Source organism: Ambystoma mexicanum, chromosome 13 (genome assembly GCF_040938575.1).
Source record: "Ambystoma mexicanum isolate Mex_15411 chromosome 13, UKY_AmexF1_1, whole genome shotgun sequence".
In the NCBI taxonomy this organism is placed as follows: Eukaryota; Metazoa; Chordata; class Amphibia; order Caudata; family Ambystomatidae; genus Ambystoma; species Ambystoma mexicanum.
The window spans coordinates 241,829,836-241,901,924 of NC_090938.1; the positions used below are offsets into that span (position 1 = coordinate 241,829,836).

A 72,089-nucleotide genomic window follows, 5' to 3' on the forward strand; every position below is an offset into this window, starting at 1 on the left:
GGTGAGCATAATTCCCTTGTTTTATTTGTGGCCCCAATGTCCAGAATCCCTTATCTTTGCTTAGATTTTTCGTGTGATCACTAGAGAGACCTCAGACCTACATTTTAGGAATACCACATTTTCAGTGATAGTGTTGGTGTGCCACCATGGGCGAACTCACTGACTTATTTACGACAGAGAGCTATATTTGGTAGTCTTGTGGTAATTTCCACTACCTTATATACGGTAGGGAGCTATGTTCAGAGAGTCTCTCTTCCCGTTGGCTCATGTACCTCCAACAAGCTATGCTACAGTCACTCACAATTATTCATACTGATTCTGACATGCACACATCTGTCTTAAAATGACCATTGCACTGTTTAAAAATCTCCCCACATCATCGGCATTGTAATGGTAAATAGTCAATACACCACCCGTCTGTTTTCAAATATTTTTCTGTATTATAAAAGTTGCATTTAAACACGATCTCATTCTTTACAGAAATAAATAAAATGGTACAGTAAAAGCATTGTCTATGACACACTGCAAAGAGAGTGGCGGAGAACAGAACTCAAATTGCAACATTAGCATTTGATTAAGGCATGCACAGGAATCCTACACTGACTGCATATTACCGTACACACTCAGCTCCCACACTTCTCATTACCTTATCTTTTTAGTTGTTCTCTTTGGCTGTTCTCTTTGTGAATGTGGCTCCCTTGGATTAACTCCAGCAAAAAGGAACGCTTGCCTTCTCAAACCGGGGTCATTGCCTGGAATTCTCAGCTTTTGCAGATAGGAACGCCTCAGCCAGTGGAAAGGTCCTTCTTTCAGCTCTCCCCAATCTCGACTGCCAAATCTTGACTGTAGCAGGACGCAGGGATCTGCATTCAGTCAGGAGTCCCACAGCCAAGTCTTCTCCCCAGTAGTGTAGAAAAATGTCTCCCTGTCTTTTTCCCCGATACTGCCCACTAAAACTTTCATCTCAGCCCTCTGTATGACGTGTCCCAATGAAATCCATCATCTCTCATCCTCCAACTCTCAACAATAGCTTCGCTTATACATTTGCAATTGTTGCAAATCTGACTTCCTTCTTCCTGCAGTTACTGTGCACAAAAACACGGAGAATCAGGCAGAGAAGAGAAGAAAAAAAAATCTGCACACACATTTAAATGGCTTTCAGAGTATGCCTAATTCTGCAGTGGAGAACACATTTTATTAGTGGGTTATGTTAAATAAGGTTTTATTAGTCAGGTTAATGGTTAATAGGTTAGCTGTTAATTTTCAAATGTGTCTCTCGCACCATAGGCATTTCAGGTGAAAAATAGTGTGCATTTTTAAATGAGCACGTGTGCTTTTAACTGTAAAAATAGATTTGCATCTTATATGTTAAAATCGTTTTTGACTGAATAGCCTGTCTTTCCTTGTTAATCTGGTAACCCATATAGCAATGCACCGCACCCTCGTAGTGGTGCTGCGAAAAAAAATTGCTACCTGTGCAGTAGTGCTGTACTCTGTGCTGTTTGCTACCTGTGTAGTAGTGCTGTACTCTGTGCTGTTTGCTACCTGTGCAGTAGTGCTGTACTCTGTACTGTAACACGCCAAATATCCTTACATATACCCTCCTTTTGTTTTTAGAACTTGGCTATAATCCAAGCCAATTCCTAAAAACAACTTGTTCTTTTTTTTTTTTACAATATAGCAATCCAACAAAATGAATATTCATGTGCATCAATGAAAATTTGCAATCAACATTTCATCTGAGTCCATCAGTTCATAAAATGTTCCACATTTGCCTTCTCAGTTGAAGTGGCATTACTTTAAGTTTAAATTTTCCAAGTCAATTAAAAACAACGAAATAAAACAACTAACTAAAACAAATAATTAATATAACAAATTAAAATAAATAATTAAAATAATAAATACGTGGAACTTCATATGCCGGAACTTTTGTTTTGTCTCTTTTGGTATGTCCCGACCAGCGATGTTATTCGGTTCATTCGAGTACTCTTTCATCTTGGCAATCTTGAATCCACATTAGTCATCTCTTTTGGCATTCCGGTTATTTTGTCTTCACCTCCACCTGGAGGCAGGCATCTTTTGGTCTTCATCCAGGGGACTCCAGGACTCCATCGTCTCCCGTGGCCTCTGATCCCGGAACCTCCGACCAAATAATGTTAATTGTCTAAATCAAAATAGAAAATAAACAGATTAAGTACATAGCACAATACTAACTTCACCCTTTTGCCAAAAATAAAACATGCTTGGTAAAAATATTTCATTTTTTTTTTCTGAAATTAAACACAAGTTAAAAGAAAACAAGCAGATATTCAATATTTAACACACTTTCTCTCTGCACACCAACCATGAGCTTCCATTATATGTGCATTTATTTATTTATTTATTTATATTTATTTTATATTATATTTTACATATACTACAGTGTTTATGTGCCATCATAACAATCAACTTTTTAACTTCTTTGTCACTGCCTCCTGATTGTACCCATTTATTTTCTCTTTTTGTGTTCAAGGGATTTTATCTGTTTCTACATGCTCAAGCCGCCTGATCTCATGTCTGGGATGGCATGGTTTGATTTGATTTACATGGACAAACTGCTCTATTGCTGTTTCACCTTCATGTTTCAAAATTTTATACACTACAGGAGAGACCTTATCTATAATCCGAAATGGCCCCTGCCGGGCTGCTAGAAATTTAGAATTTTTCTGTTTACTTTTTCCAAAATGAAACTTGTACACCTGATCCCCTACACTGTATTCCTTTGCTGATGTATTTTTATCATAATATGACTTTGCACTGTCAGCAGCTCTTTCCAGATTTCTCTGCACAAAAGCAAATGCATGTTGCAAATGCCTCCTCAGTTCATCAATATATTCATGAACTGTGGATGCACTCACTAGAGTTTGCTCATGTGTTCTGTATAGTAGGTGTTGTGGTAACACCATTTTCCTACCTGTCAAGACCTCATGAGGGCTAACACCTGTTGCTTTGGCAGGAGTCGATCTGATTGCCATCAAAACCAATGGTAAACGTAAATCCCAGCTGGAACCTGCTTCTGCCACAAATTTCTTTAAAATATCCACAACAGACCTATTGCTTCTTTCAACTGTACCTGAAGACGCCGCCCGATATGCGATATGTAGTTTCCTTTTCACACCTAGTATTTGCCATACTTTACTCATTAGAGTACTTGTGAAATGACTTCCTCTGTCTGACTCAATTCTTTGTGGCAACCCAAACCTTGAGAACACATGGTTCACCAGCAATGTGGCTGCTGTTTGCGCACTACAATCTGGTGCAGGAATGCATTCAATCCACTTTGACATCAAACATACCACACTCAAAATATAACGGTGTCCCCTGCTCGACCTTTTTAAAGGACCTACATAGTCTATTTGCAAATCTGACCATGGGAGAGTTAGGCCTCTTTTCATCAATGGTGCTCTATGCATTGGTGAAGCAGGTTTAAATTGGGCGCATACTAGACATCCTCTAGTATATAATTCCACATCTTGGGACATATGTGGCCAGTAAGCATAATCATTTAGTATTTCTAATGTTTTTTGTGAACCTCTATGGCCTGCAGTTATGGCATCATGTGCATGGTGTAGCATTAGTCCTCTGAATGAAAGGGGTACTACCCACTGTATTTGTCCTGTTATGGACTCTCTAATCATGAGTCCATCCTGTAATCTGATTCGTGTTTTGTTCTTTAATAACACCCTCAACTCTTCTTTTCCCATACAATCATTTTCTGTTAAAGGATTTTGTTCAGGATCTATCAAATGATTATAATAGATTCCCAAAATTTGATCATTCTTTTGTGCCTCAATCAAATCTTGGTCTGGCGTGTCATGACTCCACTGCACCACCGGTTGATCTACCTCCTTTGGTGCTTTAGAACGTGTCACTGCATCAATTTGTATTTCACCCATTAAATAATCAATATGTAGCAATTCTCCCATCACAGCCCCAATCTTAGCCAGATGGTCTGCCTTATCATTTCCCTCCTTATCCTCTCCTGGTGTTTTTAAATGCCCACGAATTTTTCTCCAGTATATTGTTAAATTATTTTCTGACACCAATTTGTCTATGGCTTGTATCATTTTTCCATGTTTAAGTGGCTTTTTGTTGTATGTAACCATGCCTCTTGCTTTCCAACCAGGCAAATACTCCACAAAGCTATTCCGTGCATAGTCAGAATCAGTCACCAGGACAATTTCACTGAACTTTTTATCAACTGCAGTAGCAATTGCTTTATAAATGGCTGCCAATTCCGCCACCTGACTGCTCCTATCCCCAATCCTCATCCCTATACTGGGGACGCCTTCACATTTCAACCAGACATTTCCTATTCCTGCCACTAACTGTTTATTACTGTCATTTTCAATGTGAAAAGCACAACCATCCACATATACAGTTGGCAAATCCTTGCATGTTTTTTCATCAAAAGCTTTGTGTGATGATTGTTCAAATTCCTGCAAACTAGTTTCCACTTCCATTTCATTTGGTATTTGTTCAGCTGCACAATCATGTAAGTCAGCTAACCCTTGAGCAATTGGGCTCTTTTTATTTTGTCCATATCTCACTTCTACGGGAAAACCTTGTAATGCCAGCGTCCATGAAGTGATTCTGGATTGCGCTAGATTGCCTGATCTAATTCTTTTACTCTCTAAAAATTGCAAAGGTTGATGATTTGTTTCAATAATCACCTTTTCTCCCTGAACAATGGGGCGGAAATGTTGTAGCGCCCACACAGTGGTTAATAGGGCCTTTTCACATTCATTAAATTTCATTTCAACTTGGGAAAATGCCTTACTTGCATATGCAATGGTTTTGTGATTCAAATCGTGTTTTTGTGATAACACTGCTGACATACAATGTTCAGAAAAACCTATTTCTATAAAGAAATCCCTGTCCTTTATGGGGTATGCTAAACATGGTGCCTTTACAAGACATTCCTTCAATCTAGCCACTGCATCAGACTGCTCTCTTTCCCATCTCCAGGGAGTATTTAGTTTAAGCAGTTTAGTCAATGGTTGAGTGATTTCTGCATAATTCTCAATGAACTTTCTGTTATAGCCTGTCATCCCTAATAAACTTTTTACTCCTTTCACATCTTTAGGATCTTTTAATCTTTGTATGGCCTCTATTTTCTTCCTTTGTGGATTTAGCCCATGTTCAGTCACTTCATGCCCTAGAAAGTTCACTTTTTTCTTGCACCATTGTGCTTTTTGCAAAGATACTTTGGCGCCTGCTTTCTGCAATTGGCCAAGTACATGTCTTATTTCATCAAAATGGCTTTTCAGGCTTTCATTTTTTATCAGGACATCATCCACATAAACTATTGTTCCTCTTTCCGCTGCATCCGGCATGGCCTTTCTCAAAAATATGCCAAATTCACTCCCACTATTGATGTACCCGAATGGAGCTCTAAGCCAGGCATATTGAGTCCTGTCAAATGTAAAGGAAAATAAGTGTTGTATCTCCTCTGCCAATGGCACACACCAATATCCAGATGTGAGATCTAATGTGGTAAATACATTTGAACCATGTATCTGAGCTAGGCCCTGATCAATGAATGGTAGTGGCCATCTAGATACTGGTACTCTTTTATTTAACTCTCTTAAGTCTGCACACAGCCGCCATTGACCATTTGGCTTTAACACACCTAAAATAGGCGTATTGGATGTGCTATGAATGGGCCTGATTATTCCCCGTGATTCCACATTTTTAATAATCTCTGCCAATGATTCTAAACATGCCAGCGGTAGTCTATACTGGCGTACAAACACTGGATTTCTGCTACAACCTTCTGGTAGTGTGGCCGCATGTAAATCAGTTAAACCACAATCATAAGCATCTTTTGCAAATACATCCTTAAACTCCATAAATATTTCCCTCAGGTCGTCTCTATCCTTATCGCTGTCACATGCATCCGCTAAGGAGATCTGCTCTTCTACCATTCTGGAAAATTCTGGAAACTCTTCTGGTAAAGGAATCTCAGCGCTTTCCTCTAACTGTGTGGCTGTGTCTTTTTGTAGAGCTGCCACTTTTAAATATTTTGGCATATCAGCTTCCACTTCAATGGGCTGATTTCCTGTTTCATTTTCATTTAAATTAAATATTATGCAATCCTCTTGATGGCAGCACACTGTCTCATTTGAATCATAAGGATACACAGAATGAATTTTAAATATTCCTTTGGGCTGAGAGTCCAGGTGTTCTGGAAACTCGCCCTTGGCATCTACATATTTTTCAGGAATATTCCCAATCACCATGTTATTTAAATCTGCCGTATAATGTGACTTTTGTATGGCCATTCCTAATGGGGAGTTTTCCTCTAAATGAATATCCTGATAACCTTTATTATTTACCATGATTTTTACAGATCCCTCACCAATGTCTACCAATGGAATGTATTCATAATCCAGGCCTTGCTGTTTTATGGATTCATTCAGGCATACAAATGCATCAGAGCCTTTCATCTGCTGCCCATTTTTGCATTTCAGTGTTATTGAAAACTGTTTTGTAAATGCAGGAATAATAGTATCTTTCCTTATTTGTAATTCGACTGCATAAGGAACCAGTTGTGCACAATGATAAGCCCTTCTTTTGTCTTCAAATTCAGGTGCCGGACCACCTAGGCGTGACCATATTTTTTGATTAAGGAAATCTAACACCATACACATTCTGTGCATGATGTCATTGCCCATGTAAAATTCATTTTGTGCTCCACTCACTATCCATACATTATGGTAAATTGTTTTCTGCCCAATGCTAATTTTAAGCATGCATCTGCCTGCAATTCGGTTTTCAAAGTCTGGACTGTCCAACCCAGAAACATATTGGTTTTTAATCCTAAATTTCGGGATTTCTTCCCTCTCCATAATTTTTTGCAACAATTTCTCATTAATGAAACTCCTTTCATGTTCAAGTGCTAAAGTGGCTTTTATTGTTTTAAGATAATCATTTATACCAACATGAACCCATGGTTGCTCATCTTCCATGTGTATTTCTGCCAGAGTGGTAATGTGTTTTTCTGAATCTGTTTTAGGAGCAATATTCTGTTTGCATGTTTTCTCTTTTAAATAGAAACGTAATGTGTGCTCATCTATGGCAGTCTGCCAATCTTTCCTTGGGTCCAAGTTTATTTGTACAGGTAGTTTTTCATTGTCGCTTTGCATTTTGTCTTGACACATTAATATAACAGTGACACTAGGTATGCAGCTATTCTGGAGATATACCTCCACAGCATCATTTGTTTTGGCAACGGTGTGACATTCATTTATATTGCTGTTTTGTGATTTTAGTTTCTTAGGCCTCAATGGTTTTTTGGTTAAGGACCACAGCACTCCATTCACCCCATCTATGAGAGGAGACAATCTTTTCAGGCAATCTGTCCCCATCAGAAATGGAATTTCACAAATAGATGTGATCAATACCTCTTGTTTCATTCTGTGCTTTCCTATTTTTATGTCAACCTCAGTTACACCTATGATGGGCACCTCCTCCCCATTAAAGTTATGCACTGGGCCTTGATTTGCCTTCACTGTGATCTGACTCTGTGGAGGCCTCCCTTCATTGATACTCTTTACCAGCTCCTTTGACATAATTGTGGCCTGTGCGCCAGTGTCAATCATAGCGAAGGTGTGGCATTTTTCTTCTACAGTGATGGGTGCATAATATCGTCCTCAACTTCCTCTAATACACATAAGAAATGTGAATTCTTACTGATTTCAGGGCTCACCTTTCTCAGGTCTTTTTCACTTTTGGCTAAGCACATTGGTAAATGAAAAGACATTTTTCCCTCCTTTTTACCCATTTCTGTGTGAGATATTTTATTCATTTCTCCATGTTCAGAGGTTTTTTGGAGTGTGGCCACTGTTCGCCCATCCATCTGGGTAACATCAGAGACCACATTACAACCTTCCAACTGAACATGTGTAACAACATCATTCAGCAATTTGTCATTTTTTAATTCTGTGCATTTGTGATCATTTAGTGTAATACCAGCCCTTTCAGCCTCTTCAAAAATATGTGGCTCAAAGAATTCTTCAGGTGATTGACTTGTACCCTCCTTGTGAGTATTTCCCTTTTCCTGTCTGTGTTTGGTCATTGTTTTGCTTGCCCAGGGAAGGAGCTATGGCATCCCCACTTACTCCCTGTTCACTGGTATTCCCCATGCATGAGTCATTTTTCTTAAATCTGTTCCTTTGTTCTTTTGGAATTCCTAATGTTTCTTTTTCATTTGTGCAAATCTTTACTGTTTTATTTAGCTCTAAGTTAAACTGTGCCACATGCCATGACCATCTTAGCAACCTTCTCATGGCGGTACAGGAGTGCCCCGCCAGACCTGCTGAGGCAGCGGAAACGACCCTTCAGTAGGCCGAATGCCTGTTCTATGACTACACGGGTACGTGAGTGGGCATGGTTGTAGTCCTCCTCATGCTGGTCCTGTGGGTTCGGGAGTGGTGTAAGGAGCCATCTCTTCAGTGGATACCCGGCATCACCTGTATGTGGACAATAAAGGATGTTTGAGGAATGACATTGCTACGTAAGCACCCCCCCACCCCCCCCCCTTCCTGGCAGGTCATTGCCGCATCACATACCCCACATTATCATGCATGAAATGAGACTCACCGAGTAGCCAGGATCTGTTCCCTGCATGTCGCTCCATGTAGCGTGGTATTGTAGAGTTCCGTAAGACCATGGAATCATGGGTTGATCCAGGAAATCGGGCACAACAATGTGTAATGATCCTGTTTGAGTCACACACCATTTGTACATTAAGAGAATGATATTGTTTTCGGTTGCGGTACTGGGCCTCCATGGCATGTGGGACAACCAATTCCACATGGGTCCAGTCGATGGCACCAATGCAACCCGGTATGCCGGCAAGTGCATGGAATCCCACTTTAGTGTTCGTAATTTCCTGCTCCGAGCGTGGTAGAGAGATGTAGTCGTCTGCGTGCTTCAGGAGGGCATCGAGCACTTGCAATAGTGTCCGTGACAACAGTGGCTGTGAAATGCCATGCAACTGTCCGACTGTGTGCTGGTAGGTGCCTGTGGCCAGGAAGTGGAGTACAGACACCACCTTCAGTAGGGGTGGAATGGCGGTTGGGCTATCTATCATGCTGACAAGGTCAGCGTGTGTCATGTCCACAATGGCGGTTATGGTGTCCCGGTCCAAACGGTAGAGGGTGTGGATCTGCTCATCAGTGAGGTTGAACGGATGTGCTCGGAGGCGTGGGATTGCGGGCTGCCTGCGTGGTGGTAGTGGCTGTGCTGGTGGGCCTTGCTGGCCCTGCCTTGCCCTCCTCCTCCTCCTGCGTCTCCTCTGTGCGGCCGGTTGTTGTAGTAGTTTGTGTTCGTCTTCTTCTTGAAGTTGGAGTACTTGCAGTGCTATCAGGTCCCCCAGGGCCAACATCGCAAGTCCTGCCGGTAGCATTTTGGAGTGGGTGTGGTTGTGGGAGGGGCTTGGGTGTGCAATTTATGTGTTTCCAAGCTGTATAGCCTCCACCTGTGGTGATTCATTCCACCTGTGCAAGCTGCAATCCCCTTTGGGCGAGCACGTCCCGCACACAACGCTGCAAATCGACGCATGGCATCTTGCTATTACAATCATGTATTTCATCCCGATGGCAGTGAGATATTGCTTCCTATGTTAATTCTGCTATGCTCCCATTGTTTCACATACTATCTTTGCAGTCGGGAACAAACTTGTGAAGGGTCCGTGGAATGTAGTACTCGATTAACGGTGGACCCTCATGCAGCGCTGTACCGCGGTTCACCGACGGGCGGGGCGTCCCCTTTGTGAGTGTAGCCAGTTGCCATTTTCACACACTGCCGCACTAAATGGATGGATTTGTGATTTCAAGCGGTCACAGATGCCTTTTCGACGTGATGTTGCAAATGAGGAATTCGAAGGACAGCGCTTTCGGTTTCCAGCTAGCGGCGAGGAGACGCCCACAGGTCTGACTGCAGATAGAAAGTTCTATTGTTTAATGTCCTTGGGACAGGGGCCATGCCGAGAATGCAATGATTGATATGAATAGTATGGGATGCGCAATAGCGTAGTGGAGGATAAGGCAGGACGTTCCCAAATACATGTTACTTGACAACACTAGAATTCCGGCCTGCAGCACAGTGGATTTTGCAGACTGCATTAAGCACAGATTCAATGGAAATTTCTAATGTTATGTGAGTAAATAATCAGGCGTTTTTATACCGGGATGAGGGAATGATGTATGGATGCATGGACAGATGATTTAATAGAGAGTCTGCCATGTACATGGCTTTTTGGATTCTATCCACTTCCTCTGCGCTATGTGATGCAGGGCTGCCATAGTGGGACCATCGTCTATCTGCCCTTGTTGAACCCTCCCTGTCTCGACGCGCCTTCAAACACTTGTGTCTATGCACGTTACTAATCCCATCTAATGGATTCTGTTTTAACAGACGCATGCACACAAACACTCGTTTGTAATAGTGTTTTCACCTCGATTTATATAGTTATGATTCGCAAGTGATTATTGGGTGCGAATAATCCTTTTGAGTGGGCTAGCATGCATATGGCTGTGGATTTAGTGTGATCTTTGAAGTGAGTAATTCAAATGGAGTTCAGATGCCCATACTATTCTTTTTCGTTTCATTTGGGTGACAGGTATCTCCTCCCCTTTTGCCGCTGCCATCTGTATGCCACTCCTGCAGATGGCTTTTACTCCCGACACCTGCTGCTTCGTGTTAATCAGTGGAGCACCATTACGATCTTATGGGACGATCGCCAATGGCCCACATGCCCTTACGCAGTACTAGTGGCTAGGAGCAACATTTCGAGCTTTCAGCTGGACTAGTGCCTACCTAATGGGACAGCCCTGCGGTTCTAGGCGCTTCCATGTTGCCTTTTTGAACGTGGATGTAGCCCCTGTGTACCATGGAGGAACAGGGCGTCACACAAGAAGAAGCTGGTCATTTATTGCGGATGCAGCCCACAATTATGAGATATGATTTGGAGTTCATGACCTAATAGCTGTATGGCCCGGGTGATTTTGTTGTGCATTAAATTTTGATTATGATATTGACCTTGTAGCGTTATTCTTTGCAAGTAATGTAGCATATTCCTATTTGTGGAGCGATGTATTGTGAGGAGATCTGCTTTGGGTTCGGCCTTCTGAGCATAGTCGCGTGGTACTGTACTGGGCGCGTTTGCCTACGAAGGCCAGTAAGGTCAGGGATAGGGGCTGCCATTATGACTGTTTTAATGATGTCATGCTCATGGGAGGGGGATTGGCTTTTGTGTAACAGATGCCAGTCAGCCAGGTGGATTGGTGGAATGATGTGATTTTCAGAATATGGCTGGTCACAGGTGCCTGTGTTTGCATGCGTTTCTTGGAGGGAGACTGAGGTCATGTCCATTGGAATGGCTTCTGTATTCGTGCCATCTGTGCCCTGCTGCTCCCATTGGCCCCTCTTGAGATGTGCCTGGCTGCTCAGTCACTCTGCCAACTTGTGTGGTACATGCTTATGCTGCTGGTTGGTTTGTTTACTGGCAGGAGTACAGGGCTGGTGCAGTCTCACTCAGGATACTGCTTTGTATGTTGCCTTGCACTGGTGTCAAGCGATGGGGGGCCTGTTTTTGTTTGTCTCAGTTTTCAGTTCATGTTGCTGTACTTGGAGCTTCACATGCCTGTGCTGCATCAGTACGGCAATGGTGCCATGGCTAATATGGATGGCCACTCACAAGGCACTTGGAGCCCCTACATTCATTTGTTCATTGGCATGCATGGGTGACTTGTACATTTCACTGGTTGCATTGTTTGACTTCATTGCACCTACGAGGAGTTGTGCAATGTGGCCAGGGAGTGGTGTACAGGCACTCAGTAAGGCCTTTTACGGTTGGTTTGCGATGCCGTACTTATCACCATGGCGGAATGGTACTTTCCGCCATGCTTGATGGCGTTAGGTACATGTCCGCTAGGGTCAGAATTCCCGTACCGTTGCGCCATGGTGGTAATTACGGTTTCGCAGTGCGCGCGTGCGCGTACTTGGTGCAGTTAGTGTTGGCGTTCACTACGGTGTCGCTAATGGCATCGTACTTTACGGTGACGGGTCATAATCGCAACGGGCGGTATTCGATGGCGGTATTGCATTTCCGCCATCGTTTTTCGATTTCCGCCAGGGTCGTAATGAGGGCCAATATCGCTAGACCAGAAGTGGGAGCTTTGCTTCTAGCCTCTGCTCAGGAGGAGGGAGAGAGTGAACCTCTACCTGACCTCCTCAGGGGACAACCTTTAGATGGTAAAATAGAAGGAGTTAATCTCTCTTCTAATTTGACACTGGAACAACAGGAGAAGTGCAAATTTCTGTTAAATCAGTTTGCCCCTCTGTTTTCACTATCACCAGGCTTGACCCCTTGGTGCCAGCATGATATTCTCACTGGTGACTGTTTACCTGTTAAAAGCAGAGGTTACAGGATGTCAGACCATTAAGGACCCACATAAAGGAAGGGGTCAACGAGATGCTTGATCTCGGGGTAACAGAGCCATCTACAATTCCATGGTCTAGTCCAGTTGTACTAGTGCCAAAGGCAGGATCCAAGGAGTTGAGATTATGTGTAGACTACAGAGCTCTTAATGCAGTCACAAAGACTGATGCCCATCCTTTACCTAGGACAGATGAAATGGTGGACAAACTTGGTTCAGCCAAGTACCTCAGTACATCTGACCTAACATCAGGCTATTGGCAAATAGCTCTGACAGACCATGCCAAGGAGAAAACTGAATTTTCGACGCCAGTAGGCCTCTACCAGTTTAAGGTAATGCCTTTTGGATTAAAGAATGCACCTGCTACATTACAAGGGATGGTGAATCAGGTTCTAAATGGGATGGATGACTTTTGCATGGCATATTTGGATGACATTGCAGTGTTCAGCCCTACTTGGAAAGAACATGTTGACCACCTAGGATATGTATTGCAGGCTCTTGAGCAGGCCCATCCGACCATAAAGGCAAGTAAATGTCAAATTGATCAGAGCAAAGTGGTCTACCTTGGGCATGAGGTAGGAGGAGGTGAAATAAGGCCATTGCCTAGCAATGTACAAGCTGTACAGGAATGGGCCCCCCTTACTACTCAAACCCAAGTGAGAGCCTTTTTAGGTGTCACTGGTTATTATAGGAACTTCATAGAGAACTATGGATCCATAGCTTCTCCCTTGAATGTGGACTCTTCACCCAAATTCCCCAAGAATGTCAGGTGGAATGAGGAGTGTACTAAGGACTTAAGAAAGCCCTTTGTCAAGCTCCAGTTATAAGAGCTCCTGACTACATCCAAGCCTTCATTGTGCAAATAGATGCTTCTAATACAGGTATCGGTGCAGTTCTGAGTCAGCTGGATGAGAAAGGTAGGGAACACCCCATCTGCTTCATCAGCAGGAAGCTGAAGCAACCTGAGACAAGGTGGGCAACCATAGAACGTGAGTGTTTTGCCATTGTGTGGTCTCTGAAGAAGTTTAGACCATACTTGTATGGATCTACTTTTGTGATTCAGACAGACCACCAACCCTTGAGATGGTTAATGCAGATGAAGGGTGAACATCCTAAATTGTTAAGATGGTCAATCAGCCGCCTACAGGGGTTTGATTTTATCATTGAACACAGATCAGGGTGTAATCACCAAAATGCTGATGGTCTCTCCTGAATGTATGACCGACTGGAGTAAGGAGATTCATCCAGGGGTGGATTAAATCCTCCTGTCCTTTAGCCTGGGAGGGACGAGTGTTAGGGAGAATTCTCAAAAATGTGCTAATTTCCTTCACCTTAGAGACCCCCAGCAACTTTGCTAGATTTTGAGGACTTGACTTTTTACCTGGAGAGAGTGTGACCCTTTTCCCACTCTCTGATGTGTTTTGAAATGTGTTTTACTCTTGCGTTTTCTTTGGTTATGGAGTTTTAGACAACTCCATAGGCATCATCTTTTCATGTGTGTCACACAGCACCCTCAGTGCAGTGGCACGGGGAAACCTTTTCAGTTAAATACCTTCTCTGGGAGAAACTACTGTTTCCCAGAGTAAGTAAAGTGAAATTGACTTTACCAGTCTTTTCAAATTCCTAGACACAGCACACCCTATCTTACAATAGAGTGCTGGAGGGGTTACTTAGTATGCCCTGTGTCTAGATACTCATGTAGCAGTCAAATGATAACCTTTCCTCTCAGAATGTCTGGTGGCAGTTGTTTTACAACAAACTACCATGATTTTTCCCGACCATGAACACCGTTAGCCAGGGCTGGACTGGGAACTAAAAGAGGCCCTGGAAATAATTACTGGGGACCGAAAGAGGCCCTGGAAATAAAGTTAAAAGTGGCCCTATATGACACATTTTCAGCAAGCCCAATGCTTTTCCTATGAGAAAATTTGGAAATACCACAGAAAAGAGGCCCAGGGTGCAGAGGCCCACCGGGAAATCTCCAGAGTTCCCTAAAGGCCAGTCCGCCCCTGCCGTTAGCATTAAATCGCAGGGAACATGTTTTTCAAGATGGCGTCTGAGCCCCTTCTGTAAAAACGGGTCCCAGTCATTGTTTTTCGCCATTTCTTTGTGGAAAGGTCCTTCTAGAGTTTTGGTCTGCGCGCCAAACCTAGTTTGGTTCCTTTGTTCATTGGCCTTTGGCAGGCTTCAGGACGAGAGACCACCTCTTGCGCCCGAGCGTCTCGGGTGGGCAGGAAGTGAGGTAGGTGCCCGAAACTCCCTGTGCTTAGTCTCCTAGGAGACCCAAATGCACTCTGTGGTGAATGGCTGGCTGACTGTCCGGCAAGGACAGCCACCCTGCTGGGTGAGTGACAGCTAGGCTGGAATGAATGGGAGAGAACTGTATAAAAGGCGAGTCTCTTGGCTTGAAAGGCAGAGTCGGCCACTAGAATGAAAGAACCATATGCAAGCTTGAAGAGCAACTCCTGGACCATTGGTTTGCCCAGTGAAGCCCTGCTGCAGGTCCAAATTGCTAAATTCTTCTCGACAGATAAGCCCTGCAAGGACGTCTTCTCCCTTTGAGTTGGTGGGACCAATCAACTCGACACTAAGCCGCCTGGATACCATTTTTGGAGCTTGTTGTATTTTCCTCAGAGTGCTGCAGGAAACTGAATAACCAGGGAGCGGGACACAAGCTTGTGTGCTTGACTACAGCTACCGGAATTGTATATTTGCCAGTTGCCAGCTTTGTGACCAGTCCCAGTGCAGTGCAGGAGTCCCCCGACGTCGACCCTCTTGTCCCCACGACTGAGGCCCATGTACAGCGAGATCTGCAGGAACTGCCAGGAACAGAGGTTACCAGCTACATCTTTTTCTTCTATTTTAAAGGTTGTAAAACCAGACAGAGTACTTACCTCTCGCGGTGAAAGTGCTTGAAACTTTCCCAACTCACAGGCCTAATCAGCTTGTGCCCAACATATGATTCTTCTTTTTACAAACTATTCCTGAGAACTTTGGCAGAGACTTTTCCGTTTATCTACCAGAACTGCTTTATCCTATCCAAGACTTTAGCCCATTGACTTGGGCTACCCTATTGAATTGAATTAACTCTTGTGATGAACTCAAAATATCTGCACTGCCTAAAAATAACTGTATTCTTTCTATGTTCGGATAACCTATGCCTTTTTGCTCCTCCTTCAAAGTATTCTGAATGCCTCAGAAACTTTAGAGTGTACAGTACTGAAGTATATTTGTGTGTGATTATATTGCCTCCTTCTTATGAATGTTTTATAACTGACAGTTAAATACATTAATAAGTATTTAACAGAGAAACCTTGAGTGTAAGAGTTTATTGAACACCTGTGATTGTAGACCTCTGTGTAACATCATTACAGCTCAAATTCCCTCTTGTGATAAGCCTGGCTGCTCAGCCCCACTACCAAAAACTGTGTAGTACAGACTATACCAAAGGTTGGTTTTGCTTACACCTGCAGTCATAGTTGTGTGTAGTGGTCCCAAAGGATGCTGCACACAGACTTTGCAAAACACAAACAAACATTCTTGTTCTCTTATTTCATGAGGACAGTGGACTGGCAGGGTGCACTCCTCACCACAGTACACCGATTGGGTGGTGTTCTCTCCTGTGCTCAGTACACCTGTGAGGTGCTTGTTCCTACCTATGTGCGCAGTGTAGCTCCACAGGGTAGTATTCATTTTTTAACACAATTCACCTACTGTGTGTTGGTCTCTCCATTATACCGAAGACCTGTAATGTGGAATTTCCTATGCCCTGCACAATGTTCACTTGAAAGGTAATGCTCTCTTGTGCAACGTGCACACCTGTGTGGTGTTCTCGCTTGTATACAGTAAAACTGTGAGGTGGTGTGCCCTGGCCTACTTACACAGTACATCTGTGGGAGCTGTTCGGTCATGCACACAGCAAAACAAAAGAGGTGATGGCTGGAAGATTAGGATTAATCTTAATCTCTGGCATTGCTTTTGGGAGCCCTCCAGACCATCGTTCTTCACCTGCAAAGCCATTACCAGAGGGGAAAGACCATATGCAAATCAGGCTTGGTCCCACCCCAAAAGGGGCAGTCCAACCTGAAACGTTTGGTCACATCCTTTCTGCACAAGACCACAAGCATCCCCAAGCATGTTTCGGGCTTGTTGTGAGGAATACTTGGGTCTCTAGGCCCAGCAGACAAGGCACCCACGTCTGAGCATAGCTGTCCCACTCTGGGTGACCATAGCTAAATAAAAGAGGTGATGGCTGGAAGGTTTAGAATACATCTTAACCACTGGTCATACACACAGTACACCAGCGTGGTGGTGTTTTCCTGTCCTCTGTCCACACTCAAACTGTGAAGCAATGTTTTTTTTTTCTGAAAAGGTAGAAAATGGGGTGGACTTTAATGTGTACACATATGTTGGGTTGTATTCTTCTTTGAGTACATCAGAACTGTAGCGTGGTGTTTGCTATCCACTATGCACTGCATACCTGCCATGGTGTTCATTTCTGCTGTCAGTGCAAATGTGGCGTGTTCCCCTATCTGTTGGGTGGTATTCTCCTTGGTGCACAGTGCACCTGTGAGGCAGTGCTTCCTGACAGACAGTACACGTGTGGGGAGGTATTCGCTCATAATTATGCACAGTGCACCTGCGAGGCGGTGTTCGCTCGCGTAATGCCCCAGTGGAGGGCTGTTCTTTTCTGCATGCATTACACGGGAGCTTGGTTTGTTGTGTACACATCTCTGTGTTGGACGGCGTCTCCCTCTGCACACATTACACCTGTAAGGGGTGCTGGTGCGCATCTACCTTGGTAGGCGGTGGCCTCGTGTGTACTCTGTACACATGTGGGTGTGGTGCGATCCCTGTGGGTGTGGTGTTTGACCACAGCCCTGTGGCAAACCTGTCCGACTGCACTTGTTCCGGGTTCGGCTCTCTCGCTGGAAGTCGCAGGTAAGGGAGGCTTTGCTTTACCTTAAATAGCTTCACAATGGTTTCAGAAACTACACGTGCGCAGTCTGTGCGTCCATGGGAGACTGCAGATTCGAAGGGACTCTCTGCCACCGACGGGCTGCTGTCCGCTTTCACTGTCTACAGTCACCTCAGACTAGATGGAGCACTCGCAGGGTTCCATTACTCCCCTGGCCTCCCACAGCACGCCCAGACAGACTGTCAGGCTATCGTACTCGCAGACTGTCTACTGCACGCCCAGCCTTTAAAAAGCTCTCGGCTGTTCGTTTTACTGGCAGACAGTCTATAGTAATCGTACATTAGACATATTTTTCTCAGACGGTCTATTGCACTCCTAGCCTGTAAAAGGAGTTGTCGGGCTGTTCTTAGTACCGCCAGACAGTCTATAGTAGCGTTAGACTAGACATAGTTTTCTCAGACTGTTTATTACAGTACTACGACAGTACTGTATTTATTAGTGTTAAACTGTCTATACTAATGTCAAACTAGATATAGTACTCGCAGGCTGTCTTTTGCTCTTCTCTAAAGCCAGTGCTCTGGGGATGTCTGTATTACTCTCGTTCTGGAGTAATGTCAGATTGGATATAGTACTCTTTCATTAAATGTAGCATTTTAGCCCACACACAGCACTCCAAAGGGTATATTAACTTGCAGATTCCCTATAATGCACTCTCTCAGGTGACCTCACACTCTCTAAAGCACTCTCAGACTGCCCGGACACATCCCTGCCTATCTACATACCCGTCTCTAACTGTGCATCAAGTAGTCATTTTAGGCCGCTGGTAGTACTCTCGGGCTGCTGGGAGTACTCTCAGGCTGCTGGGAGTAGACTCGGGGTGCTGGTAGTGCTCTCAGGCTGCTGGGAGTAATCTCGGGCTACTGGGAGTACTCTCACGCACGCTGCATAGGCTACCCAAGGCCGGCGCACAGGGTTCCTAGAGTGAATAAAAAGTAGGGTTCTCAGATTGCTGATAGTAGGCTTGGGTAGTGTAGAATCCTCAGCCAGAGTGTAGCCCCCGCCCCCCTGACTGTCTATAATACCCACAGATGTCTCTATGGCCTCAGACTGACCATGGTGTTAGCAGATTGACTGTATAGGTCGCCCTTAAGAGTGGCTACAGCGTCTTTAGACAGCCTGTTTTTCTAAGGGCATATCTGTTGTGGCGACATGGCTCTCCCCGTACTCTCCATGTGTCTATAATACTGTGTGATGTTCAAAGGTACCCTGAGGCTGCCCATAGTAGGTGGTGCTGTAAGGTCTGTGCTGCATTCATGATTCCCAGACAGTCTACGGCTAGGTCAAGCTGTCTATGGTGCTCACAGGCCATTTATAGCTCTCTCACACTATCTGTAGCTTTCTTAGACTGCCTAAAGTGTCCCCGGGCCCAGGATAGAAATCCCAGTGGGCTTATAGTACTTTAGGATTCTGTGTAGTGCGTGTGGTCATTCTGTAGTGTCCCCAAGCCTTCTGCACTACCCTCACACTAACATTCTTATTTTCAAACAGTATTTCGTATCCTCAGAGTCATGGGTCAAGTACTACAAAATAAAAGTGGGGGGACTCAACAACAAACACAATGGGGTGTGACCTCACCAGAAATTGGTGAAATATGCACATTTCATTAAACTGGCATTGCATAACCACCCCAATTGCATAGGACGAATGGCATTTGCCTTTCATAAAATCACACACACACAAAACCAAGTGAGGATATTTTCTGCTAATAGTGTTTTTGAAAACGTTAAAAGGTGTGCATGTTTTAAAGTCCAAGAACCAATTCAAATGTTTTCCCTGGAACATGCAGTGCCGAAATGGGACACTTCACCTGTAGTTGTTTGTTATATTTCATCAGGTTATATAGTGCAGTGATGAAGTCTCAAACCGGATGACTCCGTTGGATCCCCTAGGTTGGCTTTAATTCGTAAATTCAAGGAAAGCTTTCAAAGTTTCTCATTTTAGCTGGGGGGGACTGAGTCCACCGTCTGAAAAAGTGGGTGGACTCCGTCCACCCGCGTGTATCCTCGACTTTAGCCCTGCTCAGAGTGCCTATGTTCTCACCAGTAGCATTGGACCGTGGACTGTTACAGCGTCATACTCTCCTTAGACCTCTCAGTCTTTCGGATCTATGATGTTTCTCTGCAGGCTGATTTTCATCGAAGCTCGGGCCGGTTTCTGCACTGTGGGGAACATCTTAGATCCCTTAGGGGATACCCTGCAACTCCTGTTCCCGGCCCACCCCTTCTGCTCCCCCAAGCCCAGTCGTGTAACGGGAGGGGGAGACCTCCTATTCTCCCGACCCACCCCCATTCCTGACAACATACACACACGCACAGGCACCCCGCGTGCAGTGCACACACTGCTACCCTTACCCAAACCCGCTCCTTACCTCACAGTCTGCCGCCTCTTCCTCATTGCGCAGTGCGCAGTAAACGCATGCGCAGTTCCCCGGCAGGCCGCCGCCGTTCATTGAAAGCTGCCTGTCGGGGACATATTTTCGAACAAATCGAACAAATCGGCTAGTACCAATCTTTTAGCCTTTCTCCTAGCCTTTTTTTAATAGTACTCAAAGACTACTGTTTATAGATTCATGTAACAGTGACCTTACACCGACTAAAACACCGTCCTACTCTCTCAAGGGCCCTCAGACCATGTATAGCATTATCAGAGTGTGTAAACAGAACAATCGAACTCCTGTTGGTACTTTCAGAATGTCTGTGGTATCCTCAAGACCTTTTTTGGACACTAGCATTAGTACTCAAAGAAAGTATGTAGTACTCCCAAGCTCTTGTTATTACTCTCAGATTCTCCATGGTACCGTTAGAAAGTCCATAGCAGTTTCAGACTCTCCATAGTAGCCTTATATAGTTGTATACTCAATGCACTATAAAGCATGGTCAGACTCTTTATGGTGCCAACGAGCCAAACACTCTCTCTGATCCATATGCCCCCCTCCCAGTGTTCCCTATCATTTGGGACGATTTCTTATCTCTGGGTCCTCCAGTGGCGAGCTCCTGAATCTTAATTTGCCTTTATGTCTATTCCAGGTCCCATCATGAGCAGCAAAGGTCGCCACCGGGACACCCAAAGGAGTGGCCGAAAAAAAGACCCTATGGGCCATTCCACCTTAGACCCGCCATCTAACTGCCAGATCTCCCCTCCGTCAACTCCTGAGGGCCCCGCCCCACGGGAACATGAGCACTGCCGACGAGAGCTGGCCGAGGCAAAACTCTTAGCCACCAACATGGAGAAGACTGTGCGTTGGTGGGCTGAATGCGCCAGCAAATGGAAAGAGCGCTGGACCCGTGCCAACGCCGAGCGGCATCGGGCCAAAAAGGAGACCCGAGCCCTGAAGCAGCAGGTGGTAGACCTCAGCCAAGAAGTTCATGACCTGAGGGAGGAGCTGGCGACCCTCAAGAACGGGACACGTGGGGAGGGGGAAATGCGGGTTAAAGTACCAGCTGAGCAAGCTGCGGACACCACATTGGGGGCTCTAGAGGAAGAAGTGAGGGAGGTACTGAAAAAGCTGAAGAACTGGAGGGCCTCAGGTGAACAAGCGGCTGGAGGAACCCAGGAACAACCTGTGGAGACATCCTCAGAAGTGCTGGAGTCAGAGGTGAGCTAAAGGGACCAAGGAATGAGGAGACCCTCAGGGAGAAGAGGCTGGTGGCACTGTTAAAGGCACGTGGAGAACTCTATTAGAGTTTTGGAGGGTGAAGGGGATGGGAAACTAGGAGTCCCTCTAGGAGGAGAGACTGGAGAAACCCTGGAACATATATGTATGCCTTTACTTCTTCTGAATTCACTTCACCATACATCACTGTGTCATGTTTATGTCTTCTTACCTTCACTCATTCTGTCTTTTCCAGTTTTCTAAAATGCACTTCAACATTATAGACGGAGACCCATGGTTGCTGCTCTTCTTTCCTAACTCATATTCTTCCCTCTACACGACTCTTAACCCCAACCCTATAATTACAGCTAACTTTAACCATATGCCTTACCTTAAGGTTACCTCCAACCTTCCTCCAACCCCAGCCCCTTAGCACTAACTCTTATCCTTACCCCTACCCTTAAATATGATCCATTCAACTGTTACCCTAACGCTGATCCTAACACTAACACTATCTCTAACCTTACATCTAACCCTAAACTATAGCTCTAACCTTGAACCTAACCCAAGCCCCCATTTTCTTCTAAAATGTACTTCGTCAATACAAAGGAAGACCCGAACCACCCCATTTCCTTTCCTACCCACATTCTTCCCCTCACCCTGACCCGTAATAGTTTCCGTATGCATACCTGTAAATTGAATTGAATTGATATTTTATTTCTATCGCGCTCATACACAATATCACCCTAAACTCCATGAGCATCGATATTTCCATGATTAGTCCATGGGTGTCCATTGCTGACTATGTTCTATCTTAAGGGCCTGTTCTGGGGGTTGGATTGAGTTTGGGGGAGATCTTGGACTTGGTGCTTGATCTCCTTTGCGTACGCTCCCTCCTACTTGAGTGATATTACAGAGCTATATCATGGAGCCGATACACTGCGTTAGATACGTGAAGGAGGTGCTTTCTCGAAAACATTTAATGGTTTGTACGTAGACCACTCATGTATAGAGAAAAGTGTTTGGCTACTATATCACTTGTGTAGACCAAATTGTCCAACCTATACAAATGATCCATAGACCTCCCATACAAAGCCTGGACCCTAGCCATGCTTTTTTCTAGGTGCAGTGCCTTCAACATTCTTACGGACTCGTGCTTTTCTCAGCTGTAAATTTCTCAAATAGCAAACATGATCCGTTCAGGGAGAATAGTCCCTGCAAATTGGAGACAGTTAAATACAACAAGCAAATATAAAGATCACACTGATATATATGAAGAAAGGTGGTCAACCTTTAACAATCCATATGGATATATATATATATTTTTGTGAGCCTGTGGGCTTTGATTTGGGTGTGTGATGGTACATGACAATGTTAATGGATTTGTGTGATGTGTTATATTTACTTATTTATTTATTTCTCTCTTTTGGTTTCTTGCTTCTCCCTTCCCCTCTGTTTCTATGTTCCTATGCTTGATTATTTTTATCCAGTTCATTGCGTTAATGATCTTGATGTTTTACTGTGCGTTCAATTTGCTTAATAGAATGGATGTATCCATTATTACGGAATCTGCGCTGTGCTTCATATTTTGTACGTATTGATTGCTAGGATGTTGTAAACATCTTATGGATAAAATAGAAAATATGATACGCACACACCTCGGTGTAAAAGTAGCTGTGACATGATGGGTGCGAAAGCAAGTAGGCTGTCAGCAAGGCAGCTGGTTCGTTTGTCATCTGCCTGGTCACCTATTATAGAACGGAGCAATGGTGAAAGGAGGATAGCACAGGGACAACCTGGAGACCACGCAGAGCAACAGAGGTTTGAATCCCAGATCTGCGCTTAGAAACCAAACTCATATTGGTATTAAAGAAACCAATAAATAAAATAAATAGAAGAGTAGAAAAGCCTAGTAAGATAGCCAAAGCTGATCACGTAAACATCTACTTTTTATAGGATACACCACTTACATTGTGCAAAACAAAGGGGGAGTCTGAGAATCTCTCTACCAGCACGAACACAGCCCAATGACCTGTTCTTGGGTGAATACCCCCTGGGAGAGACTCTACCAAGTCTTTAGCTCACTGTTCCTTTCACAGAGAAGACATTTCCCTGCATATCAGCCTTTGTCCTGCCCAGGGGCAGTCCAGCGCCGAAATGCCAGGCTATTCTCCTCTGAACTAGAGTACCAACGGTAACCCCATACACGTGTTTCAGCCTTGTTAGGGATCATCATTGAGGTGAAACTGTGCCTCTCTAAGAACAGTGAGCAAAGGGTTCACGTCTGGATCGCCCTGGTAACTTAGGGTGAGACCCAAAGTTAATTTATGTAAAACAAAGGGGCGGGGGGTCTGGGAATCTCTCTACCAGCACAAACACAGCCCAATGACCTGTTCTTGGGTGAATAACCCCTGGGAGAGACTCTACCAAGTCTTTAGCGCACTGTCCCTTTCACAGAGAAGAAATGTCCCCGCATATCAGTCTTTGTCCTGCCCAGGGACAGTCCAGCGCCAAAATGCTACGCAATTCTCCTCGGAACAAGAGTACCAACACTAACCCCATACACGTGTTTCAGCCTTGTTTGGGCATCATCAGTGAGGTGAAACTGTGCCTCTCTAAGAACAGTGAGCAAGGGGTCCACGTCTGGATCACCCTGGTAACTTAGGGTGAGACCCAATGTTAATTTATGCAAAACAAAGGGGGATCTGGGAATCTCTCTACCAGCACAAACACAGCCCAATGACCTGTTCTTGGATGAATAACCCCTGGGAGAGACTCTACCAAGTCTTTAGCTCACTGTCTGATTCCCAGAACCCCGTTTGTTTTACACCAGTTACATGGTTTGCATACGAGGGTTCCTCTGCACCCATAATTCCATAGAAATGGAATAGAATGGTCGGCCATTTTAGTTATTGGCCCTAAGGGTTCATCTCCGACTATGCTCGACCTTAAGACCCTGTTGTGAGGGGTTCATTGAGTTTGGGGGAGTTCTTCGACTCCCCTGTGTCGACCGGACAATGTTTCACAATCCTTAACCATGTGGCAGAGCTTAACCAAAGGCTTTTAGGTCTTGTGGGAAGGTCGTGGTGCACCTGAAAAGGGGAAGCGTGAGGCGATAGCCTCATCCAAACTCTTCAGGACGGCATGGCATTGACTGCGCTGTGTCAGCTTGGCTTCGCAGCAACAGCGTAATGGGGGATGTGGGACTCAGAAGCAAGTCAGAGGAGCAGGGGAGAAGACAGGCCAGAGGACAAGGAAATCTAAGCTCAGGGTTAAGTGCAGCTGCAGGGAGGAGGGAAGGCCCTGGGAATTACCTGCAAAGCGCACCAGAGCCTTGTGTTTAGCTCAGCCAGGCAGGAAAGGACATTCGGAGGAAATAATGGGCAACAGTGCCCAGAATTACCTCACATTCCTTGTTCCTGACTGAGTGAGGCAATCAAAAGAGTCCAGGTGGGTAGCTCACGGGTTAAGTGCTCGTGCCAGACATGGGGCCAGCCTGCACTTTGAGGGCTGACTTGGCATATAATCCGCCTGAGGTTGAGAATTTAAGTACCATTACATTTTGGAATAGTAACACCTGTTACAGAGCTTAAAAGCCGTCGGGACCCTGCATTAAGCACTTTGAGAAGACACATTATGGTTGAAGGATGTTAATAGCCTGAGGGCGTGGTGTGCCTGCTCTCTGCATAGCACGTGGGCTTTGCGTTCTCGTGGAGTCACAGCTCATTGAGTGCTCCCGGAATGACCTCAGAGTGATTCAGTGCCACGTCTAGTGACCGATTCAACAGAGGTCTCTGCACTACAGCGGACGGTAGCGCCGCGTGTCCTCACCAGCACAAGGCGCTGTCCCTTACGCAGAGGTTCATTCGTTTAGTCCCCAGGGTTGGTATAGGCAGGGCACTGTGGCACACACGACTTTAGACTATGTATATATCAAAATACGGATATACAGTAAACTGTATAGAGTTATAGAAATCAATACATTTAGAACATTAGTGCATGAGAGAGGTTGTGGAAGGGTCGGTGTCTTTGCACTGGCGGTTTTTTCCAGATCCAGGTGTGTGGCAGGTGGTCTTGCTGAGCTTCAGGTGACGTTGCCATTGGCGTGTGGTGCTCGTGTGTGCTTGCGAGGGATGTGTGCTGGAATTTGGCTGCCACTCATACTGGAGAGGCACGTGCCAGAGTGGGTCCGACTGATAGACTTGACAGGGCTGGTTGGCGCCGAGGCCTGCGTATAATCCGTCAGATGTCTGATGGTGGAGATTTGCTCGTCAGATGTGTGGTGCTGGAGATTTGCTCGTCAAATGTGTGGTGCTGGAGATTTGCTCGTCAGATGTCTGGTGGTGGAGATTTGCTCGTCAGATGTCTGATGGTGGAGATTTGCTCGTCAGATGTGTGGTGCTGGAGATTTGCTCGTCAGATGTCTGGTGGTGGAGATTTGCTCGTCAGATGTCTGATGGTGGAGATTTGCTCGTCAGATGTGTGGTGCTGGAGATTTGCTCGTCAGATGTGTGGTGCTGGAGATTTGCTCGTCAGATGTCTGGTGGTGGAGATTTGCTCGTCAGATGTCTGATGGTGGAGATTTGCTCGTCAGATGTGTGGTGCTGGAGATTTGCTCGTCAGATGTCTGGTGGTGGAGATTTGCTCGTCAGATGTCTGATGGTGGAGATTTGCTCGTCAGATGTGTGGTGCTGGAGATTTGCTCGTCAGATGTGTGGTGCTGGAGATTTGCTCGTCAGATGTCTGGTGGTGGAGATTTGCTCGTCAGATGTCTGGTGGTGGAGATTTGCTCGTGTTTGCTGCCTTTTCACTCTTCGCAGGCGTGAGGGGGCGGGTAATAAGCAAAGTCTATCGAGCCTTACTCATCCATGCTGGACTTTGGCTCAGATCTCTGACAGACAGTTCGCATTGCCCAATGTTTCGGGTCATTCCTCTACGGCCAAAGCGCATGCCCTGGTTTGGTGGCCAAACCAGTGGCTGCTGGCTCTGCACTTTGCCCTTAAAGCAAATATGTATTCTGCGCATTTGGCACAGCCACCTCTTAAAAGAACTCGAGGGCTTATTGACACAAGTTCAACATAGCTGGAAAGGAAGGCAGCCCAGGGAGCAGATGAACATGCACGTGCACCCCATTAAAAACGAGAACTGGGAGCCCTGCACGCACTCTTGTCACTCAGTAGCGGCATAGTATGTTGATTGCGGTTAACTTATTGCCCGCCTTAGCAAGGGCAAACCAGAATGCACACGTTAATGTTAATGTTAAAGGACATTTGTACCGCGCACTATCACCACCGGAGTGGTCCCCTGGCGCTTGGCGGCTCTGAAAGAGGAATGGAGGTGGGGGGTTAGTGGGAAGAAGCTGGAAAAGAGCAAGGGAGCAGTGATGTGCTGTTGGCGGCCTAAGCCCAGTGGGTGCATTGGCTGGGCCTGGGGTGTATTCGGCCGGTAGTCATCGTGTACTGTTGTGCGAGTCTATATGAGTTTTTTTGTTTTGTTGTTGCAGTGTAGTGAAGTTTGGGCGGTTTGTTGTGCTGAGGTTTGTGGTTTTGTTTGGATTGGGGTTTGAGAGGTGTATGCAGAGGGGGGATTGTTAGTGCAATTGGTTAATTGGCATCTTTATCCTGAATTGAGGCACTGGGTTTACGTAATCTCCCCAGGTGGAGTTTGGGAGCACCCTTGTGCCTCTGTTCTGATCTGGATCCGTCCAGCCTTCAAGGTCCCTTTCACATCTGGTCCTCTCCTCCCCAGCCTCCTGTGCAGCGCTACCTATCTTCCCTTCCCACTCGTAGGGCTAGTGCCCCTGTCAGTGTCCACAGCTCTGATAGTGTGGTGAATGCCAATATCCTGGTAATTCCACCGCACTGTGGTACCTGGTGATAACTAAGATGCGTGTCTGGGTATTGGGTGGGAATAAGTGTGGGTTGTTGACTCTGTGTCTGTTTTTGTCTCCTGTGTTCCACTCTGACTGGCGTCCATCGTCCAGGTGCCGTGGGACTTTCTTCACATAGGGAGTTGTTCACGGTCTGTGTTGGGAGTTGTCCGTATCCACTCCAGTTTAGTCATCCCTTTTCCTTTCTGTTTCGGTTTTCAGTTTGAGTCTGTGGTGTTGAAGAGCCAGGTTTTTAGTAATTTCCAAAATTTTAGGTGATTTTTGGTGTTTCTTATTTCTTTTGGGATGTTGTTCCAGGTTTTTGCAGCTAAGTGGTAGAAGGAGGGGCCTCCAAGCTTCTTCTTGAGGTATGGTTTTGGTTCCAGGTGGATTTCGTTGCTTGACCTGAGAAGTCTTGTTGGCTTGTAGATTGTTATTTTCTTTTGTAGAAATTCTGTTCTTTGTCCGCTGGTTGCCCTGTGCGTTATGCACATTGATTTGAAGGTGATGCAGTGTTTTACTGGTAGCCAGAGTAGTGTTTTTAGGGTAGGAGTGATGTGTTTTCTTCTTGATAGTTTGAGTAGTCTTGCTGCTGCATTTTGAATCCGTTGCAGTTTATTCAGGAGGTATTCTGGTATGCCGAGGTAGAGGCTGTTTGCATAGTCGATTTTTGACATGATGAGGGCGAACATAGTGAGTGTTTTGTGCGTGAAGGAGAGGAAAGGTTGGATTCTTCTTGCCGTGTGGAGGAGGAAAAAACATTTCTTGACTTTTGCATTTACTTGTGGTTCTAGGGTTATGGTGTTGTCCATCAAGACTCCCAGATTTTTTACTACCTTAGATGATGATGGTACGGTTCCCATTTCTATTGGCCACGGGATAGTTCTTTCATTCTATAGGTCTTTGGATATGATCATGATTTCTGTCTTTCCTGGGTTGAATTTCAGGTTGTTGGCATTCATCCAGTTGAAGACTTCTTTTAGACATTCGATTAGGGTTGAATGATCAGCTTGGGTGTCTTTGATTTGGTATATGATTTGGATATCATCTGCGCAGTTGTAGCATGTACTGTTGTACTTTTTGAAGATTCTGACAACTGGGGTCTGGTAGATGTTGAAGTACAGTGGTGATAGTGAGGATCCTTGTGGCACTCCACAGTCGTTAACTCTCATACTTTGCACTGTAAAAATACACTTTGATTCAGGGTTTGTGTCGGCAGTGCAAAGTCACTTTTCAGCAGTGCAAATTCACTTTGAACCGGGCAAATATTCCAAGAATCAGGCCCCATGTGTTTAAGTACTTCCCTTGACAGCTCTTTTGCTCTAATAGCTAATTGTATGCCCCTTTATCGAAACGATTCATCCTCTCCCTCAATCAATTTGCCCTGTGGTGGTACAATGCAGTGCAGGTATGTTTTATGGCAAAGCTTGACAAAAACGTTTTCACCATCGCTGAGCTAAACTATACCCAGTTATCAGTTACTATTTCCTTGAGAAATCCCTCTTTAGAAGACACAGACTGGCCATTTCTACAGTAATCGCTTCCATAACCCCGCTCCAATCGACCCACTTGGAATAGTAATCTACAAGTATAAAAATGTATTTACAACGCCATCCTAAACCTTGAATAGGACCCATTACGCCGACTGCCATTTTAGTCCATGGTTGTGATGATACCGTAATTGGCAGCAATGGTGTCTCTCTAACCACTTTAAACTTATCACTCCCAGCACACCCATAACATTGTCTGATACTCCTCACTACCTTCGTATCCACATTTGGCCACCAAGGGTTTTGTCTCAGTCTCCTTTTTGTAGTGTTGCATCCTAAATGACCCTCATGTGCCAACATGTCCAGCTTCTCTCTCTCAATTCCTCAGCTGTTATGACCTTCACTCCCCTCCATAATTTACCTTCAATGATAGCTAAATCCTCGACTTCGAACCATGGATGAAATTCCCTTCCTAAAGTGGACTTCCCAGGCCATCCACTCACCGCCCATTCCATAACAACACAACATCTCATCTCCCTTTTCTGCCATTTCACACTCTCCTGCATGTTTGACCTCCTCATTTTCATTTGCCTACCGCATCTTCTCCCAAACTCTCTGCTTCATGCACCGCTTTGTCTACTGGCAATCGAGATAATTAATTTGCAGCATAATTTTGCTCCCCAGTCAAATACACCACTCCAAAAAGGGTGTAATCCTAATAAACATTTAGATATCCTTGGTGATGCATTTCTCCACCCTTTGCTTGAGAACATTTGCACAAGTGGGCTATGGTCTGACCTTATTACGAATTGGTGTCCTCACAGATTAAACTTAAAATATTGAATTGGCCAAAACACTGCCAATGCCTCTCTTTCCACCACTGAATAATGAATTAGTGCCCACCCACCCCCATGCCTGGATGTAAAGGCAGTAACATTTCCATCCATCTCCTTGAGTGCTGTGATAGTATGGCTCGAAGTCACTGGCATCCACAGTAGTACACAGTCCTGACTGAAAATGTCCTGAAGAAAGTGCATTTTGAATATTTTCTTTTTTTGACCTAATGCTTTCTCACATTGTACCGACATATACGAATTTCACACCCTTCTTCAGTGAGACCCTCAGTGGTGTGGTCTTGACAGCAAAGACCTTCACAAATTTGCAGTAAAACTCTGCTATTCCCAGGAACGATCGGAGTTGCTCCTTATACCCAGGTGCTGGTGCCATTTTAATTGCATCAACTAAGGAGTTCTTGGGACTTATTTCTCTCGTGGATATTTTATGACTTATTTTCAACTTCTGCTATGCATATTTTGCATTTTTCCCTTTGAATTGTGAACCCTGCTGACTTTAGTCGTTCTAAAACTTCCTTTAAAGCTTGGCCATGTTCTTTGGTTGAAGCCCGATAGACTAGCACGTCATCCTGGAAAACCACTGTGTTCCTCAACCATTTCATTTTTTTTCCCATTACTCTATGGAAAACAGCCACTGCTGACCGCAGTCCAAATGGCATCCTTCTGGTGTTCTATAGGCACTCCTCTGATACTCATAATTGAGGGTAAGCAGCGGATAGGTCATGTACTGAATCAGGAGTAAGGTTCGGACACAGAGGCATTGTGATGATTGCCCTATCACTATGAGGGGTTTCCCTGCCTCAAAGAAACTAAAGTATTTCAGTGACAGAATTTTCAAAAATAAAGAGTTCTCTGTCCTGTGTCCAAAATCCTATCCTGACCCTTACAAGATAAACTAAAAGAAATGTGCAAAGGGGGAAAGTCTTTCAATTGGCCATCTGCAGGGTTTCCAATGCTCCAACACAAAGTTCAAAAGGTGCGCAAATAAATCATCCAAGTTCCACAAGGTTTCACAATCTTCAGGAGGGTGTTGGGTCCCTTCCCGTGAGCCTCTCGGCTTCTTCTCAGCTTTTAACGACAATTCTCCTTCTCAGAAATGTGCAATTATCCAATCCAGGGGGTATGGCTCCTGTCCCCTAGACTTCATACACTCAGTGCTTCAAATCCTCCCCTTGATTTGCTTGGCTACTGCACAGTTCAATCACCTTTTCAGCCCAAGGGGTGTGGATCCTTCCCGTAGGTTTCATACACTTTCAAGAGGCTGCCTTTCTTCTTCTGTTGCCACTTACATGTAAACCTCCTATTTGTAACTGTGTGTGGGTCCCACACTCACAACCACACTGCCTGGTAGCCTCTCCTGCCAGGGCTTTCCCAATGTTCTCTTTCCCTTTGAGTGCGGGTCTCCTAACCCGCAGTCACATTGCCTGTGACACTCTCCTGCTAGAGCTTTTTTAATGTTCTCTTTCTCTTTGGGTGCGGGTCTCCTGAGTCACAGTCGCGTTGCCTGGTATACTTTCCTGCCAAGGCTTTCTAAATGTACTTTGGGTGCGGGTCCCAACTCGCAACTGGCTGCTTGGTTTACTCTCCCCCTACAATACTTTTGCCATATGTTACAATTAACAGCCGTGCAGCGAAGGCAGTCTGCAAAGGCTGTGCTCCCTCTCTGCAGCTCCGCTGCGAGGGAATGATCAGCTGTGCAGAGAATCCCCCCATCGAAGACCTACAGCACGGGAGTGCTTTCACGATCGAAATCCGCGCCATCCGTGGAACGAAGGGGAGAGAAGCTCCAAAATGGCCGCGGCCATCCTCACCTCGGCAACGACCCACAACAAGCGCCCTCATTGGGCCCTGCAGCCTGCTCGGCCCTCCCCTCCTGCTTTAAATGGAGGGGAGGTGAACCGGCAGGCGAAGCCGTGCAGCGAAGGCAGTCTGCAAAGGCTGCGCTCCCTCTCTGCAGCTCTCCGCTGCTCGTAGCTGCCGATCGCCGGAAACCACCACGAGGCGGAAGGTAAGGCACACAATGCCTCCCAGACCCACTCTTGACCCAATGCGTGCCCTCTCAGTATAACCCGCCATAATGCACTGCTCGGATACCGTAGCAACACGCGTAAGACTCACTCCACACACTGCTACCCGCCAAGCCTCGCAACACGGCATGCGCATATTGGCATAAGATTTGTGCTCTGGCGCTGCTTCTATATACACGCGCTGGCTCATATCTCTAGCACGCCGACACCTTCCACCGCCCTTGCACGCAAATGTACTCAAAGGCACATGCCTCCCACTGCTGTCGCTCATATTATGTTGGACCCTGCTGCCCTTGTTGCCCCAACTGCATTGCCTAGTGTTACTGCTACCGATTTAATGTTGGGCCCTGCTGCCCTTGTTGCCCCAACTGCATTGCCTAGTGTTACTGCTGCCGATTTAATGTTGGGCTCTGCTGCCCTTGTTGCCCCAACTGCATTGCCTAGTGTTACTGCTGCCGATTTAATGTTGGGCTCTGCTGCCCTTGTTGCCCCAACTGCATTGCCTAGTGTTACTGCTGCTGATTTAATGTTGGGCCCTGCTGCCCTTGTTGCCCCAACTGCATTGCCTAGTGTTACTGCTGCTGATTTAATGTTGGGCCCTGCTGCCCTTGTTGCCCCAACTGCATTGCCTAGTGTTACTGCTGCTGATTTAATGTTGGGCCCTGCTGCCCTTGTTGCCCCAACTGCATTGCCTAGTGTTACTGCTGCTGATTTAATGTTGGGCCCTACTGCTCTTTTTGCCCCAACTGCATTGCCTAGTGTTGATGTCACTGGTGACAATAGGTTAGACCCTACCGCCAAGCCCAACACACAGTCCACCAGCCTCTCTTTAACAAGCCTGAACTGCCCCTTAGTCAATGCACGCTCTATCCCTGCACACACGCTCGATGTGCACGACCTCATCACCAGGGACAAGCTTGACCTGCTTTTTATTTGCAAGATGTGGCTTCAAGACACCTCTGGACCTGCCCTCTCACTGGCCATTCCTGACGGCTATACCATATACAGACAGGATAGGACAGGACATAGGGACGGTGGCGTGGCCATCATAGCCAAAAATTCTCTTGCCATTAGAAGAACGCAGGCAGAAATAGGCCTCAACACAGACTACCTACCCATCAAACTTAAAATCTCCCACAATACTACCATTGCATTCCACCTATTGTATCGCCCACCTGGATCCTCTACTCGTCCACTCGCTCTCAGACAACCTGAAAAAAACCTTGAAAGTAATACTGCTGGGTGACATGAACCTAGGGCTCAATGACACCAAGGATTTCAATGCCCAATCCCTACATCTTTATCCAGAGACTACAAAACAGCCATCACACAGGCTAAGGATCAGCAATGCGAACTCTGATACTAAGGAAATCTTCGCCATTTTCAGGGAACTTGAGACACCTTCCACTATCCCATCCACCATTATCCAGGATGAGACCTGGTGCAACCAAATTCAAGCAGCCATGCTACACAAATTAGATACCCTACATTCTAAAATTCTATCCCACCAAAAAGTACTATCCGCTCTCCTTGAGCCCACAACGGCTCCTCCAACCCAACCGCCTAACGCTCCCAGTCAAATTCCAAAATTTGAATTCTCAAACATGACGGAATCCGAGGTCATTGCCCTCATGAAATCCATTGAACCATCCAACGGCAAGGGAGACACATGCCCTTCCCACATTATAAGAGACTGTGCCCCTGCCCTGGCGCCCCTTATTACAGCCTTCATCAACTCTTCATTTCAATCATCGCATGTACCAACTTCCTTAAAAGAAGCCTGGGTCAAACCTCTCCTAAAAAAAACATCTCTCGACCCTTCCATCCCAGGGAACTACCGTCCCATCACAACCGTCCCCTTTCTGTTAAAGATTCTGGACAAAGCAGCCTACCTGCAGGTTCAAAAATATATTGAGACAACCACCTCCTTGGCCTTTGCCAGTCTGGCTTCCGCCCTCGTCACGGCACCGAGACGGCACTACTGGACCTAAAAAATCAAATAGATGACCTTAGAGATGAGGGCAAACCAGCTCCTCTCCTGCTCCTAGACCTCTCTGCGGCCTTCGACCTGGTCGAGCACAAAACGCTATGCCACCATCTCACGACCTCAGCCCACTTCTCCACCAAGGCTTGTGATTGGATCACCTCGTTCCTTCAGGAGAGGGTAATGAAGGTCTTCTCTGACACCGCCAATGCAACACCCAGCCCCATCAAATGTGAAGTCCCACAGGGCTCCTGCATAGCCCTTACACTCTACAACCTCTTCACGAGACCTCTCTTCAGAATACTTGACGCCTTGGGCATATCATATACAAACTATGCAGGTGATAAACAGGTTCTCATCCCCCTGTCAGGTGACTACACCAAGGACCTGGACACACTCAACAGCATCTATGCCACCATTCAATCTTGGATGGCTGAGAACTGGCTTTGTCTAAACAGTGATAAGACTGAACTCCTGCTTGTGGGCTCCCCATCCACATTGGGCAAACTTGATACCAAATACCAATCCTTCACCGTAGACAATATTCCCATCAAAGTCTCTCAAACTATCAAAACACTGGGTGTGTTTCTCGAGTCCAGCCTCACTATGGACAGACAGGTAAATGCCATCGCCTCTTCCGCAGCATATCACTCCAAACTCATCAATGCCATCACGCCCTTCCTATCAAGCCAAAACTGCATCTCAATTGCAAGAGCCATCATCGGCTCCAGACTGGACTATTGCAATGCTCTGTTCATTGGAACCTCCCAAAAAAACCTCACCAAACTCCAGATTGCCCAAAATAATGCCTTAAGAGCTGCTACAGGCACCTCTCGCAAGGAACACATCTCAGGGATCAGTAAGGCAGGTACACTGGCTTCCCATCAAGGAAAGGGTGGTTTTCAAAACCCTGGCCCTTACACATAAGTGTCTTCACAACCTAGCCCCTCCCTATCTGACTCAAAGGATATCCAGACAAACAGTCACCAGACCTTCAAGGGCAGCCTATGCCAACCGCATCACTGTCCCGCTCACACGCAGAGTGCTCGGAGGAGGCACCAGCTTCCCTACTATGGCGGCAACCTTATGGAATAGTCTCCCAGCTCAGATCAGATCTATCAACTCACACTCGACCTTCCTTAAGGCCTTAAAAACCAACCTCTTCTCCTAAAGCCCCCGTCTTTCTAGGTATGCATGTCTATTGTATCACCCTGTATAGGGGAAGATCTGCCTTGCCACTTGTTCCCTATACTAGAGTATTAATAACCAACTGTAACGACCTATGTGTATTCTCTGTAACCATGCAAATGCACCTAAGTGAATGTATTTAAATATACCTTTTAGGGCCGCTTACTGTAACCCTCAAGCAAGCCTTCTTAAATCTCCTTATAGCGCCTCGTTGCCTGTGGGCTGTAGCGCGCTCTACAAATGCAAAAATAAAATAAATACATTTCCTTCAGGTACTGGGTTTTTGACCCCCTTTCATTTGTCTCCCTTCTAAATACACTCAGCGTCCCAACTCCCTCGCCCGGGTTCACCCTGTGAGTGTCTCTGCCTTCCCTCTGCATGCAGTATACACCCATGTCCCACTTACCCTCTTTGGCCTGAACAGTGTTCTTCGCGGCTTTGGTGTTTTCAGCGGCTTGCGGATTCTCGAGTGGGGCATCTCCTCCTCTGCTGGCATCTTGCCTGTCCTCCGCTGGGTGCTGTGCCTCAACTTCCTCTTGTCAGCGTTACTTGATGCAGGTCTGTGTGCAGCAAATTGTTCCCCTCCGGGCCTCTCGTGATGGCGCGAAAAGGAGCCGTTCTGCTCCTTGCTGTAGCTGGCCTGCTTTTCGCTTCCCGACATGCATCGTGTACTGTGGATTTCCATCTCCCTCGCAGTGCGTGGATTTTAAATGTCCCAGCACCTATCAGATGCTTTCAACCATTAGAGCATGCCTCTATTTCCAAGGCTTTTGTCCTCTGCATTACTCTCTGGCTCTTCCTCATCTCAGTGTTTTGGCAGAAGTTTTCAAATGGAGCCCTGTATACAGTACAGAGGGGTTGGACTGGATTTTTCCTATAATAGGCCATAAAGTTGGTAAATTTAGAGGAATGTCATACCCTGAGTGGAAAAGGGATACCATGTTTCTACAAGTGAGTCTCCTTCCCTTCCACAAGGGTCACCTCCCCATGTGGTCCTCCCTTGGACTGCCACCCCCATGGTCGGGATCAGGTAGCGTCTGCCCTTCCCTGGCCACCTGGGAAGAGAGTTCCCCCAGAGAGGAGGCAATGACATGACTTATTCATCACAGTCAATTAGTGAACAAAACGTTGCTCTCCCTAGTGTAGTCAAAATGTCAGGTGTGTTCAGTAAGGGATACCAGTCAACGGTATAGTTGTGTTCACATCTCTTAGGGCCACACAGACCGTATGCTTTCCATTGCTTTTGGTGACCAATATCACTGGTGAAGGCCATTCTGAGCTCTTAATATGTTGCATTACTCCTTTCTGCAATGTTGTGTCCAAATCGTTCCTTAGGATTCACCTAAATGATGAGGGACCTATCTGACTTTATGTACAATGCGTTTTGTGCCTTCCATGAATTTGATGTGGTGGACGAAATCCTTTATCTCGCCTCTTGTCTTCTGTAAACACTTCTGGGTATTTACTTGCCCATGTGTCCTTCCCACCTGCCACCTCACTGGTTCTCTTGCATGTGCTTTTATTCAAATCACTTTAGCTCTGTACACCCATGCTTGACATTTCCTTTCTATTTATGTTATTTTTGCTTGAATTGTTCCTAGTAAGCCAATTTTTATTTCTCCATATGCATGGGGTGCAATATCATGCCGTAATACATCGCTTGGGTCTCTTTTTAGCACGTCTGCGCATGTTGCATCCAATATCATCATCCAGGGTGAAGCACTGTCAACTTTCATATTAATGTTCCTTCCATCTACCTGAAGGTTGTCCATGGGAGCCCTCCGTTCACTCCTATGGGCATTATCTCAAAGACGCGCCTCCCATGGCTTGCTTCACCATTTGAATCTTCCATGTCCATTCTGTCATCTTTGATACTCTTTTCAACAAGCAGGTGCAGTGGCCTTTCTTCTTGCGCTTAAATAGGCTACATTCCTTGCAGGACAGAACTGGTTAGTAGCTACATGTCTGTTGCTCCCACATAGGAAACATGTCATCTCTTTTCTATTTTCAAAGTTGCATCTGGTACTTCCTTAAGGACACGTATGGTTGACCTTTCCTGCTCTTGTTTGTCATTTTTAGTTTGCTGAATGCCTTTTGCTTTTTGGTCTATGCTCCTAGCCTTTTCCATAGCCTCTTCCAGGTTTGTATCCTTGACCAGTATTCCCTCCTGTACTTTTGGGTTGCGAGTACATCTAACTAACTGATCCCATATTAGTGAGCTGGTCAAGGATCCGAATTCGCACGAATGGCTTAGTGTTCTGAAAGCAGCGATGTCGTTTTCTAGAGGCTCATGTGCTTCCTGTGCTATTTGAAAAAATGTGCGTCTTTCAAACGTACTATTTTTCTTAGGGTCAGAATGGTTCTGCTGTTTAAATAAAGCCTTGTTGAACTCATCCAATTCCCCACAGCCCTCATCCTCTATGTCTGGCAACCCACCGTAGTTGCTGCGTCCTTCTGGTTCTAGGTTGTGTAACAAGAAGGCCTCCTTCAGCGTTGGTGAGAAGTTCTTCCAACCAATTGCCATTAGGTGGGTGTCCCTCATTTTCTTTCCCTTGGTTCCCAATGATCCTGGCCCTGCTTCAAAGCGTGGTGGTGTTGCCATCTGGCAGCTGCAACGGCTCCAATGATGCCTTATTTATCAGTTACCTGAGTCCTAAATCTTAGCGTGTACAGTATTTGACACAGAGTACAGTGATTCAGGGCAGCTTTACTTAGTGTCAGTTAACCGAAATGCACAACTCGCACCGACTACACTTTATATGCTTGGGAAAACGTCTCCCCGTAAACAGAACAGGCGTTGCTGGCAGTCATGTGACGTATGCGTTGCGTGAACCTCCAAGGCCGTCACTGTTTATCTGCCACCGTAGAAGCTCCTCTGGAGATCAAGGGCGGTGTTACGCTTCGCTGCCCAAATGTATTCCCTCGCCGCTTTGGTGACCTTCGGTCCGGCTCCTTCCGTCGCTCTACGTCAGTTGGCTGCCACCTAGGAAACGTAATGCCCAGTTGCTCCATTTCTGTGTTGGATTCGCGCCGACTCCCTGGCAGGCGGTGCAGATGGTGTCGGCCGTGTCCTCATCGACAATTATTGAGACACACGTGGGCTAAGTGTCAGCTTCCTGCGCATCTTTCCAACAGCCCAATTCCTTTGCTCCACCCAGCACCCGCCCCCCCCATTCCTCTTTCAGGACCCTACAACATCCCACGATGGAGGAACCACATTGACAACTCTTTTCTTCACCAGGCACATCTCAGCCCCCTGCAGGTGGGAGGAGTCTTCCAGCTGTGTCAATCCTGCTACTCGCTAGTGTCTTAGTTGCTTACATGTCTGGGTCGGCTCTGCCTTTCATAAGCCGATTGAAATACAAGACTAGGCATGAGTTTATGGAAAAAGGCTGCCCCTTCAAGAGTCCTTCCATAGGCCAAGCTGTGCTTGAGCATCCCATCGGTTCATGGCCTCCTGGTCTTTAGTACTCCAAGCCCCGCACTCACAAGTCAGTAATGCTGTGGTCTGCTTTTCTAGAACGTTCCTACCCTTAGGGTACAACTGGCCTCGGGTAACATAGGCCTCGGAGCTACTCACATCAGATGTCAGGTATTGCTATCAAAAACCCTGGCACTTGCATCACGTTAGATATAGTTCCATGAAATGATGTGTACTCTGGACACCGGCCTGGCATTGCCCGCCATATTTACACATCATTCAGCCACCTTTCCCATCACGTGCTCAGGTACTTGAATCATGTACCCGAACCTTAAATGATATGCCAGGTGTTACCTCCAAATGCGAGATTACTCCCACAATAGTAATCATCCTCATCAAATGCCAGGCACTCGAATGATGTGCCAAGTATTGCCATCAAATGCCATGCAATCGAATCTGCTGTCAGGTATTTACACGAAAAACGTGTAGCCGCATAAATGTCAAGGTTCTCACAAGACATGGCAGGTATCACTATGCAGCGGCAGGTAGGGGAGTTGCTGGGGGGGGGCTAAGGGGGCTATAGCCCCTGATCTTTTGGTTGTAGCCCCGGATAGAATCTCAGGAGCTACAGCCAAAAGACTAACTAGCGCCCAGTCCCAACAGGTCCGACATCAGCGTAGCCCCAGGTCTTTTCCAGACCTAGCAACTCCCGTGGCGGTAGGTACTCACATTGCTTATGGGTATTCCCGTTACAGTACCATGTACATACACAGCATATACCATATTTTGCTATCTAGCGAGTGTGACACCTTCAGGTTTCTCATAATACATAAATGGAGCTTGGTTGTCTCGGGAGGATAACTCAGGGGCAACATGCTCACCTTGGAAGCAAGACGACAAGGAGCAGCACAGGTTTGATCCCCGCGCTTAGAAACTTCTGGGTGTAAATGTTTCTCAAATGCTATGTAATCCTTCACATTCTAGGTACTTTATTTATATACTAATAATGATGGGTAGTTTTATCATATGCCAAATAATCAAAACCCAGGCTCTCACAACACCTCCAAGGTATTGCATTGGAATATCAGGTACTCGGATCGTAAAATGGGTATTCTGAACCAAGCAGCGCACAGGACTGGACTGGGCTTTACTGAACAGATCATACATTGCCACACATGCAGCAGGCCTGGCAAGTCGCGGAAGAATGAATGCGCTGGCAATGGTATGGATCATTGTGTTCCACCTGTAGCCTGACACAGAGACACCCCAGACAGCCTTTCGGACGTATCGGCATTGTCCTAGCCTTTCAGAGAGCTCTGCTGTTTGGGAAATATACTTTTCCATAGATAACAATAAGCCTCTTCTTCCTGGAAACCAGTGGCTAAGTTGGTGACTGTTGTCTCTGGTGACCTGGCATCTAATCGCGACTTGCCCCCCCCCCGCTTAACCACAGTGTGCAATCTTGCACAAATCCCTTCTGTTCCATGTAGCAGAGTTTGCTTACATGCCAAAACTGGGAGCACTTCAAATGGGCTAAATGTCCACGTGTGACTATAATAAATAAAGTGCATTTCATAAAATATGGAATGTTTCCCTTGCCACATTTTAGGTGTGCAGTTGGCATATGATTATAGAGAATATTCTTCACATTGCAGGCACATTAAACACAAGATAAAACAAGTTGCTTCTGTTTGTGACGAAAGACTCTGTGATGTTCAGTATGCAAATTGTCACCATTTATGGAGCAATTTACAGTGTTTTCATTTTAATTGTGAACATGGAACTCAATCATTCCTAGGGCATGGCACTTTGGAAACAAAAGGCATGGTAAGATTACATGAGTTGTCCAAGATCACACACTTTAGTAAAGTGGTGCAGCAGCAATTTAGGTACTTGACCACATCATTTCCTCGCTCTACTTCTACAGGGAAGTAAAACTATATGTGAATGACATATTTTCAAGAACTAAAGTAATACTTTTATAAGTTGGTGAACCTGACAACATTATATGTATATCCTTTCAGAAATATGTACAGCAAAAAGAGTGTGATAGGAACTTTATTTTCTGTTTGTGACAAATTGGCTTCTCCACTGCAGGAGTACAAGGATGAGCAGCGGCTAAAGTCCCTACTCGGCTCTCACACATCTACAAACCACGACCCAACACAATCATCTAAGAAAAGCCGGGACACTTAAGAGTTAAAACTTCTTTGCCGTTTGGGGTAACGTGGGATGAGGGAAGGTTGTACTCTCAAGAGGGGTGTGAATGTGGTTCAGTAGTGAAGTATAACAGTCCAAAATAAAGAAATATCCAATCAACGTTCTACAAAAATATATACTTCAATCAAGCACACCATGTACAGTATTAACTAACTAGAACACACTGTAAAATCCCACCTCTGTGGAAAGGACACAGAGTGTGCAAAGACAGCAGGTACAGCAATCAGAGTAATGAGACCGGGGCAGAAAAGGCAATTCTAGACCACAATGTTCCAAAAGGATATGCTGTTGGGTGCACAAGGCATAAAAGGGACCTAACTAGTCACTAGGGTCCAAAATTGGGACAGAGGAGAGCAGCTAATAGTACCTTTTTACAGGTGTTGGTGGTCCGAATCAGACTTTTTAGCACAGGGTGCTGTGAGTCCCAATCCATTGGCTTAGGGACAAGCAGGGTCCTTTTCTCATGCTCACAATCACAGGGAAGGTTGGAACATAACTGCAGGGGTCCTTCAACACACTGACTGCTGTTGTTGGCAGAGAGGTAGGGCCTGTTCCAGCAGCAGGTTCACCCCCAATGATACCTGGTGATGGTTAGGGGACAGTGCTTGCCTATGACTTCGAATACCTGCCTTCACCTCCCAATTGGAGGACTCTGGAAAGAAACAAAATCTTCTTCATGGGTTGGAGTTTTAAAGATGATTCAATAAGTGGTGTGAGACCCCTGCGTACCAGCCCACAGGTGATTGGACTAACGCTAGCCTGCCTTAGTGGTCCAATCCCTGCACTTGAAAAGGTTGGACTTTGCGCTCCTGACATCATACCCAAAGTGCTTTTCTCTAGAGGAAGTGGCATGGCCAGGAAGGGCAGTGAGAGGGGGGAGAGAGAGAGAGGAGGAGGGAGTGAGAGAGAAACAAGATGGTGGAAGTCTACCTCCACTGTACAGAGATCTCTTGTCCACATTAGCACCACCCCATTCCCTTCTCACTAGGATCAAAGGCCTTTAGATATGCAGCACCCTAGCATGAGGATACTCCCTTCGAGTTTCAAATGGGTGTGCTCCTTTGATGCCTGGGCTCAGGACAGCTGCTTGTTCTGCGGGTGTCTCTAGAGGAGGGTGTTACCTACCCTTACAAAGAGACCAAAAAGGAGGCATGTCCATTCAGGTTCCTGTCCTATCATTTGGCAGGTTCAGCATGTCTGGCCAGAATACACATCACATTCCACAGCTGAGTTTGCTCACAGGAGCTGGCATATGTGTGATATCAAATTGAATGTGGCTGCAATTATCATAATTAGTGCCATGCACCATGCTTAACTCGGACATAGATCATATTTAGATTTTACCCTGCCACCAGTATGGGCTACTAATTATCATCATAGTTTTGGTGCAGGGGTGCATATCTTAAATGCAGCCCCTGCACTGCAGAGACTTGGTTATCAGTGCAGCTGTGAAATGGCCAACTTTGGCCTCTGAACCTGCTTTGTGCCACTGGTAGAGGAGGCGCTGGTAATCAGGATACTGATGCAGCAAGGCACAGACACGCTATATGTCTTTGCATGGATTTTATGAATTGGGAATCTGATTAGCAGATTACCCTTTCAGAGATGGAATTACCTGCATCATTTTATTAATTAAAAGAAATAAAAAAATGCCAGGGCTTTTACACCCTTGCCAGATGACAAGTCATCACACTGCTTTATTTGTACGATCTTAAATGAAATCTACTTATACAAAGTCATACCTCTTCATTCACGTGAAGAACATGGCCCAGGAGGATAGTTCAGCGGCAACGAGTTCTCCTTGGAAGCAAGACGACACAAAGCAACACAGGTTCGATCCCCGGGTCCGCACTTAGAAACCTCTGGGTATTTATGAGCATTATAAAAATGCAACTGAGACAACAAAAAAACAGTTACGCTAACAAAACAAACAATGTAACGATGCCGCGGGCTGTGTGAGCGCTTTAAAAATGCAAATAAATAAATAAACATTTTGTTGCACACAGAAAGGTATGCAGTAATAAAATTGCTGCACAAATGTCGCCTTTACAAAAAATTGTGGCAAAAATGCTGTGGTTTGTCCCGGTAAAGGTGTACCCCATTATACCATCAAAGGGGAGCTGGGGTTGTGGGGTGTCCCCTGCATCCTTTACATGGATTGCGACGGCAAAACCACAGCCTTTTTGCAGTGATTTTGTGTGTGAACGGCCATTTTTGCAGCGATTTTAACACATGGAACCAACAGAAAGCCTAGAAGACAGTTTAAAGAGTGATGTTTCATTTGTAATTCAGCATAAAGCTGCCTTGAAAGAATTTAAAGAAATGCTGGTGAACTGCCCAAACCTAGGAGGCCTTGGTGGTCACTGCTCTTAGCAGCGGCACCAACCAGGACCTGCGTTTAGACATCCCACTCCCAAAAAGCAACATCAGAGCGGGAGATGATTCGCGAAAGGGGGTGGGAAGTGTGGGGGAGCAGGAGGCAGCTAGACATTGGGTCACGAGAAGACAGGCCCTTAAGGTAAAGGGGAAGGTCGCCAAGCACAGCTCAAAAAGGGGTCACGCTGATCCTGGCGGACTTGTTTGCGGTCCCAGGTTCTGTTTATGGGAGGGGTCAGAGGGTTCTCTAAATTTTCCAGCTCGATGTGTGGGAGGGAAGAAAACCCAAAAGTGTCATAGTGAAGTCAATATGTGACCAACTGAACTATGCCCCAGGCCCCGGGCCGTACAAAGGATGGCATGATGAAGGGCCTGGGAGGTTAGGTGCAGGGTGGGGGGGAAACGGCGCGAAAGACGAGGGAAGGGGCGACCAAATAGAGCCCACAACTCAGCGTTGCCCAGGTGATGCAGGAAATAGCGCGGCAACAACAGGGAAAGGTGTGAGGGGAAAACAGCATAGGGGCTGGGGGAAGTCGGCCCCCCAAGGGAAGAACAAAAGGGCTTGGGGGTATAAGTAGCCCCAAGGAAATGTAGGAGGCACAAACCAGGTAAGGAGCTCACCTCTCTCGGGCAAGCTCCTAGGGCGTGGCAAGGGCGAAGGAAAACGTTCACCACCCAACCCACCCTACAAAGATAACGAAAGAAAGAGGAAACAGGCAGGAGCCGCAACGCCGAGTACTTTCTTCGGTACACGGTCCAAGAAAGTCGTAGGCGGCATGTGCCCAGGAACAGATGCCCAAGGGTAACAAAGACATGGTGAGGAGAAGCCTTGGGCAACTGCAAAGCTGGAACAATGTGCCCAAAAGCAAATTATTGTGATATATGTTTTATTGGGTATTTTCCGTAAGAAAATAAAATGCCTATGGCCTATAATTTTTCCACAAACAAAACTGGTCTGTCTACTATGTTATTCCATAGGTAGGTTTTAGGTAACAGTAGCAAAGGGAGCCCACACTACTCAGCCTATTGCATAAAGTAAAGTGACGTACAGAGGGCTGGTTAGGAGGTATTATATCGGGGAGACCGTTGGCGAGGAATACGCATTTATACCTTATTTGGGATGCAGCTAGTATGCCAGCTCACTGCTGAATACTGGGGCTGTGATTTTATTTTGTTAAGGATCACCTGTAAAATAACTCCAGCCACATAAAGCAGCGGCGGCCTACGGGTACCCCAACACATCATTTTCTGGAGTCGTTTTTTAAAGGTGAAGAGGGTGGATGCTAAAGAATTTGGAGGGTTGGTTGCATGTAGTGTGTTTAGTGAGCTGTCACTGGTAGGCTAGCCAAGCAGCACAGCTGTGTGTTGCTCACATGGCAACAGCAAACAACACCTTTTCAAACTTTTTCCAAACAGAGGCACTCAGTTGGTCCTTTCTAAATGAGTTAAGTATTTATGAGGGGCTGTCTCTAAATATGTGTGACGCCGATAGGCCTGTAGGGCGGCACTAGTCAGACATTCGGAGGCATCCGCTGCTCAGGAAATGTCTAGAGTTCCCTCTACACAGGTCCGCCATTGCTCATACATATCAATCTGTCGCCCTCATGCTTCAGAACATCTTTGCATAGCCAAAAGCGAGGGACAGGCTATTCGCATTTCTTTGAACCAAGAAAAGTTAGTACTGCTACTGACCAGGTGTGTTCCCATATGTTATCAATAAATGAAACAATTATATCCTAGTGATGGGAATCCTGGTATTGGTGGTACTAATGGGAAAAACCTCTAAGTTTCTACTCCATGGAAATGTCCAGAAAGAAGATAAGGGTTAGACAAAGAAGATCACATACAACCATGATGGTGAATAAACGTGGTTTGTATTAAAATAAAAAACATTCAAACATGAACAGAAAAACATTTATAAATAATTAGTATGTGAAAAACTCAAATAATCTAAAAAGGAATCAAGGAAATCACAGTTTTGCTTCAGTACATAAATCACTGCAAAGTCCTTGATCATGTAACAAAGTCTATGCTTTAGTGCAAAGGTGGGTGTAGAGTACTACCCGTGCACCGTGTTCAATAAGGCATCTAATTATTCAGATGATATTACAGGTGCCAACGTGGCAGGGGGATCATAGTCAGATTTCTTGGTATCACAAATAGGCCTGGCACCAATTAGTTCATAGACCCCAAAACATCCTTATTGATGCAAATGAACCCCCTTGCGTGTGGTGCACGTTTCGGCGGAGAAAGTATCCAACTCCAAATTCACCAGCTGGACCAGTATTTATTCTAAATGAACCGCCTTCATCAGGGCAAATAGGAGGCCCCTGTAGTAAAAAATCATAATACAAGAAAACAGTAATAAGTAGAATATTCTTGTGTGTCAATACCTTAGTTCTTTCTGGACATAACTGGGTTTGGTAGTACCCACAACTAAATTGAGTAAAAAAGAACCATGTGTATGGTTCTGTTGAAAACATTTAAAAAAGGGGATACAAGGCACAGAATATGCCTAAAGTGGGGCTAGCTAATCGAAACACTGCGTTACCTGGGATGAATTCCAAAGGGCACTGTCTGCGTGATGCTGCCAGAGCGGATAAGTGTGTCCGTGCAGCGTAGGTCCGCTATACTGTAGCGAGTGTCTGGTGGTCAGCGTATGCTGTAACCCAGACAAGTCTCGCTGTGGGGGGTGTGGGTTGGCTGGCCAGTGAGTGCGTGCTACGTGGCGGAGCCGGGTTGGCTATAACCACGGCAAGCATCATTCTAGAGGGTGTGTGAGCAGGCTGGCCAATCGGAGCGTGCTGCGTGGCAGAGCTGGATTGGTCGCAACCGTGGGAATGCGGAACCGAATGGTTAAGTTGCATCGCGTGAGTGGGGGCGGAGTTCTCCAAACGTGCAGGCATTGCAAGTTTATTGGGAAAGCAAAAACTGAGGCGATGGGTGAACTTGAAATATGAATAATTACGGTGCATTATTCGGCTACGGCCTGAAAAAGACCGGAGCAACGGGGTTCCATTTCTGAAATGGAACCCCCGTGGGTAAGTGTAAATGACCCGATGGAAGTATGCGGTCAGGATGGCGGCGCCATCGCGCGGAGTTGCTAGCGTGGAAATGGAGCTGGAGGGTGTGCGGCTCCGAACCAATCGTGGTGGACTAAATCTCAACCCAATTGGGAGTCAGAGCCAGAAGTAAGGGAAGAGAGAAATGATCTGCATGTAACTGGATGTGTGTGCAGAGCCACAACCCAGTGTTGCGGCACAAGATACTTGTTAGATTGCGGTCAATACTGATAGTCATGTAGTATTCTAGAAGTGGGGGAATGATCTTCCCACTCCAAATTAAGTGGAGGTCCAAAAAGAGAGATGCACTGCAAGGAAGGCAGAACCAGCCTCATGGATCTGTGGTGGTGGCTGACGTGCTCACACACAGATGAATGGCTTCTTATGGTGAACGTGTGTCTAGATTACCTGGCTCTCACTAAGGTGGAAAGATCTGCTGTTCATTGAGGCCCTGTTGCACCGAATCCAATCTGTGGATCCATCTGCATTCAAGGTTCAGCAGACGTCCTTGAATGTTAGGACCATCCCGTACTCTTTCAAGAACCCACCAGCTGATGTCTTGTGTGGTATGTTTCTTATCCAAATAGTGTTGTACGAGGGGGATGTGAGGTTTTTGCACCTGATCCTTGATCGGTGTTCCGAGATTCGTATACCTAAACTTCGCATGGTTTGCCCGACATATCAGAGTTTACAAGGGCATTCTATGCAGTACACCACTTGCTTGGTCTTGCAGTTGGAGATGTCGTTAAGACACCATGTTTTTTGTCCTACTTGAAATTGTTGAATTTTGGGCGTAGACTGGCAGACCGAGCACGACCCGCAGGGGTGGTGCCCTTTAAGTGGTCTAAGATTCCATAAGTTGCTTTGTTGTGTTTTCTTGGTGTACATCGCATTTCTTTGTTTTACATTTTTGGCTCACTGAAGTGCTGTCTACATGCAAGCAAAAACGAATGCAGTTGCAGGGCTGGCATGTGGTCAAGAGATCAAGCTCCAGGGTGCCACCCTACTGCGGGCATTGATTGGCCGCCACTGTAGACATGTGACCAGAGTTGGGAGAGCATAACAGGGCTCAGGACGACCCGGGTCAAACCTTGGGCTCTGGCCTGAGCAGCCAAAGCACGGGCCGGCCACGAGACCCACCGGCTGCCCCTAGGAAAAAATGTGAATTTAAAAAAAAAGAAATAAATTGCACTCTACCTGACTTCCTGGCCCGCCCCATTAATTGGCCTGGGAAATAAGTGCTTCCCGGCCCAACGGAGCAGCGACTGCCTGCAATTTCATAGGCAAGTGAGCACAAAGAGCTCATAGGCACTGCCTCCCAAGTCTTAGTGCTCCTCTGGGGCTAGCTTCCCTTCCCAAGCGCTTCACCACCCGCCAAACTGCCACTACCCTCTTTTCCTCTCCCAGCCCCTCACACTTCCCAAAACACCAGCGTTGTCCCTATACCCGAGTACCAGCCCCTTTCCTTGCCACCCAGTCTCCTATAGCCCCTTTTGGCCACCCAGTATTTTTTATCACCTTTTCTTGTTCCCTTCACCCCTTTTTTTGCCTCAACCCCTTTTAGTCCTTTTTCTTGCACCTTTTCTAGTCCCTCCAACCCCTGTTCTTGCCCCTTTTCTTGCCCCAACACCACATACACCCCTTTCTTACCCCCCTTTTCTCACCCAGGCCCCTTCTATACCCTTTCCATGCCCCTTGTAGACATTTTGTTGCCCCAATCCCCCTTTTCATGATCCCCAACCCCTGACACAGGCCCCTCCTCCGTCCGGCTGGCCTCGTGTTTGGCCCAAGAACTAGGCCGAACCCCCAGTCTCGGCCCTGGCTTGGCCCTACCCCTGAATTCTCTGACTCTCGCAGGTTTACGTGTGTCAGAGGTGCCCTGCATGCCAGCAACAGATGAGTTGCGTCACACAGGCAAATCAGGCGTAGGGTAGAGTGACAACATTTCCCCCAAATGAGAGCAGCGTAACTTCGCCCCAACATCCAACAGTCAGGTCTAAATTAAAAATCAAGCAAATTTTCATTACATTGTGATTCTAGGAGGTCACAGCAATTCCTCATAAAATGCAAAGCATGCACACAAATTAGGCTTGCTTTTCAATTTTAAGTCCACATCAACAGCACTCGCCTTGACTTTCATGCACTGAAAGCCTTTAATGCTGCTGCACAATACATTTTTTCAAGAAGGTTATTCTAAGAAGTGTATTTTGCTATGTACATTTTTGGGGGAGGAGCCAGCGGGGCCACGTGGGTGCTGCGCACGTGACCTTTGGGCACATTCTGAAACCAGTGAAGGAGAGACAGCAGGCTGTTGAGCTCTTTGGGCTGTTGCAGCTGGTTCTGCAATCCCTCCACATCTAAACAAACATTCCCGATATTATTTTAAAATGCCTGCATACCATTGGCTGCGGGGGACCATCCGTTTCACTATTTTGGGAGTTTTGACTACAGGATAATGAACCAATAGGAGTGGATATGTTATTGAGGGTCATGATTGAGACAGTGACTAAGTGGTGTAGGGACAGAGACCCTAGCAGGTGAATAGCTCTGCCCAGGCCATGCTGCCTTCTGGAAACACTGTCTGTTACCAACCTCTATTTTTTTGGGGTGTTAATCGTTCCCCTCTGGTTCATGAGGGCTTAAAAAAAACACTGTGAATGAGACAGCGGTTGCCCATTGGTACTGTGCACCTTCCATTCTAATTTAAGCCTGGCTTAACAGCCACCCTAACTAAATATTACAGTGGCAAAGCTGGACCTGTGCTAACTCTGGTACTAAACGGTCAAACAAAGCAACCCATGAAAACAGCACAAACAAAAATTGGGTGATTTGGCCAAGAAAATATAGCTACCAAGCCCAAGAGCAAGCTACCCATGTGGGCTGCAAGGTCATCCACAAGCTACCTCACAACCCTGCCCACTACCCCCCAGCCTCTAAAAAAATACATTGCATAGCAGGTAGTAAAACAAGAAATACCAGGGAACAAGTCGTACATTAAAAGTCGGTCGACTCATTTATATATATTCGCACCCTGGAAAGGCGTATTGACCAATTAGAATCCGCCTTTCCCGGGTGCATTTCTGCATTGATCACAGATGTTGTGAAGAAAATAAAAACGTCAACAAAATGACCACCGCAATAAAAATCAAAGGTCCCTTTTCGTATGACAGCGGCCATTTTCTAACATGTTTTCAATGGCCGCCAGCATCTGAAAAGGGACATGGCAATGTTTTTAAACTTTTGTTTTCAGTCCGACTGGAGATGTGCCCGGACCGAGCACATCGCCCATCGGAATAAAAAAAATAAAAAAAATGTTCCTCACCCTGGAAAATCTGGCGGTGGGGCGTGAAAGTTATGTTAGTACCCAGCAAGGAACAATCTGATTGTAACAAACGATCTGATTGGCCGTCGACGGGTCGTTACCAGCACAGCAAAGACTTACCTGTCTTCGAGGGACATGCACGTTGCGTCACTCAAGTTCCATTTCTTCGACTGCCCGCCACAGAAAGAGAGAAGGGACTAGTCACTTCTCGCCGATCCCTGGCAGTCATTTTTTTAGTACCCCGGTAAAACGTGCTGGGTACTAATAGCAATAGAACCCCAAAAGGGGGGGCATTACCCGGCCGGTAATGCCTGCCCTTCTTGGGTTGTATTGCTTAAATGAAAAGTGATGCCAGAGGAAAGTCGATAGATGTTAAAGTGAAGTATGCAACTTCCGTTCAATTGTGCTTTTCCAACTGAATAAAGTGAATAGTACAAACATTAATTTGCCTCTTAAAAAACGAATCATCAACACCTAAAAATTGACATTTCCTAGGAGCATTTTCCATTACGCTGATGCAAGATATAAAAGGTGCGCACCTAAAACGATGTATTTAAATATTGTCCTCAGAGCAAAATCCTAATGAGAAATCGGGAAAGAATTGTCGAAAGGGCTAATGAGTAGTATCCCCCCTGCACCTCCCGGTACTAACCCCACTTCCATTTTCAAATAAAATGAAAGGGAGGGTTTTTTGATGAACTATGTGTTGGAACAAATTCATTCATTGTTAGTACATATGAATTTTTGTGTTTTTTATGTTTTTTAGAAAACATGTGATGTTTCTGTGTAAAATGATGATTAAAATATGCATTTTTATGTTCTAATTGACTAAAATCATTCTCCCTGTTCTATATTGTGTGTGGTCTGTCACCCCCTTTGGATGTGAAGGAGGGTAACTGTTCAGTGGAATTTGTGCCTACATAATCTTAAACACAGACATCAGAGGAAATCCCTACCCAGTAAACTCATTATTGAGAAATCATACTCACTGGGCAATGATGCGCTGGGGTGATTTGGGACATGATGACAAGTTTAGTGCAGGGATCTGCAGTTTTTGGCACTCCAAATGATTTGAACGACAACTCCCATAAGCAGTTTTCAGCATATAGTCAATGGTGAGACATCATGGGGCACGTAGTCTAAAGCATCTGGAGAGCTATAGGTTGCAGAACCCCCCCTAGAAGGGTGTCACATCTGTGGGGGGTAAGGAGGTCTTGCAATTTACCCCGCCATCGAGATTTTAGCAGAGTGTCTTTTAAACTACCATGCTGGGTTGCATCTCACCACCAAACCTCCCCGCTTTTGGCAAACTCCAGGGAAATGACTGAGTCCCATTCGTTACAGGTGTATCCATTATAGTTTGCTTCCTATTTATCAATCATTTTACAAAGGAGATGTGAAAGACCAAGCAAATGATTGCATTGCGCCATATAAATCCCAGTAACATAAAATGCCATAACCTATGCGTACTAATGAGTTTTACTTTTTCATTTTGAATTATGTAAATTATATACCAATGTCACATGTGTACAGATACACAATATTACTTATTTTGTAGGAGATAAGGCTATCTAGCACAGTACCTTTCATTTGAATATATAGCCTATTCCCAGGTTTTACAGTATATATAATAAAGTCCTCATTGTAAGCAGACTTGACTGAATATATGTTGGTGTGAACATAGCTTGACCATGTTCTCTTTCCTTCTCAGCCATAGGCCGGACTTTGCTCCAGCTCATCCTGATCCGGACTGCGATCCATGGATTTCTGGTGAGAAGACAGTGTTAAACCGGCAGAGCCTGGAATGGTGGCCCGGTCGACCCTGCACTCCAAGCAACTAAAATAGTGGGAGGAGAGGGAAGTCAGCACTTGGCTGTAGTGGAGGACGACCCGTGCACAAGAGGCGGGATCCATCCAATCACTGCAGTGCTTCCTCGGCCACAACTGGAACTTCTCAAGCGACTTCCCTCACGGTTTCAAACTCCTTATATGGCCCCTAAACATAGAGCTAAGAACATAGTGGGACATGTTTTTAGACGCTGCAATATTGATACCTATACAATTTTCAGCGAGGATTCGTAAAGTTGCTAGGATACAGGATGCATTTTCATCATTTGACAAATCGCTGGGAAGGACATCAGCTTGGATGGGGAGTCAAGAATTCTGGTGAAACTATCCAAAGTAAACGTGACCGGGAAGAAAAATATCATGTGATTGCAGGGTTCAAAGGGGGCGTATAGACCACCCAATCTCCAATATTGACGACCAGGCGGTTGAAGCAGCAATATTAGGCCAACATTACATGGGAAGATCCCAAGTCAACCATTCAAACCGTGAATTTGGAGGATGCCGGAGATCAATTTGCAGCTATATGTGCATGCACTGTTGAATATGGGGGTACCAGGGAATTGTGGCTACATTGTGGGGGGACAGCAACCTCAGCCAAATCTGATTTTGCATGAACGCTTAGGGTGGGAACAAGAGAATGCCAGCAAGGAACTAACATTATTCAAATATTTCCAAAGATGTACTGAAGACTGGTCACAGAGGCGACCTTGCTAATCAAAAATGTGTCAGAGCCGAACACGACTGTAAGTGATTGAATTGAGGCGTTTGTAGAGCTGCTGACATTGGATAAAAGAAAAAAAGCCACTACAGCCAGAAAAACAACACCCAGGAGGAACAGAGTTTAGCCTTACTGACTATGATTGAAAAATATAGAAGGAGGAGCTCCTGGCCAGCAAATGCTGGAATGCATACCCGGCCTCCTTTTCAAGCAGGAGGAAGCCACTGCAGCAGGTGTCCTCGGAATCATTAAAGGCAGCCAATACTGTTAGCACTCCTCTCCACCAATCCGAATGTTCAAAGCGCAGTCAATAACTACTGGTAGTGACTGAATTCTGAACATGCTGACTTCAAAAGCAGACTGGGAAACAACAATGCTAATTCCGGGCAATATTTATTAGAACAAGGCACTGCCTCTCTGTGAATATATTTATTTCAATGCAACATCCAATTTGATGTGGGGAAGAGAAAGATAAAAACATGGAAACATGTTTTCACTTTCTTTTAAAAAACTGTTTAATTTACATTGCATCTAATGCATGCTCATGATAAACCAGTTCTAGCAAAAAGCAAGTTTGCAATAAAAATGCTTAATTTATGAAGACAATCTTGCTATTTAAATAGCATAAAATAAAACCAAATTTAATTTACTGTTTGCTATTTATTTTAGTTACTATTAAACTAACGTTGTGTAGTTGCCACCCAAAACACGTTTTGCTGTTACCTATATGTGCTAATATCCTTATTGACCTTGGGAACGGTAATTATGGCTTAGGATAATGACCTCTTCCTTAACTTATAATGCCCCCCCACACCCACACACACTCTGTCAGTTTACAAGGCTATAATAAATCCCAGAAATTCTAAGGGCTTTTCTAAGCCCCCAGCCTCGTTGTGTGAGAGGTCAGGCTTGGAGGTCCTGATAGGCTCAGCCACCTGGATGATTACATATTTTGAGATTCTGGATGATGTGAGAAATGTCCCCCATCACCGTGCTACTGGCCATGAGGTGGGAGAAGAACCAAGTGCAAGTATAAACCCTTTACATCTCACCTGGTGCTCAGGGCCCTCATACCCTTGCATCTTGAGCAGCTCGCTCCAGTGCCTGGTGATGGCATGGTACCCATGGACACCACTACAATGGGCATCTTTTATTAACAGACATCTTTAATGCAGTATTACACACCGGGCAAAACACAGTGTGTTGGAAGAAGGCAATAGTTGTCTTCTTCTATACAATAGAGAAACAACACTACCAATGGCTTATCGCCCCTTTGGACACTGTTGACCAGCTTATTTTCATTGAAGGAGGATTTGGTCACAGTTCTCCAGGGCATCAATTTACATTTAGTAATATCCAACTATGCATACAGGTGTGGAGGCTGTCTCCATCTTGTATACATCATACTTTAATCTTGCATTTACCTGTGTTTGCGTGGTGCAGTTAATCTTCATGTAGTCCTCCAGATAGCTTGGACTTTAACAGCCATTGCCCTAGCCAGCCTCGTCAGTCTTGATGGCCCATGGGAGGTGGAGTCCAAAACATCTGGAGGACCACATATTTAGTAAGCACGGCAGATCAAGCAATGCTTTGGACCACACTGCCAGGCATGGGAATTTCCTCTCAACCGCTGGATAATTTGATCAAATTTGACATGAATACATAGGTACAGGACAGCTATGGGACCTCTGGTGACCTCACCCTATTATTTTGTATCATCACGTGGAGTCCCACAGATCTGTGATTTGAACGCTATACTTTTCAATCCATCTATTAACTACCTGATTAGTATTTTTATTTAATTTTTTTTATAACGTGCCTAATACCTTACCTGAGTTCGGTTTCTAAGCGAGAATCCAGGATTCAAACCTCTGTTGCTCCACGTGGTCTTGCTTCCAAGACCAGCGTGTTACACCGTGCTATCCTCCATTCACGTATAATGGTGGAGCTGTCTGCAGATGTTTCCAGTAGGCTTCCAGCCTGGCTGGTGCACCGAGTCTGTTCTGGTCTCCGTAGTTAATGATCTGGCACAGCTAGTGGATCATGGTGGTGTAGGGGTGCTCATTTTATTAGCTGTCTCTGCAGCATTCAACACCATTGACCACTCTACCATGATCCACAGGCTGGAGTCGGCTGGTATCACTGGTACAGTCTTGACCTGGTTTCAATCTTTCTTATCTGGCTGCTGTACTCCGAGACCCCCGACTGGCACATAGAGTCAGAGTTTGCTCGGAAGCATTTTAAGACAAGATAGCAGCACCCGTTAGATGGATGGGGGTGCAGATTTATTACTCCAACACCAATCAATAAGAACAACTCAAACGGTTTAGCAAAGGGAGCCCGTTTAATGACAAGTACAAAAAACGGGGAGTTATGAATATCAACAATGGTGCGATCTTCCTTCTCGCTTCAACTCCAACAAACTTCATAAAACGTGTAACATTTATACTAAAAACCCATCATCATTGATGTGTAATACTCAAAAATTAACATGCAATTCTATTGATTAGGAAAAGGTAACTTTACTATAGGTACTATATCTGTATATGGAAACAGAGTGAGGGGATTGGGTAAACACAATCAGGTGGGCATCTAAGCCCTTCCTTCAAAACTGACTACTGCAGACGTCATTAAAAGTACGACATCCCATTGGTTCTACTAACTATAGGACCCTATATTATTTGGTCCATTGTGATTGGGTTGGCACCAACCCCATGCATACTTTTCCACTCTGCTTAGCAGCACGCAGAAAGGTCGGCCAGGTGCAAGGTGCCCCTTAGTTACCCGGCCTTCCTCCAGTCCTTACTACAATCAATCATAACTTTAGCAGCCATGTGTCAATTATTTCACTGTGGTTGGCCTCGAAACTGCATCTTCTGTCTGGAAAAGGTTCTGATATCTTCATCTGGCTTGGTGCCATGCGTAGGTGTGAACTCTCGCTTCTTCTTGCTCGGCTGGTCACGTGATTCGGACACCGTGAATTTGCCTCTTTTCCATCAATTTGTGTATTTGATTTTCGTTTCACCCACCACCTGCCTTCTCTTTCTTATCTTGACATTTCAGAGGCAGGATATTCTGTTCTTAGTTTCAATTAAATGTAGCTACTGTTCGTCTCTTCTATTGGTATGACCTTGGCTCTACTGGCACGAGTTGCCTCTGCTGAGTTTCGATTCAGCCGTATCTTCTCGTTTTGCTAAATGTGAAGCTTTTCTCGTGTGGCCTTTAGTAACCTGGGTTGATTCTGCTTCTTATGCAAAGTGGAAATACACTTATAATAATGTGTTTCGTTTGAGGTAGATTATGTATAGTGGCACTTGCAGCACTATTCTTCTACTAAGCATAGCGAGGCGCACTGTTTTCTTATGCTTTCTTGCGGTTCCAAGCATATTTACAGGTGTAAACATGTCAAATATATTTGCCATGCTTACAGCTTAAGCCTCTTGCATTTTTCCATCGTCCTTTCACTTTAGGTCCACGATATCCCTGTTCATGGCGTTTCATCTGTTTGCGTCATTTTCTGGTCTTCATTTCTTCTATCTATGTGTCAGTCCGGGTTCTTCTGACGTCACCATTCGTCTTCCATTAAGGCCTTTTTGGTTTCTTCAGGGAATGTACACATACAATCTTTGTTTCATTTCATTTGCTGATACGGTTTTCTTAATGGATACATTACTGTACATGGTTTCCTTGTTATTGGTACTTCAATAGGTGTTTTTCTTCTGATAGGTACTGGACATAGCCCTACTGCGGCTCTCTGCTGGTTTATTTGCTCATCATACATCACATATCTCGGTGTGAACATTCATGGTACTTCAAAATGGACAGTTGGAGTGCAGGCTTTATTTGGGACCTCCTCTACACTCCCCCCTGTGGGCGATTCATCGACCACTTTCACTTCTTTCTTTGGATCAATTTTACTTGGTTCTTCTGTATTCATCTTCATTTTGCCGCCTAGGTTCATTCCTTCTTTATCTTCTGGGTCTGTACATGATGGTCTGAAAAATGTCTCTTTGGAGTCCATATCTTTATGACTCCTTTCAGACTTTCTGCTGTCCTTACGGGTTTGTCTTTATTCCATGTCATCAGTTGACATTGTCCATTTGGGCTGCAGTAAACCCATCTTCCCACATAATTTCGATGCTTCCTGTGATAGAGAAACTTCGTTCCCTCAGGTGCATGAATGCTAGATTTCACAAAGTCTCTTATTTCCTCATCAGTCAGATCTTTGGGCTTGCATCCTGGCTTGACGTCAATCATGATCTTCATCCCCATGACTTTCTCTGCAGTTTTCTGGCACTGAGAGATTATTATCTTGATGACACAGAATCCTAGTAATATCATTACTATTATCTCCCAGGAACTTGAATGTGTCTGCCATCCATTGTGGAACCCATGAAAATAGTGATCCAAACCAACTGTCATCATCAACTTCCTCAGTTTCATCAATCATCTGATTCTGTAGTTTTGTCAGCATACATATGGCTTCTGTTAGAGTTCCATTTTCCTCATCGTGAGAAGGTATAAATGTGCAACATGATTCTCCGATTTTTGCACAAACACCTCCATTCACAGCTGTGATCATGTCAAGTAGATATCTGTTCTGGAAAGTCATCAGTCGGATGGCTCTTAGCTCTTCTTTGATTGCATTGAATCCCTTTATGGTTGTATTGATGGCCTGCAGTAACTCCCATCTGGTTATCTGCAACCATTTAGTATTTGCTCCAACTTGAAATCTTGGCATTAAGATTGTCGCGAATACTGATGAAGTGAGGCTAACCAGCCCATGTTCATATGGGATTGCATGAAAGGCTTCTTCAGATTTGGCAGAGAAGTAATTTTCTCTCTTCAGTCGAGTCATCATTTCCACAGATCTCTTCTTCCACAGGTGAGCATCTGCTTTCGGGAAACTGTCAATATTCAAATCGCTTTTAGGGATCACCAATGCTGGAACATGGACATTCACTATTGTGCATATACCTCCACAGTTTCTCGGCAGTCTGATGTATGCTTTGGATCCACATGCCCAGTAATGATCCATAATAACTGTAGTTCCATGTATCATTCCTGGGGCATCAAAGATTTGTCCACAGTTCTGATTCTCTCCCATTTTTCTTGTGCCATTGTTTCTGAAGCACAATTTTGAGCTTTCCAGTGGTACTATCTGCAAGGGTCCTCCTGTGACTTCGACCTATGTCAGCAGTTTTGCAAGCTTTGGCCACAATGGTTGGCATTACCTTTGTGAATTTTCAATTGCTTCTTTGCAGGCTCCGAGGACCATCCATGCCCTGCAAATCACTACTCCTTTTTCCGACCCATCTGGTGAATGCACAGTTTCCCAAATCTGCATTTGGCCTCTGTTCTTCCAACTTCGAGCCTCTTCTGGAGTTTTTCCTTGGACATCTAGCTTCTGATTTACTTTCCATGTAATTTCAGCTCCTTTTACTCCAGGTTTCTCGTATCTGATCACGTGATTTCTAGTTTGAGCTCTATTTCTTGTCTTTATGTCTTGAACCTAATCATCTTCATCAGGATAAGCTGTTTCAGTTGCCCATTTTAATGAGACATCACTGCCCATGAACTGGCCTCTAGTTTTGCACATGTCTACGTGTGAAAGACAGTGTGCTGTCTGGACATCATTTTTTACAGCAACAAAAATCTTGGACTTTCCCATACTGTATGTTCGGAGTGCACAAAGCATTCCTCTTCTGAACTTCGTCTTCCAACTTCTTTCATGTGCTGGTACCAAATGTTGATTCCCAAATGTGCTGTGCTGTCCAAGTAATCGTTTAATTCACTGTCATCTCCATGCATGCTTCTCTTGATTCTTAATGTTTTCATGTAGTTCGCTATAACCACATCCCTGAATGCATCTGTATGGCTCCCTCTTGCTGGAGGAATCTCAGGTGTCCCGGTCCATGGTGCAGGCCTTCTCATCTGTGCCATTTGAGTAGATAAAGTCTGGCAGCTTTTTCCTTGTCCTTGTATATCTTTTGCTTTCTGGTTAGAAGTGCCCATATCCATGCTGGCATTGGTCCTGTATATGGTTGTAGTGGAGCTTGTACTTGTCCCTTTCACTGGAACATATATGCTCGGCAATGTTGTCTCTGCGGGTTCGTTCCTCAGCTCTTCTAGTCTCTTCAAGGGTTCAGCTTCTTCCATTTGTCTTTTCACTTTGCTTGTAGTGGGATTTCTCATAGTAGGCAGTCTTTTCTTCTCCCATGCTTTGGTTTGTGGTTTTGTTGTCATTGACACTAGGCCTGGTGTATGTGAATTCAATGTTTTCATGCGTGTGATTGTCAGTAACCTTTTCACATTCATACTTTGCCGACCCTGTCTCTGGCTTTTTGATTTGCTTGTCACCACAAGAGTGTGTGTGTCATTGTTTATTACATCCATCTCAAGTTCATTCACTCCACCATCGGACCTTCTAGGGACTGGAACGACTAGGTAAGGTCTGGGTGCCTTTGTAGGCTTCATGTGTGCATCGTTAGGTGGGTTTACTGGGATAGGAACGCTTTGTGCACCAATAAAGAATGCAGGTCTAATCGTTAATGACAGTAAAACAATGATGAATATGATACATAAATACATTATGCCCCTGTATAGCGGTGCTCGTCGACGACGGAGCGTTGACGTCCTGCAAGGAAGAGGCGTGCGGGGCACCTCGGTGACGATAGTTCTGGACCGCAAAGAGATGATGAAGAACTGTGGTCCAGCAAGGGCGTCGAGTCGTCGGCGTCTCTGCGGCCTGAAGGTGGCGGGAAACCCACCAGTGGATGCTCCTCGGCACATCGACAGTCGGGCCTTCTCCAGCGGGAGAGAAGCGGATGCCGATGCAGACAAGAGCATCCGATGATCAATTGAAGTTCTTAGGCAAACGGGAGCATGGTGGCTCCTGTCGGCGACGGCGGTCGTCGACAGTGGCACACAACAGTCCGGGTGCTTCTCCTTGGAGTTCCGCAGCAGTCCCCGGATCGGGTCAGCAGCCTGTCGAAGGTCTGTCTACCAGGGAGCGTTGGCAAGGATCAGCTGTGCATGATGGTCCCTCGTAGCTCGGGAAGAGGGCGCCTTACCAGGTCCTCTCTGGGTCAGTCCTTGGATGCATAGCAGCTTTCAGATTGTGAAGGAGAGCAACAGCAATTCTTCTCGTCCAGCAGGGCTTCAAGGTCAAGCGTCAGTTAATCCAGTTACTCGTCGTAGTGGACTTCAGCTTCTGAACACGATTCCTAGCAGTGAGAGGTCCCCAGATATACTGTTGATCTCCCATTCATTCCGCTGGGTCACACTCAAGCATCCAATCACGACTACGGGCATTCATGCAGGCAGGCAGGCAGCCAATCAGGCACACGAGGTATTCAGGCCATTCACTTCTCTCCAGACACTCACAACAAGTTATGGGTATTGGGACAAGTACCGAGCCATTCAACACTCCAAGCTGCATTCATCCGGTTTCGGGCAGGGTTGTCTCAGTGATTGGGCCTGATCACGACCTCGGCGGTAACGCTAACGCTATTAGCGCGGGGGCTATTAGCGCGACCGCCATAGCCCCCGGCGCTAATAGCGCGACATCACGAGTTGGGCGGACTTGGAAGTCCCCATTCCCCATTGAGCCCATTCGGGAATGCCCCATTCCCCATTGGGCTCAATGGGGAAAATTTGCGCTCTTACCGGTAATAGCGCAAATTTTCGCGGGTTTCCCCCCAGCCAAGAGCTGGGGCGAAATCCGTCGAAGCGCTGATTCGGTGGATCCTTAAATCCGGTGGTAATAGCGCTACCGCCGAATTTAAGGGTTACCGCCGAGGTCGTGATCAGGCCCATTGTGTCAACTACCAGATACTAGACACCCACAACACAGAATGCATATTCGTCACACACTCTATTCACCCAGGTCCCACCCACAGGAGGTACCCACAACATACATCACCGGGAAGGCTCCAGCTAGTCTGACTGGGCCTTGACAACAACACCATATATGGCACTTCCACCCAACAGCCAGTCAGGGGGAAGGGACAGAGTCAGGGCTTCCCAGGACTTTGGGAAAACAAGGTAATGGGTAATAGAAAGCAAGAGGCCACTGGGGCCATCTTGTTTTCCATCAGGAATCAACTGATCCCAATGGCAGGGCCAGGGTATCCCAAAATGGAGGATACTCCGCACACCTGTCAAATTCAGCATGGAGCTGCCACCAGCCCATACCCTGCTCTGTGGGCCATTAACAGGTGCCCAAAAACATACACTAGGGGCACAGGGTTGTACCCCCACCCATGGGTGCCATAAGGGTATCCCACAGGTCCGTTCACCAAACCAAAAGAAAGAGAGCTGCACCGCCAGGAGTCCCACATGAACTCCTGCGCGGAAAACACAACAGAACACACGATGAAAAGCAGTAAAGGACAGGATACGGAGGCCCTGTCCCTCCGATGCATTTCCAGCATCACAGTCACCCCCCCCCAGACTGAGGGGGAGGGTGCCTAATCTCCCACGGGATAGACACCCTCATCCAGACGGTCAACATACCTTCTGGAAAGGCCATCTGCATTATCGTGACTCTTCCCGGGTCTGTGCTCTATGGTAAAGTCTAGCCCTTGCAGGCTAATGGACCACCTGAGCAGTTTTGGGTTCTCACCCTTCATCTGCATAAGCCACTTTAGGGGTTTATGATCTGTTTGGACCTTGAAGGTAGACCCCGTAAGGTAGGGCCTAAAATGCCTAAGGCTCCAAACTATACTAAAACATTCCTTCTCAACAGTAGCCCACCTAAGTTCTCTACCCTTGAGTTGTCTACTGATGAATATGATAGGATGTTCTCTCCCTTTGTCATCTAACTGGGACAAGACAGCTCCAATTCCAGTGTCGCAGGCATCTGTCTGGTCGATAAAGGGTCGGCTGTAATCAGGCGCACACAACACGGGTGCCCGACTCAGACTTTCTTTCAAGCCATCAAAGGCCCTCTGACAGTCTTCAGTCCAATTGACCTTCCTAGGCTGCTTGGGTGAAGTCAGAGCTGTCAGTGGTGCAGCTATGGTTCCATAGTCCGCCATGAAATTGCGATAGTACCCAGTGAGGCCCAAAAAGGCTCTCACCTGGGTTTGAGTAGTGGGGGTCTCCCAGTCCTGTACATCCTGTACCTTACTGGGGAGAGGTTGGATTTGACCCCCTCCTACTTCATGACCAAGATATGTGACTTTCCCCTGAGCTATCTGGCACTTGGTGGCCTTGATAGTGAGGTTAGCCCTCTTTAAGACCTGCAACACTCTACCCAGATGTGTCAAGTGCTCTTCCCAAGTGGAACTGTAGACGGCAATGTCGTCTAAATAAGTCACACAAAAGGCTTCCAGCCCACTGAGAGCATGATTGACCAATCTCTGGAAGGTGGCAGGGGCATTCTTCAACCCAAAAGGCATGACCCTAAACTGGTAGAGTCCTTCTGGTGTTGAGAACGCCGTCTTTTCCTTGGCATGGTCCGTCAGAGCTATTTGCCAATAGCCTGAGGTGAGGTCAAAGGTGCTCACAAATTTGGCAGCACCTATGGTGTCCACGAGCTCATCAGCCCGGGGCAATGGGTGCGCGTCAGTTTTGGTGACGGCATTGACTCCTCTGTAGTCCACACAGAACCTCCAATCCTTGGTACCGGCCTGGGAATTTGCCTTGGGGACAAGGACCACTGGACCAGGCACTGGTTGAGGGTTCAATAACACCCAGATCCAACATCTTGGCGACCTCAGCCTGGATGTGGTTCTTAACCGTATCTGACATTCGGTAGCTCCTGCTCTTGACAGGAACACTGTCACCAGTGTCAATCTCGTGCTTACACCACGGTGTAAGGCCTGGCGTCAGCGAAAACAGAGAGGCATATTGCTGGAGCAAAGTCCTGGAGGCCCTCTGCTGCTCGGTTGTCAAATCTGGAGAGACCTGCACTCCCTCCACTGAGCCATCCGGAGGGTTGCTATGCAGCAAATCAGGAAGGGGCTCACTCTCATCCTCTTTTTGCTCTGAAGCCAGCAAGAGACATGAGACTTCTGCTCGCCTGTGGAACGGCTTGAGCCTATTAACATGGAATACCTGAGGGGCTACCCCTGGGATTCCCATGTCAACCAGATAATTGACCTCGCCCATTTTGGAGACTATCCGGAAGGGTCCAGTCCATTTATCTGCCAATGCCCGAGGCTTGGTAGGCTCCATCACGAGGACCTCCTGTCCCGGAGTCCACTCCACTTGCGATGCTTTAAGGTCATGCCAGTATTTGTTCAATTCCTGGCTGGCCTTGAGATTCGCCGTTGCTTGACCCATCATCTGTGTCATCCTCCGTCTGAGGCCTAACACATAGTCCCCCACTTGCTTGGCGGGACCGGGAGGGGTGGCTTCCAAGCCTTCTCTGATCAAGGCGAGGGGCCCCCTCATGGGATGTCCAAAGAGCAACTCAAAGGGGCTGAAACCAACACCCTCTTGAGGTACCTCTCGGTAAGCAAACAGCAGGCTTGGCAAGAGGAGATCTCATTTCCTCCTTAGGGGCTCTTCCAAAGCACCTAGCATGCCCTTGAGAGTTTTATTAAATCTCTCAACCAGACCATTGGTCTGGGGGTGGTAAGAAGTGGAGAACTTGTAGGTTACCCCGCATTCTTTCCATATGGTTTTCATGTAACTAGACATGAAGTTGGATCCTCGGTCAGAGACAACCTCCTGGGGGACTCCAACGCGGGTGAAAATGCCCAGGAGGGCCCGGGCAATCACCTTGGCAGTAACAGTGCGAAGGGGTATAGCCTCAGGGTACCTGGTGGCATGATCTACCAAAACCAGGATGAACCAATGTCCACCTGACGTGGGAGGGTCAAGGGGACCGACGATGTCGATGCCCACCCTCTCAAACGGTGTGCCAACCACTGGCAATGGGTGCAGTGGGCCAATGACACTGCCTCCAGTCTTGCCAGACAACTGACGATTTTAGCACTAGATCTAAGTATGTCACCACATCCTTGGTGATGTCGCTGCTGTGGGACACCATGAGTGATTCCGAACAAAGTTTCTGTATGAAATTAATCTGGGTACTGTATTTTTTTTCCAATTTATGTGTCCTCGATCAAAATTCGCCATATTATTTTCACGTTCAGGCTTCAATGTGTCTTAATCCAAAGTTCAAAGTCAATAGACTTTGGGCCTCATTACGACCCTGGCGTTAACCATGGCGCTATTAGCGCCATGGTTGACGCCGGTATTTTACCAACTCTGCCATGGTGAATGGCGGAATTACTCCCCATTCCAAGGTTGGCGGGGCGGTGATTCCCCATTCACCATTGGCCCTTCGCCATTCCCATTTTTGCCCCATAAGGCTCAATGGGAATGGGGAAGGCGGTAATTACGGTACCGCAAATTGCGGTACCGTAATTACCTCAAAAGTCCCTTTGCAGGTTCCTTCCTTAATGGCTGGTAAAACCAGCCGTAAAGGTCGGGACCCGCAAAGGGACCTCGTGATTAGGCGGTAAGGGTTTAACGGTGCCAACACCTTTTACGGCACCGTTAACCCCTTACCGCCTGGGTCGTAATGAGGCCCTATGTTGTGTTTTGTACATGCAGCTATCTTCTTCACCCTGCAACTAGGATGTACAGAATGTCCATTTTATATGTCCTTATCCCCTTTTTTGCTCAGAGGAATGTCCAAAGTGAACCCACAACTATCTCACAAAAGTTATCTTGTCTTTACTTTGCTGCTGCTCCTGCGTCCTTCTTTGCCATGGATCTCGTCTGCATGTGCTGTGGTTCTTCCCCGCCGTTTGTAGTCTCCTCACGCTGGGGTGCAGGCAGGGGGCCTTCTCTAATATATTGTTTGGTGTCTCCCAGGAAGATCCAAGCTCTCCTTCCTTGTAGTTTCACTGCAGAGGGGGTGCAGTCCTCCACTGTAAAGGGACTGTTAAATCTTGGTTCATCCCACCTTTTTCAATCGGTATCCTTCTTCAATGGCGATTACTGTGCACCAATGTCGGCCTTCATTGTCATAACCATCGATCAAAGCCATTTTCCCTCGTAGTGCAGCTATGTGTATCACCAAGGGAAATACTTGTCCCTTTTCTTCGTGCATAGGTATTCTTGGCCTAAATAGAAATTCATCGGGGGTCCTCATGGTTCTCGCAGCAATGCCTGGCAGCCCTGCAATTAGCATACGTATTCAATACACGAATACTTCGGGCTCCATTGGTATAGTCCTCATAGCTGTGTGTCCTGCGCATGCTCCAATCATTTCGCATATGTTTGAATAGTGCATTCCTGGAGTCGAACATACTATGCCCTCCTCTGTGAACAAGATTTTCATATTTAACTTTGTCATTAGATCTCGACCCACATTTTTTACTGGGGTTTGTCGTGAATATAATAAAGGCACATTCATTTCACATTCTCCTATAGAGACTGGAAGGACGTTTGTAAAGGGAACACAACTTGTTGCTCCTGAGAAACTCTGAGTATTTATGGCATCGCCGAACAAGGAAAACTTGCCTTCATGTATGCACGAGTGTGTTGCGCCTGTGTCAACTAAGAAGGAATATTCTTTATCCCCTATAACATCCACCCTAGGTTCCCGGTGAGGGTCTGGTGTCACTGATAGGATAGAACACATCAGGGCTCCCAGTGAGCTGTCCTAGTCCATATATAGGTTTGGCCCACCTTGTGCTGAACGATTTCCCCCATTCCCAGTGGTACCTCCCATTCCAGGGTTCACGGTTTGCCCTGTGCTCACCGTCTGCGACAGTTGCATTGGTGACTGTTGGGACTGTCCTTGTGGAAAACTCACTACATTTTGAGGTTGTGAGCTTTGCTGTGCTCCTGGAATTTGCTGTTGCACCGTTTGATTCTCTGCACCTCCCTGCTGTAAAACCGCAGGTGGATTCACCATGCCTGCTCCTATACCTTGGCCGTTTTGCATCATGTCTTGATTTCTGCCATGTGCGCGCTAAATGCCCTGTCACCTCACACAACCAACAAACTGGCAGTGGTCGGATCACTTGTCTATTTGACATATCTTTATTGCCATTTTGCATATTTTGAAAACCTCCCTGATTAATCTGCCACCCTCTTCCTCTAAACCCTCTTCCCCTATGGTAAAACCCTGTGTTGCCCCGATTACTCTGTTGTGGATTATTCACCTGTTGCATATTCGATCCGTCTGTGCTAGTTATCATCGCTTCTTTGAGAGCATACTTTGATAATTTTTTCTGTACTCATTTTGCCTCCTCCCCCTTTCTTGCAGCTTCTTTTTTGTGATTCTTTTCTTGCAGTAGCCTGCAATAGTGTGCGATGGTCAGCTGCATTTCTCACCATGGTTTAGCCTCGATTCCTACCAATTTCTTGAGCGGTTTCTGTACCAGCTCTGGCAGCCCTTGGCACAATATATGGTAGAACACAGGTATAGATTTCCCCCAAGATTTAAGCGTCTCGAGTACCCACGCGTCTTGAAAATTCTGTATGTAAAGCAACAGATCTTCTGACTCCTTCATTTTGCGTGTCATAATAGCTCCCATATCGGAAGTATCTGGATGTAATAACCGTAACGCTTTCCCTACTGCGGCTCTGCAATTGTTAAATGGTGCTCCGTCATGCGCGGTATTAACTGTGGTCACACCAGGGTAACCTGCCCGTGTCCACACATCATCTGCTCTCTCCCCAAGTATGGTGGTTAAGAGCCCCTTGATATCCCCTATAGCTAAGGTGTTCCCTCCTGTCATTTTTTTTAGCTCATGTATCTATTTTCCAGCTCCCGATGTCAACATTGGAAGCTTGTTTTTCAAGTTTTCTCGATCCATGTGTGGCCATGGAATATATTGTGGTCTTGCCCCTCCTTTCTTGAGCAACGGAAATTGGGACGCAGAGCCCACTCTCTCTTCTCTCATTGTTCTCCTGTCTATTGCAGGGGTAATGTTCCTGCATCGCCGCCTATCTGGCAATGTCCTAAACTGGCTCACATAGGGTGGTGGTGACACCCACCCTCTGACCGTGAGATACTTTTTCATGTTGGTCTGACTGTGTGGCTGACTCGGATGCCCTTGGTACAGACTCACTATTGCCTGACCATCATATCCCTTTATCCCTCAAAATTCATCTTTTGTATCTCCTCTCTGTCTCCTTTTCCTCACGCTCCTCTCTTTCGGTGTCAGACATCCCCTGTCCCCAACTTGTGTAACTTTTTGCGTCTTCTTTGTTCCTGCTTATTTCTAATCTATCTAGGGTTAGTTCCCTATTCCCACTACTTCAGGAGATATCCTCAGTTTCGTAAAGCTGAGTGCTCTCTAAGCGCTCGTCTTCCCCCTCGTCTTGTTCTAGCCCCATTTCATCATATATTCTGTCAATCATTTTTCTGATGCTTCTGGTCTCGAAGTCATCCGCAATGTTCGCCCTAGAGGTGCCTGGTACTGAATCCTACTCAGGAAAGAATTCTTCTATGTCTTCCCAATCTACTACTGGATCGGGTTTTTTAACCACTCTTTCCAGATACTCAAGATTGCGTGCTCTCTGTCTTCGCTTACGTTCTACATCATCATCGAATTCTCTGTGCTTCCTTGCATCTTCTCTGACCTCATCTTCTTCCTCTTTCTTTGCGTCTCTACGTTCATTTGCCCTTTGAATTTCCTCATCCCTTTGTTTCGTTATTTTTTTCTCTCGTATTCTTTGTCTTCTTCTAACCTTTGCTGCTCCTGTCTGTCTTGATCATTGGCTGCTCTCTGCTTACGATTGTGCTGCCTTTCTTGTTCTTCACGATATAACTGTTCTCGTCTCTGTCTATCTTTTTTCTTATTCTTTCATCTCTCAAATCCTTTTTCTGTCTGCTTCTCTTTTCTCTGTACATCGTCTAATCTCTCCTTTTGTTTCGAGTTGTCAATGCCTTTGCCATTGAGTTTCAATAAAATCTGCCCTCCCATCCATTAGTTCTTTGCGAGTGCCATCTCATCAGTTCTAGCCTCGCTTCCTTTCTATCTTTTGCCTTCTCTCTCCGTGTCGAGAGATGTACTTGCTTGTGTCTGGTCTTTTCTCTCGTTCTCGCATCTCTCCTTGTCCCTCTGGACTTTGGAGGTGATATCTCTATCTCGATCTTTGTCTAGATTTTCATCATTACTTTGCATAGGTGACCCATACGTTGGGTTACTATACCCTGTGGCTGCTTTAAGTTCTCTCAGTGGGTATAACCCTTCATCCTTATTTGTATTTATATTTATTTATTTATATTGCACACCTAACCCAGAGGTAGCAAGGCGCATATTTCCTTCAATATTCATTTCAGATGGGGTGGGTGGCGCTGTGGGCGTCTCACCCCTCTCTGTACATATTTTAAGTATCCAATCTGATAGCGGCTCCTCTTCCTTCTCCTGTTCATACATTTTCCAAAGCTCTAGAATAGCTACGCGTTTTTCCAACTCTTTGCCCGTGTATGTGGCGTGCAAATATGTCGTCATGTGCTACAGAACAGCTTTAGATAAGGACCCGCCCTGTGGCTAAGGTATGAACATTTTGTGGGCGGTTCTTTTAAGCCATTCTGTACTGTATTTTTTCAGCTTAGGTGCATGTTTCGGCAACTGTTTGCACAAGTGTGCTAAGGGGGTTATGCCTTCCATATTAACCTTTGTTCACTTTCACTTTAATGTAACACCTGTTAATGCTTTTGTCACTTAAACAATTCCAACAATATGAGCGAGCACCAAACACTGCAAGCTCCAATCCTGTTTTTTTCTCAAAATGTTATCTTTTCTATTTTACTCAATAGACATCAGGTTACCTGCTACAACCTTTCAAATATCAATCGCACAGTTTTTATGCTAATTTCTCAAAGGAAAACCTTCTGTTTTATGACTTCACAACACTTAACACATAGGACAGACATTAACAGACTAGACGAACTCCAGCTGGTCACATGTATCTCTGCCTCTAGTATTTCCCCGACATGGAGTTTAAACATATCCCTTTCACGGCACCTTTAATCGCCATGGTAGCCTATTTGTTCCCGTTTATTTGGGACTCTGGATGCAAGTTTCTTCTAGCCGCTTGTATAAAAAGCGTCGGAATAAGGCAAATCCTCTCTCTTCTCGGATGTCCTCCCCAGTAACCTCTCTCTTCTCGCTTGTCCGCCCCGGTATCTTCCCTCTATCTACTTAATTATTCTTGAGTCATTATTCCCTTCCCCCTATATATATATATACATTCTTCTCTACATCTGACTATATTTTGTTTTCCGGCCTCCCTCCGTTACCTTTTCCCTTACTTGTTCTAAGGCATGCACTTTTGCCAAAGCATTAGTCTTTTACACTCACCATTTGCATGTCTCCTCTCTGGATCCTCAGGATCACCGCCTCTGTCACCGCCTTCTTTGGCTTTTCTCCCGCTCAGCTGCCCGTAGGAGTGGGAAGGGGTTATGTGGGGAAACACAGGTCCCTTCAGACCTCGTTCTGCAGATATTTTATCTTTAATCTACCACTGTCTACGGGGAGCTTCACGGTCTACTCAGCCGAATGGCAAAGGACTCGTAATATTGCCGAGGACCTAGAGTTACTTTATGTCGACGGTCAATGGGTGTCTTATTTTAATCGATAATCAATAACCATCAATCTCTGCTACCAAGTGTACTCTGAGAACCCCGACCAGCCCATAGAGTCAGAGTTTGCTCAGAAGCACTTTAAAACAAGATAGCAGCACCCGTGAGATGGATGGGGGTGCAGATTTATTACTCCAACACCAATCAATAAGGACAACTCAAACGGTTTGGCAAAGGGAGTCTGTTTAATGACAAAGAACTGGGACTTATGAATATCAGCAATGGTGCGATCTTCCTTCTTGCTTCAAGTCCAACGAACTTCATAAAACTTGTAAAATTTATACTAAAAACTCATCATCATTGACATGTAACACTCAAAAATTAACATGCAATTCTATTGGTTAGGAAAAGGTAACTTTACTATGGGTACTATATCTGTATTTGGTAACGGAGTGAGGGGGTTGGGTAAACACTGTCAGGTGGGCATATAAACCCTTCCTTCAAAACGGACTACTGCAGACATCATTAAAAGTACAGCGTCCCATTGGTTCTACTAACTATAGGACCCTAGATTATTTGGTCCATTGTAATTGGGTTGGCACCAACACAATGCATACCTTTCCACTCTGCTTAGCAGCACGCAGAATGGTCAGCCAGGTGCGAGGTGCCCCTTAGCTACCCGGCCTTCCTCCAGTCCTTGCTACAATCAATCATAACTTTAGCAGCCATGTGTCAATTATTTCACTGCGGTTGGCCTCGAAACTGCATCTTCTGTCTGGAAAAGGTTCTTATATCTTCCTCTTGCTTGGTGCCATGCTTAGATGTGAACTCTCGCTTCTTCTTGCTCGGCTGGTCACGTGATTCGGACACCGTGAATTTGCCTCTTTTCCATCAATTTGTGTATTTGATTTTCGTTTCACCCATCACCTGCCTTCGCTTTCTTATCTCAACATTTCAGAGGCAGGATATTCTGTTCTTAGTTTCAATTAAATGTAGCTACTGTTCGTCCCTTCTATTGATATGACCTTGGCTCTCCTGGCAAGAGTTGCCTCTGCTGTGTTTCATTTCAGCCGTCTCTTCTCGTTTTGCTAAATGTGGAAAAGTGGAAATACACTTATAATAATGGGTTTCGTTTGAGATAGATTATGTATAGCGGCACTTGCCGCACTATTCTTCTACTAAGCATAGCAAGCTGCACTGTTTTCTTAGCTTTCTTGTGGTTCCAAGCATGTGTACAGGTGTAAACTGGTCAAATATCTTTGCCACGCTTACAGCTTAAGCTTCTTGCATTTTGACATCGTCTTTTCACTTTAGGTTCACGATATCCTTGTTCATGCCGTTTCGTCTGTTTGCATAATTTTCTGGTCGTCATTTCTTCTATCTGTGAGTCAGTCTGGGTTCTTGTGACGTCACCATTCGTCTTCCATTAAGGCCTTTTTGGTTTCTTCAGGGACTGTACACAGATGATCTTCATTTTGTTTCATCTGTTGATAGGATTTCCTCAATGGATACCTTATTGTCCATGGTTTCCATGGTATTGGTACTTCAATAGGTGCTGTTGTTCTGATAGGTACTGGACAGAGCCCTACTGCGTCTCTCTGCTGGTTTATTTGTTCATCATACATCACATATCTCGGTGTGAATGTTCCTGGTACTTCAAAATGGATGGTTGGAGTGCAGGCCTTATTTGGGACCTCCTCTACACTGCTCTCAATCTCTTTTCTACCTCCATATTTCTCTGTACCTGCCCCGATCACTTGCAGTGTCCCTCAGGGTTTTGCTTTGTCCCCACTGCTTTTCAATGTTTACATTCAACCATTAACTAAGTGTATTCAGTCTTTTGGTTGTCAGTGTTACTCATCTGCGTATGACAGCCAGATTGTAGTGCAACTCTACCTCAAGCCACAATCCGCCACTGGACGCTGCCATTCCTGTCTTGTGGCTCTCCATACATGAATGTGAAACAACTGGCTCTGCCTCAATTGAGACAAAACAGAAGTGATGATAGAGGGTCCACCCTATGCACCCTCACTCTGGACAACTGTCTTCTGTACGGGAGCTCTTGGGCCGCTGCCAGTTCCTGTTTCCATGGTTAAGGATCTGGGCTTCAAAATGTCTTCTTCACTGTCCACTGAGGTGCAAGTAAGCGCTATCTGTCAGAAGATCCATTTTAAACGTGAGGTTCTTAGTAAAGTTTTGCCATTTCTTCCCACACAGTTCGTTCTCCAGTTGTGGATGCTATTGTTTCTGGAATCGTGGATTATTGCAATTCTTTGTATCTACCCAAACCAGCTTACTTGGTTAACTGCCTGCAGGTTTTGCAGAATGCTGAGGCCAGAGTCGCAACAGGTTCTGGTTTATGTGTGTCTATTTCTCCAATTCTTAAGTCATTTGATTGGCTTCGGGTTGTCAAACGTATCGATTTTGATGTTCCCACCCATTCTCTTAGATCTGTGACTATTTCTCTAATTGCAGTTCCATTCTTTTTGCGATCGCGCATTGGTGGCCGGGCCTTTTCCCTGGCAGCTATGGAATAGGGTCCCCCCAGCCTATTCGTGCTACAGAGGATCGTTTCACATTTTGGCAACCTTTGAAAAAGTATCTGTTCTAGGGTTTTCTCTTTTCTTCCCATTTTTAGTTTGCCACTGGGCTACTCCTCACCTGTTATGCTAAGCACCAAGATGCCCTTGCAGTGAATGTTTGTGCTCTATAAATTGGTATGAACATATGGTCCTTTGCAGTTGATGGGAAACAGAGTAACTCTTACACCAAATAACGGAACCAACTCAGGAAGATGTCAAGTTCCTCTGTTATCAATTGTCTAAACAGGGAGGTACAACGGACATCAATGGACGTCGCACAAGTATTCATGAAGCATTACATTAAAAAATCACATTTATATAGTACAAATTCGTCATGTGTGACATCATACTATGTGGCAAACAAGAAAAACATACAGGGTGTTGTCATTTGCTCAAGAGGAACACCTAAGTTTACTTTCTATATGGGGTTGGGTTGTGATTGGATATCTAATATTAGGTGGACAACTCATGCCCACCCCTTGTGCAAGTCATTCTCAACACGTATTAGGTAAATGGCGTATTATTGCTTATCAAACTGTAAGGCCCTTCATTATATGGCCCTCTACAATTGGTTGGCACGCTTGTGCCAGTCTGAACATTCAGCTGACTAGCAGCACGTAAGCTCAAACCCCAGGTGTCAGGAGGACTTGGCTGCACCTCCCCACCCAATTAGCCCATCATCTCTCATCACCATGCCTTCTGTCATGAAGATTGTCTTTGAACTTGGCCTTGCAAAGTATCCTTGCCTCTGAGAATATATAGGAGTTCAGGCACATGCTATCGTAGTTCTGGAACTGCATGCCCAACTTTATTTCCATACGTGGCTCACGTGACAGGAAACCACAATTCAGCCCATTTTGCAGCATTTAATTGTCTTAAATGAATAAAACTTGGCACTGAAGGTGTTCTTTCTTTGCAGGTATGTTTCAGCATCTCACATTCACCGCCTTCAAGAATAGATAACAAGTCTTGGCTGCTTCAGCCTTGACACCAAGCCAGACAGCCCTTTCAGCATCTTTCACGATCCCAGCTAATTCTTTACTCCCACACAGCTTTCGAACCTTCCCTCCATGGGTTTGAACTTACTAAAGTTGTGACACCGATGTCCAGCTTCTATATAATGGTGGCTCCGCCTGCAGTTTATTCACTACGTATAGCCAGCTTCTATGATCACTTAGTTTACTTGTGTTACTGCATCTTTACATTTATTGAGCAATTCACATTTTCTGCAGTGCTCTTCACACGTGCAATCTTCTTTTTGCATATGAAAGTTTACTTGATTCTTTGCTTCGTCATCAGTTTCCATAAGATCCATACATTTTCTCCTTCAGCCAGTCTTCTCCATGCGTCAGGTTAGTTTCTTGTGATGTCACCAGCTCCTTTTCTTGTTCTTTCACATTTCCTCAGGGACTTCTTCCACAGGAATATATCCAGTAGGGTTTTCTCAGTGGGTACCTTCTTTCGAATGCTGGTGTCAAGCATGACACAATTTCAGGCTTCCAGCATGTAGGTGGGAGGGGGCGCGGCACTTCCTACAGAGGCATTTGGCTGCTCCTCTACAGGTAT

The 72,089-nt window shown here is 45.7% G+C and overlaps 1 protein-coding gene across 1 annotated transcript; it reads left to right on the forward strand.

Moving 5' to 3' along the window:
• The first annotated feature begins 17,352 nt into the window (after positions 1-17,352).
• Positions 17,353-52,083, forward strand: LOC138521141 (coiled-coil domain-containing protein 102A-like). Its single transcript, XM_069633715.1, has 3 exons — positions 17,353-17,426; positions 20,490-21,058; positions 50,580-52,083. The coding sequence occupies exons 2-3, from the start codon at positions 20,498-20,500 to the stop codon at positions 50,583-50,585; spliced, it is 567 nt and encodes a 188-aa protein (XP_069489816.1). The 5' UTR covers positions 17,353-17,426; positions 20,490-20,497; the 3' UTR covers positions 50,586-52,083.
• The last annotated feature ends 20,006 nt before the right edge of the window (positions 52,084-72,089 follow it).

Excerpts from the sequence above, each read along its gene's own strand:
- LOC138521141 (XM_069633715.1), top strand. The coding sequence starts at position 20,498 with ATGAGCAGCAAAGGTCGCCACCGGGACACCCAAAGGAGTGGCCGAAAA.